We start from the raw sequence: 72,089 nt of genomic DNA, 5'->3' as shown, positions 1-72,089 counted from the left end.
CAAGTGACAATCCGCAACTTGTGACAGGTGACTTGGCAAGTGACAATCCACAACTTTGACAGGTGACGTGGCAAGTGACAATCCACAACTTTGACAGGTGACGTGGCAAGTGACAGTCCGCAACGTGTGGCAGGTGACGTGGAAAGTGACAGTCCGCAATGTGTGGCAGGTGACATGGCAAGTGACAAACCGCAACTTGTGACAGGTGACGTGACAAGTGACAGTCCGCAATGTGTGGCAGGTGGCGTGGCCAGTGACAATCCGCATCTGGTGGCAGGCGACGGTGGCAAGTGACACACTCAGGCTCCCACTGATTCTGCATTATGGTGAGTTGAATGGTTTCATTTTATATAACAATGTAATAATAGAAATAATGCGCTTCAATCATCTTGACACCATAACAACCATGGTGCCGGGGTGATTGAAGTGCCAACACCAGCCATTTCCCAGATAAATTGCCCGCAAAAAAAAGTATTTTCTGGCAGTGCCCCTCCCGAGACTAGACTCTGGATCTGCCCCTGAGTCTACGTGCTGATGTAACTGCCTTCGTAACTGCCTGTTCCGTGTGTACTCAGAGTAAGACTCCACGACACCTTCCAGTTGGCCTCCTACAACCCATACCCAATGGAGAGAGGCCATGGACCCACCTGTCTATGAATTTCATTGTGGAGTTACCCAACTCCCAGGGCAACACAGTTATCCTTATGGTGGTTGACTGGTTCTCAAAAATGTCTCATTGTATTCCACTTAAGAAGTTGCCCACTTCTAAGGAACTGGCTTCTATTTTTGCTGGGGAGATCTTTCGCTTACATGGGCTACCAAAGGTGATTGTCTCGGACAGGGGTAGTCAGTTTATGTCCTGGTTCTGGCGAGCCTTTTGTGCACAGTTGGGAATTCAGCTTGCTTTCTCCTTTGCGTATTACCCGCAGTCTAATGGGGCCGCAGAACGAGCCAATCAGTCCTTGGAGCAATTCCTATGTTGCTATATTTCTGACCATCATAACAACTGGTCAGACCTCCTACCGTGGGCGGAGTTTGCTCACAATAGTGCCTTGAATTCTGCTTCCCGATTGTCCCCGTTTATGGTGAACTATTGTTTCCAACCTTCCATGTTGCCTGATTTACTTGTTCCGGAGAGTATTCCTGCTTTAGAGGAGCATCTCCGTGGTCTTCGTTCCACTTGGGCACATGTCCAGGAGGCTTTGCGGCATACTAATGATAGGTACAGACTCCATGCTGACCGCAGATTCCTGCCTGCACCTTCCTACCAGGTTGGGGACAGGGTCTGGCAGTCATCTCTCAACCTCCGACTTCGTGTTCCCTCTCTGAAGTTCGTACCTCAGTTTATTGGGCCTTTCCGTATTCTTCGCAGGATTAATCCAATGGCTTATGCATTAGACCTTCATTCTTATATGCATATCTCAAATGTATTTCATGTCTCCTTATTAAAACCTTTGGTCTGCAACCGCTTTACCACCTCAGTGCCTCGTCCTCACCCTGTAGAGGTTGAGAACCATGAGGAGTATGAAGTACAGTCAATTGTTGACTCCCGTAGGTTCCGTGGGCACGTACAGTACCTGGTGCATTGGAAAGGGTACGGTCCGGAGGAACGCTCTTGGGTCTCATCCTCAGACGTACATGCTCCTGTCCTCCTCTGTGATTTCCATAGACATTTTCCCCTCAAGCCTGGTGGTCCTCCAAGGGAGAGGGGTCATTGAGGAGGGGGTACTGTCAGGGCTGGGCTCAGCCCTTCCTTCTCTGAGCTGACCGCTCAGCTGTCAGCTAATTGCCAGCTCCTATCTCTCCACAGTGACTCACCAGTTGATGATATCCTGCTCATCAGTCCTGCTTACTTAAGCCGCCCAGCCCAGATGATCTCTGCCTTCGCCTTGGTCACATCTCTAGAGACGCTCTCCTGTGTTCCTGTTAAAGACTTGCTTGGATGAAATTCCTTCTGGCTCCAGATCCTGCTTGCTGTTCTTCTATGCTCATCTCTGGCTCCCTGACATTTTGGCTTGTCTTACTATCCGTTCCGGTTCCTGAACTCTGGCTATGTTTTGACTACGTTTACTCTGTTTACCTTTTTTTATTATTTTTATTATTATTATTAAACAAGTGAGATTTAACTGTACTTCTGTCTCAGTCTTATTCATGGTTTCTGACAGTATGCTGTACTGTCCACTAGGGGCAGCAATTGTCCATGTATCACCGCTATTTGACCCGGGGCATCCTTCCTAGTCCAAACTAGCACAGCCTGTCCAGGTATTCGACCACCACTTTGGATTAGCGTAAGCGATGTGTTTTGGAAAAATCTTACTTAGTTGTGATGCTAACTCATAAGGCCACTGCCCCTCATACAGAGACTGTACAATCAGCTTGATGTTGGTTGATAATTCTGCCTGCCCCTGAGTGCACGCCAGATCCCATGACATATTTTTTCCCTGTACCACCACACTCTCTACCAATCTCTTAAAATGTTGGATAATATCTTGAGCCACTTTAACCTGGGTATTTATGTGACTTTGTTGAATGTTATTATGAAAGGGTTTACAACCACTTTACAGAAAAATAGTCAAAATATGGCAAAAATTCTTCAGTTAAGTTATTATACTATTTCTGAAACTATCTTATTTCTCTGTAGTCAGTCTAAAAGGAATATGTTTGGTAATTGGTTTACATATGAATTACTGATCTATTGCAGTTCTATGGCTGAAAAATACCCTCTAAACTAAAGACCAACTCCTACCAAAACAATTTAATTTGTTTTAATAGAACAGAAAAAGTTTTCGGCTGCTGTTATGTGTTTTTTTGTTTCCCTGTCAGTGTCAGGGCGAGTCAGGGAAGTGATGGGAAATCTCTCCAAAGGGTACACAGCCACAAACATAACTAGATTTTAGGGCAATATGAGTGGTAGAGAAGTGCAGAGCATATGACTGAGGGGAGTATGTAAAGGAGAGGAGGATGGTGGGTATGATGGCAGGCAATATGTTTTGGGGAGGAGTTTGGAGGATATGACTGTGGACAGTATGGGGGTTATTTACTAAAATTGGAGCATGCAAGATCTGGTGCAGCTCTGCATAGTAACCATTCAGCTTCCAGGTTTTACTATCAAAGCTTAACTGAAAAAACTGATTGGCTACCATGCACAGCTGTACCAGATTCTGTTGCACCAGTTTTAGTAAATACCCCTCTATGTGTGGGGGAGGAATGCAGAAGGTAAAATTACAGTCAATATGTGCTCGAAAGGAGTATGAAGGATATGACAGTGGGCAGCATGTACAGTGGAGGAGTATGGAGGGTATGACAGCAGGTTGTATGTATAGCAGAGGAGTACAGAGGGTATAACAGTGATCAGTATGTGCAGGAGAGGAGTGTGGAGAGTATGACAGCAGGCAGTGCGTGCAAGGAAGACGTGCAGAGGGTATGACAAGGGGTAAAAAGTGCAGAGGTGGCGTGCAAAGGACTAATTCTTAGATACACTATCCTGATCCCCATTCCCCCCCCCCCCCCTGCACAGCACCTGAATAACAACCCCCACCCTCATGGCTGTGCCTCACCACCTTCCTCTCCCCTCATGCTCTCATCACCACTCCCACATGCCCCCACTTCACTCACCACCATACCCAAGCATGCGTCAGCACTCAATGTCACTGTACCAATTCATTCTCCTTCACTGCTGTAATTTGCCTTTCCGTATTTAGCCTAGTTAATGAACGAACACACTTTGGCTAGGATTGTAGTGCTATAGGTACTGTAACTGACAGGTAGCAGGTACAAAGCTTCCTGGGATAAGCAGTCTTTCAGGCACAGATACCAAATCCAGTGAGGTAGAGACAAACAGTACAGTGTTTATTGGTGATATATACAAGTCTTTTATATACAGGTGCTGTACAGTGTTTCAGGAAAACAAACAGAACAAAAATAGCCAAACAAAAACCTAGCCGTGTCTCGGCACTGACTATATAATATACGTCACACATCACATTTCACATGTCACAATGGGCACCTGGCCACACTAATGCCCTGTACACACGATCGGAATTTCCGACAACGGATTTTGTTGTCGGAAAATTTGAGAATCAGCTCTCAAATTTTGTTTGTCGGAATTTCCGACAACAAATGTTCGATGTGAGCCTGTTGCTGGAAATTCTGACCGTGTGTAGGCTCCATCGGACATTTTTTGTCAGAATTTCCGACAAACAAAATTTGAGGGCTGGTTCTCAAATTTTCCGACAACCAAATCCGTTGTCGTAAATTCTGATTGTGTGTACACAATTCCGATGCACAAAATTCCACGCATGCTCGGAATCAAACAGAAGAGCCGCTCTGGCTATTGAACTTCATTTTTCTAGTCCCGTCGTATGTGTTTTACGTCAGCGTGTTCTTGCCGATCAGAATTTCCAAAAACATTTGTGTGACCATGTGTATGCAAGACAAGTTTGAGCCAATATCCGTCAGAAAAAAAACATAGATTTTGTTATCAGAATGTGTGATCGTGTGTACACGGCATTATTGTGGTACAGCACATTCTGCAAAAGAACGGAATGAGTCTCTCCCTACACCAGGTGCCCCCAGCGGAGTCCTTCCTTACATCAGGTGTCCCCAGCGGAGTCCCTCCCTACATCAGGTGCCCCCAGCGGAGTCCCTCCTTACATCAGGTGTCCCCAGCGGAGTGCCTCCTTACATCAGGTGCCCCCAGTGGAGTTCCTCCTTACATCAGGTGCCCCCAGTGGAGTCCCTCCTTACATCAGGTGCCCCCAGTGGAGTCCCTCCTTACATCAGGTGCCCCCAGCGGAGTCCCTTGGCTCTGCTTTTGGTTGGATAATCATGCATGGTTTGATCTCCGCCGCCATTGCAGAAGACTAGCTCTCATGTAACAGGTCACTCACCCAGGGGAGGAAACAAGAGGTGGAGCCTGGGTGGCTGCCAATAGAAATGGAGCTGCCGCCAACCCCCTGGTGGTTGGCGGCAGCTCCATTTCTATAGGCAGCCACCCGGGCTCTGCCTCTTGTTTCCTCCCCTGATTGAGTGACCTGTTACACATGAGCTCAGCTGGTCTTCGGTAAAATGGTGGCTGGCGGAGATAATTCACCAGTGCTGGCCACGGACGTTTAGCGGCGGAAGATCGGAAAACCGCTGATTTCCCAGGACATTTCCCGGGATACGGTAAGACCGGGACAAAGGTCCTTAAGGCTTGATTCACACCTATGCAGTTTTAGTGCTTTTTGCATTTTGCAGATCTGCACTAGGGTCTATTTAACATGGTTTCCTATGGAACACGATCTGTAGTGCAAATCTGCAAAATGCAAAAAGCACAAAAAATGCGTAGGTGTGAATCCAGCCTAATACCGGGAATTCCCCGGGAAATTCGGGACAGTTGTTTTTGGGATATGACTACCAAATGTTAAGAAGATAGGATAGAGAAAAAAACTTTTCAGTGCATATTTTGTATTTTATTCTTACCAAAGAATTTTGGTTCAACAATAACAATATAAATTAACAATTCAGAACAGGAAAAAAGATTGCATGGTAACAACACGTAGGATACCTTCGAACAGAAATAATCAAATATTAATAGCTGACTGGAAAAGGAGAGGTGCAGCGCTCAAAGATATTGTCCTTAAGATGATGATTCCTCAAAATCGTTGAGCGCTGCACCTCTCCTTTTCCATTGATTGTATTGCTGTTTATCTGATTTTTGTGCTGACTGCTTGGAGGACTATTAATATTTATATTTATTTTAAATTTGTATGTACATTTAATTTAACCAGTGCAGCAGACATTCCACATTGTTAATTAATAGCTGACTGTTATAAGACTACAAATGTTAAAGGAACAGTTAGGCACCATAACAACTTCATCGAAATTAAGTTTTTATGGTGTCAGGAAGTCCCTGAGTACTGTCTTACTGTTCTCGAACGAGGAAATGTACTGTGTGTCAAGGTCAGGAGTCAGGAGGACCAGGATTCATCTGTCCTCCCTAAGGCTCGGTTCACACTGCAGCGATGCAGTAACCCTGCGAATCCAGTACGGGTTCCCGCATTGCATGTCTCCCGCCGACAGTTCACACTGCACTATGCGAACTGCTGAGAGTGTCAATACAAAGTTAATGACATCCCCAGATCAGTTTGCATATCGCAGTGTGAACTGTCAATTTGGACAGGAATTGGATCGCATGGGTGTGAACACCCAATGTGATCAAATTCTGGTGCGGACCAAAAAAAGGGTCATGCATGAGTTTGTTGTAATATGTTCACCGATTTATGTGGGACATTGTTGTGTGTATGTACACATGCAGTCAATGTTGACCGAATGGTTGATTTGTCCAACTGAATTTTAACAGCTGAAGACTCTTTGATGTGTTAATCTTATGCAAGTCTATTTGAACATTTCAAAGGGTGTTCAGGTGGTATGTTAATCTAATCTAATTACATATATCTAAAGGGGACTTGTTGATGTTGATATGCGGGAGTGCAAATTGGGGTGGTTTATGACTACAGCTGTTCACGGCTGGGGGTTGTTGTCTGTTTGAAAGACTAAAGCTAATCAAAGGCCAATCAAATTGCTCAGCCATTCAATGCCTGGTGAATATAACATGGCATTCAGTCTATAGGTTTTGTAAGTGAGGCTTGTATGTGTATGAGTGGGGCTTGTCTGTGCATGGCTGGGAACGCACAGGCCTAGGAGATGGGTTTCTGAATTATATTTCCTCTGTCGGATTTCTTTGTCATCTGTGGACTTTGGACTTTGTTCTGTGTTGGAAGTCAATAAAGTGCATCTCTCTGGAAGAATTGGGTTGCTGCGGAAGAGTACTTACATCATCATCATTATATAATAATACTTACTTATTAATTATCTATAAACCCAATATACAATATACATTAATATACTATATCACTACACTGGTGCCGTGAAGTGACCAGAAGAGCATTTTCGGACTTAGTAACGGAAGTCGGTGGTGACAACAATCCTGTGAGGTGGACAGAAGTCTGATGAAGAACCAAGAGCTGTGCTGTGACTCTAATGTCTGGAATGTCTGGTTGTGACATAAGAGAGTCTGATCTACAAATTTAAACAAGTTGGGAACCCCAGAATTATTCTCTGGAGACCGGAAACAACAACAAAAAAAAAAAGGACTGTGTCGTGTACCAGAAGACCTGAAGTGGAAGCCAAAGGAGTAACTAATGCGGTGAGTAAAATATTTTCTTTTTTTTAATTATTAGTAATATAGTCAAAATGCTTACTCAGTGTGAAGCTAGTGTCAGTTCTGATAAAGTTAACAGATGGGTATTAAAATGTATTAAGCGCCATGGCGGTCCTTATGAAATTCCAGAAAAATGTAAGCAGACGTGGACGATGATGAAGGAATTTTTAGAGAAAAATGTTTTTGATAGCAAAATTTCAGAAAGTAAAAGAAAAGGTTGTATTATACAGGGCCTATTATCTTGCTGTTTAACAATGAAAAGTTCTTTGAATTATAAGGTTGAGGAAATTACCCAGTTACAGAAGGCAGTTGATAATAGCAACAATGTTTGTGAGAGGTTACAAAACCAATCAGACACCGAGACAGTAAATTTAAAATTGCATGCGGTTACGATTGGAGAAGCTTTACTTGAGAAATCTAAACGTTGTGATGAATTATCAGAGGAAAATGAGAGATTAAAATTAAGAATTATGGAATTAGAGAAGAGATCTCAGGAATGCAGATATGCATCAAATCTTGGATTCAGCAATCTGCAGCAAACAGAACCTCATATTAAATCTGATAATTCATTACCGGCTGCCCCCACTGTGACTACCACAGTTTATAACAATAATAATAATACAGGTGAAGTTCAGCTTATAATGAAGCCTTTGGAATCAAAATTATTAGACGCAATTCTTAAAGAAATAGGAATGGTTCCAAACCATGATTTAAACAGATTTTTAAAATGGTTTTGTGACGTGCAGCAAGTCAGAGATATGTACAATCTCAACCCATCTGACTTAGAAAGAGTTTTGCAACATTCTGTAGGAAGTGGTCTTTGGATGAGAATTAAACAAATCTGTATTCAGCCTCTGAGGACAAGGGACATATTACTGGAATTATTATGTGTTTTGTATGGTGTACGTTCTGATGTTACTATTCATGGAAAGATCCAACAAATGCAAAATGAATCTCCCTATGAATTGTCACACAGGATAGCAACGATTATGGAATTATTGGTCGGTAATAATCTTGCATTTGAGCGTGGTGGCTTGATACATATGAGTATGTTTCTAGACGCTTTGCATGAAGATATCAAACAAAATATTTTACTAGTTAACCCAAATCCTCATGATTTAAAAGACATATTGTTGAGAGCAGACCATTTATGGAGAAAGTCAAATGAGCAGGCTGTCAAAATTGATTTAGCCACATTGTTTAGGACAAATACTGAGCATAAAGATCAGAAGATAATATCCTATGATAACACTCAGAGAGGACACTCCGGGTCAAACATAGGTGATATTAATATGAAAAACAGAGCTGAACAAAATAATAATAAGAAAAGGTCCAAGACTTGGATACCGTTCTCTCAGTTAAAACAGAAATATGACCACCTGAAAATTGAGTATGACAAGATGAGAGGGGAACGTGATAAATTATTACAGCAGTTGAAGGAGGTACAGGGTGTCATGAATGTACAAGATGTACATTCTCCAGATCTGTTTTTGAATGCAGATGACACTTCTCTAGCAGTGGGGGTGAATTAGCTCCAAACTGTAAACGTGTAAATAGTGTTTTGTTTTAACTTCAAACAATGTTTAAGGACCTCGCTAATGAGTTTTGTTGGAGAGTTTTTTTGTCTTTCAGATATTGACATTTAAATGACGGTGAATAGCAGTCTGAAATTGTTGGCTGGTGAGGGAGAATTATGGGAGAAATGCTGAAAAGACAACAAGGAATTATAAAGTATTCATGGACTCTCTCGAAATTCATCAAGCAATGGACCTTTTTTCTTTTTTTCTTCAACGCCCTAATTTTTAATTTTTCTCCCTTTTCCTGATATATTTTGCTTTTCATTTTTTTAATTTTCTTTATGTTTTATTTCCTGAACTTTATCTTAAAACCAAAGAGAAGCATTTTAACCTAAAATAATTTTCATAACATCTGTACATATTACATAATGCTTATTGATCAATATATTTGACATCTAAGGTGAGATGCTGCTCAATGGCTTGGCATAGCATAAATTATAGTATGTTGGGTGGTTTTCCTAAATTTATAAGAGGGGTGAGTGAAATTCATCACTCTAGTCATGATTTGAAACTTTGTTGATTCAGTTGTTTATAATATGCTAAAGACTATGACATATATGGATGAAAAAGAAGTTTCTACCTTTCATGGTGAAGATACTGGCAAGAATTTCCACTGCCGCTTTGTCTGGACAGAAGATCTGATAAACACTTATGTCAAGCTGATTCTATCTGAACCATCGTGTGGGGGTATATGTATATGTTGGTATACCATTCAAGTGTAATTATGGACTGAATGATCCAAGTAACTGCTTTATTGAAGACAATGGGGGGTCGGCCTACAGCAAATTACAAAAGCAAATTGTGGCTGGCAATCAACAAATTCTGGTACTTGACAGGTACACAACCCGGTCATCTTTGTTCAAATTGTGGAAATGGAAAGAAGCAGATGTGAATTGTAAAATGCTTGCAAGATGGACTCATGAATGTCAAGTGCAAGAAAATAGTTTAAAGCACAGTTTTTACTGCCATATCCAAACCTTTTGACCTTGAAAGTGAGTGCTGGTACATTGATAGTTCTTCTTACTATAAAGATGAAAGTAGAGTGTTTGCGTAAAAGCATCTTTAAAAATGAAAAGCTTGAGCCTGGAGATGAGAGAATCCTGGACTTGTGGATTGGAGTTCCCAGAGCAGAGCATACCAAGTTTACTTTCAGTGAGATGGTGAGAGATGTGATGAAGTCAGACCGAAGAATGGACTGTGACATCAGCTCGTCTTTGCGCAATATTCAAGATCTTGATGTGATATAATAAGGCCTAACCTCTGTATGGGCCACTGACGTTTACCAAATCCTTTTCCAGTCATGGTCTAAAAGTTATATTATCTACTAACTGTTTCATGGGGATATTTTAGAGGCTGGCGAAGAGAGATGTAACCAGTTTCAACTTTATATTTTATATGAGCCATTGTAAAGCATCCAGTACCTTAAATCATAATGATATTTTTTGTTGTTTGATTTATGGGTCAGTTCTAGTAGATAGAACCGACCCAAGTGGGGGTATATGTTGTAATATGTTCACCGATTTATGTGGGACATTGCTGTGTGTATGTACACATGCAGTCAATGTTGACCGAATGGTTGATTTGTCCAACTGAATTTTAACAGCTGAAGACTCTTTGATGTGTTAATCTTATGCAAGTCTATTTGAACATTTCAAAGGGTGTTCAGGTGGTATGTTAATCTAATCTAATTACATATATCTAAAGGGGACTTGTTGATGTTGATATGCGGGAGTGCAAATTGGGGTGGTTTATGACTACAGCTGTTCACGGCTGGGGGTTGTTGTCTGTTTGAAAGACTAAAGCTAATCAAAGGCCAATCAAATTGCTCAGCCATTCAATGCCTGGTGAATATAACATGGCATTCAGTCTATAGGTTTTGTAAGTGAGGCTTGTATGTGTATGAGTGGGGCTTGTCTGTGCATGGCTGGGAACGCACAGGCCTAGGAGATGGGTTTCTGAATTATATTTCCTCTGTCGGATTTCTTTGTCATCTGTGGACTTTGGACTTTGTTCTGTGTTGGAAGTCAATAAAGTGCATCTCTCTGGAAGAATTGGGTTGCTGCGGAAGAGTACTTACATCATCATCATTATAATAATATTTACTAATTAATTATCTATACACCCAATATTAATTATATATTAGATCACTACAGAGTTGAGTCCGAATGCGATGCAAATTCAGCCATACAATATGTATGGCTGAATTTGCAAAGCACAGACAACGCATTTGATTTGCACAGCAGTGCGGTGCGAATCACATGCGATGTCTGACATCGCAGCAGTGGGAACCGACCCTTAATGTCAATACCAGCCTGCTCCCTGCCGCAAAACTGAACCCTGCAGTGCAAGCAAGGCTCTGATCCCTGTGACAGTGGGCGCCGCTGCGGTCAGGCTAAAAAGGGAGGTATGGAGGGATGGGATGGCAAAACTCAAATCCAATCCGGGACAAAACTGGGGACAGACTTGGTCTGGGGACAATGTCCTCAGTCCAGGGACTGTCCCCGAAAACCGGGGACGTCTGGTCACCCTACTCTAAATCCTTTATTCTGAAGGACAAGATGTGCAGCGTTATGGGACAGAGTGTTCACAGTGGGAATCTGTAGGTTGTTACACAGCTGCACAAGGTGTATGGCTCACTTCTAAACCAGAGGCCCGCCTTAATGTTGACATGACCGCAGCCCTGCTTGGTCCCAGGCATTAGGGAGTGCGTACACAAGAGGATGTACCTCCCACGTGCAGGGTGAGTGGGCCCCGGGCACATAGTGACAAACAGGGATTCCCATACCTCCCAACTTTTTCAGATGGGAACGAGGGACACCTATAAGCAAAAGTATGTAGGCATAGGACACACACCCCTGCCACTCCCCCTAAAGGAGAATTGAACCAAAAAATTATTAGTTAAACCCAGTGATTTTTTTTTTTTTTTACCACCTGCATTCCTTTATACTGGCATTTGAAATTTACAAATGCAGCAATTTAGAAGTTAGATGGAAGGCTCAGCACTGGGAAACATTTTTTGAAAAATAAATTGTGCATCTTTTATACAACTATATAGATCCAGACATCCCAAGTCTCCCGCATTTCGGGGGCGGCTCCCGGACACATGATCACAGCTGTCCATCCTGCTGCACCGATCATCCCTGACTGTTCCCTGTATCCTCCTCCTCCAGCCCCCCTCCGTGTCCTTCTACCCCACTCTTCTCCCCCCTTTCTTCTACGGCTCCCCCCCCCCTGTGTAATTCTCCCTCCCCTTCTTCTCTGGGTCCCTGTCCTCCTCCTCTGCCCTTCCTCGTCCCCCACAGCCGGGGGACTGTCAGGATGGAGAGCAGAGGAAGGGACCGGTCATTTACCGGCCCCTTCCTTTTCTGAATTGGACACAGTGAGCGAGATCGCACCTGTGTCCTGTAAAAACTGAGCAGAGTAACCTGTGTGTTACTCTGCTCAGTTTATGAATGGACAGGAGCCGCTGTCTCCTGTCCATTTATCATCAAAGGGAATGGGGAATCTCTGTCCTCAGCCTCTTTCTCTATCTCAAAGGGGAGATGTCAGGGTTTTGTTTAGACCCCTGATATCTCACCAAAGCCCCCCCCCCCCACACACACACACAGGGTTGATAAAAAATAAAAATAAAAATAAAAATGAAAAAATGAAATTGTAAACAAAAATTATAAAAAAATGAAGTTATAAAAAAAAAAACCTACTACTGACACCACCCCCTGCCCTACCAACACTGTCCACTGCCCCAAAACCCTCCCTCAAAAAGCATTTAAAAAAAAATGTAATTGTAAAAAATAAAAAAAATATGCAAAAATAAAAACTACTGACACCATCCCCTGCACTACTGACACCATCACCGCCACATACTCCCCACCCCTTCCCCAGAGGCACTGTGAAAAAAACATATTAAAAAAAAATTATTTAACCACTTCAATACCAGGCACTTACCCCCCTTCCTGCCCAAGCCAATTTTAAGCTTTCTGCGCTGTCACTGTTTAAATGACAATTGCGTCATGCTACACTGTACTCAAACAGAATTTTTATAATTTTGTTCCCACAAATAGAGCTTTCTTTTGGTGTTATTTGATCACCTCTGCGGTTTTTATTTTTTGCTAAACAAATAAAAAAAGACAGAAAATTTTGCAGCACTGATGGGCACTGGTAAGCGGCACTGATGGGTGGCACTGATATGCAGCACTGATGGGCATTGATAGGCGGCACTGATGTGCACTCATAGGTGGCACTGGTGGGCACTGAAAGGCTGCAAAGACGGGTACTTTTGGGTGGCACTGATAGGCGGCACTGCTGGGCACTGATAGGCGGCACTGCTGGGCACTGATATGTGGCACTGATATGCGGCACTGATTGGGCATCCCTGGTGGCACTGGCAGTGGTAGGCATTGTGAGTGGGCATTGATTGGCAGCTGCCTTGGCACAGATTTGCATTTCCCTGGTGGTCTAGGGGCATACCTGGTGGTCCAGTGTGGATGGCCATCCTGGTGGTCCTGGGCAGCATGATGGTGGTCCAGGGCGGGATCCAAGGGGGGGGCTGCGCTGATAAACAATCAGCACAGACCCCCCTGTCAGGAGAGCAGCCGATCGGCTCTCCTCTACTCGCGTCTGTCAGACGCGAGTGGGGAAAAGCCGATCAATGGCTCTTCCTGTTTACATCGTGATCAGCTGTGATTGGACACAGCTAATCACGTGGTAAAGAGCCACCGTCGGAGGCTTTTTAACGAGATCGGTGTAGCAGTGTGTCAGGCTGACACACCGCACCACCGATCACAGCGATGCGCATGCGCGCCCCCACGGGCGCGTGGCAGCTGTTATCCTGCTGGACGTCATATGACGCCCAGTCAGGATAACGCAATCACCGCCCGGACGTCATTTTGCTATAGGCCAGGCAGGAAGTGGTTAAAGAAAATAATATTAACATTAATTAACATTAATAAAATTGTAAAAAATAATAGAGAAAATAATAAAAACAAAAAGCTACTGACGACACACTGCTCTACTGACACTGTCCACTACCCCCACCCCCAATCATTGTGAAAAACAAAAAATAAATAAATAAATTGTAAAAAATAATTAAAATAAAATTGTAAAAAAATAATAATAAAAATAAAGAACTACTGACACCATCCTGCATATATTACTCACCGCGGTACACTCCACACTCCTCACATGCACATTATACCCACCTACATACACTCCGCACTCTCCTGCACATACTACCCACGCCATAGACTCCGCACTGTACATTCCCTATTTAACATTACTACATTCTGCGCTATGTAAGTAATCTCAGACTCTAAGACCCCTTTCAGACTGGAGCGTTTTGCAGGCGCTATAGCGTTAAAAATAGCGCCTGCAAACTGCCCTAAAACATCTGCTCCATTCCGAGGGCTTTCACACTGGAGCGGTGCGCTTGCAGGGCGTCAGTAAAAGTCCTGCAAGCAGCTTCTTTGGAGCGGTGAACTCACCACTCCTCCACTGCTGCTCCCCATTGAAATCAATGGGGCAGCGCTGCAATACCCCGGCAAAACGCCGCTCCAGCGGCGTTTTGTGGGCAGATTTAACCCCTTTTTTGGCCGCTAGCAGGGGGTTAAAACCGCCCGCTAGAGGCCGAATAGCGTTGCTAAAACGACGGTAAAGCGGTGCTAAAAATAGCACTGATTTACCGCTGACGCCGGTGGCGGCACAGTGTGAAAGGGGTCTAAAAAAAAAAACCACACCCCGTTTAAACCACGCCCAATATGTAGCATGGTTTAAGCCACGCCCACCTCCCTGAAATGAGTTTTTGCAGGCTGTAGATCAGACCAAAATGAGGGACAAATGAGGAAGAAAGAGGGACAGAGGGAATTTGTTCCAAATCGGGGACAGTCCCTTTGAAATCAGGGACAGTTGGGTTTTGGGAGCTATGGGTTGCTACATTTTGGGGGGACTTCCTCTCACTTCCTGCTTTGGTTATGAGACAGGAAGGGAAAGGAAATCTCCCCAATGGAACACAGATGGCAAAAATAAATCTCTCCCACACACTATCCAAAATAAAATAAAATCATTTGCTTATACTGCTACTTTGAACCCTTGAATTTTTGTTTCCCACAGAGTTTCCATGTAGAATAAGCAATCGTGCAACACTTTTTTTGTCCTAGCCCTACACAGTTATAAGTACCATCCCTATGTGTCACAAACGGGGTACTTTAATAGCTTGATATTTGCAAAAAGAAAAAGAATGGTTTCCATGGCAACATCTCAGCACACCGGAACACATTTGCTCTCCGTACGCTTTCCCCCCTGTGCTTCGAATTCAGCGTCTCGCGGGAACAGGAAGCAGGATTATTGGTTCCGCTTTGCGGTATTGGAGCTGGGCGTGATGCTCAGAGGCTCGGCTCGGGCCTCGGAACCGACAATCGGGGTGTCATTACGCAGAGGAGCCGGAACCAGGTTAGGACTGGCGGCATGTGGGCTTGGGCTGGGACTAGACTCTGCAGAGTGTTGGCTGTGTGGTTTATTATGGGAAGGCTGTGTAGGCCGAGCACTTCCTAGTCACTCCATATGAACCCTGTGATTACACTGTGACCTCTCCACTGCTAGTGTTTGTCATGGGTAGAGTGCCTGACATGGGCACAGGGGAGGCTCGTTTGGGCTGAGGGATATAGGAGACTTTTGTTGTGTCTGAACTAGTCTGGGTCTCCAAATCAAGGTTTAGTTCTGAACAAAAACCAGCCACACTGCATAGCCCAATGATGGTTCTCACCGCCTGGCAAACTCGCCCATTAAAATTGATAGGAGCCGCGCCGCAACCTTGAGCCAAACGCTTAGCTTGTACTCGCGGCACAATGTAAAATTGCAGTTTGGCAATAAAAAAAGTTAAACAACAAAAAGGTCAGGAGGTGGCAATAACACTTCCTAAATGCATGCCAACAGCTGCTATACTGCCCCCTGAAAAATGATCCATTTCAGATTGCTTTTCAGAGGGCGGTAAGCTTACTCCCGGTCAGAGAAGTAAAATTGGTGGCTTTTTCCCCCCTTTATTATCACCCAGTGATCTGGCCAGTAACACGTCCTCTGGAAGAGCAAAAGTGACACCTTTGGACAGTATTCTTGTCAGTCTGGGGAGAGGATACAGTGGCACAGAACCACTTCCCATACAAAAAGAACCCTAGGGTAATGGGAGCCTAATCAATGAAAAGCTATATGGAAATCCCCCAACAAAAAACCCAACCCACACACCTCCCACTAAAAAAAAAGATATAACCCCAACACTAAATCCCCAAGATGAAGCCCAGAGCAGCCCTCCTAGAGAGCTAGGACAGTGCAACCACAACCCACACTACAAGATGGATCCCCTAGAATCCGCTCCTGCATGCTGGATGGACCACGGTCCGTGTCATGGGTATACTGGCAATACAGAGTCTCGAAGGTGGTGACACTGCACCTTAAGGCCACAATGAGCAAACGTAGCAGAACCAAAAATCAGGAATATCTAAGAGCCAGTATGAAAAACACTGCTAGACAGCTGTATCAATATGGATGAGCTTGTGATGAAAAATGACAATCCTTGTATATGGGATGTGATGAATATTAGATAAGGCTCTCTCCAAAGGTGGGAACAATGAAGGAAATTCCATAGGCCTGCTGTTTCGTTACTGCGTAAAAGTAGATGGACTGCACCAAGGGCTGTGTGCACTGCCAACTACTCCACACCTAGAGTTGTCCGAGAGATACAGCAAGGATGAAGTGAAAGCGGACAGATGGGATCTATGTGAGCCAATATAAAAGATGACAAAAGATTTCTCATACTGCATGTGGTCCGGCTAGTGCTGTCACTGGGTCCCAACAATCTGGGTACTCACATGGTGATGCCGATGTGACCAGTGTTCAGGTTGTCATATACTCACTGTCCCGTACCTGCCGTCTAACAATTCCTCTGTGTGCGCTATGAAGGTATGTCCTGCTGAAATCTCAAAATATGCAGGCAGGGAAGTAGCAGTGATTCACACAGCACACTGGTGCAGGCAGGTGTCCCAAATCGGTATCAACTTGCAGATGGTTAAGAGCATGTTATAATCCCATGTACGTTGTCAGTGGAATCAGCTCAAAGATGTGAGTTCCTGCCGGTTCCCAAATGGGGAAGTTGAAGCAGAGTTCAGGTAAACAGCATGCGGTGCATCAGGGGATCTGTCCCTTGTCTACATGTTTCGTTCCTAACCAGAACTTCGTCAGAACATACAGGCTCTCTTCCTGTCTCTAAGTTATAGTGAATCAAGGCACAGCCCATTGATTTTCTAAAGTGACAATCCATATAGGAGCCCTCTCTAAAGTACATAAATTAGGGGATTCCATCATATTATTAGTGCACTGTACACATTAAAATATTAGTTATCAAAAATAATGCATACCGGGAATATTATGCAGTCATAAAAATCATAATCCGTACAAAAATGCTCTAGGCTTCATCTAGGGTATTTAGTGCTGGGGTTATCTTTTTTTAGCGGAAGGGTGTGGGTATGTGGGTGGGAGGTGTGTGGGTTGGGTTTTTTTTGTTGGGGGGGGGTATCTTTGTAGGGTATAGCAACCTCTTTCTGATGCTGTGATCGTTTTCAATAAACACATATTTTGAGGGGATTTTTTAATTATATCTTTATTTTTGCAATTTATATGGTACAGAACCACTTCCAGCTGACTAGGAACATATAGCAGAACTGAACTGAAATCCTGCTTATTAAATTAGAGCAATTCATTAAAAAAGTGAGCACGCCCTCCGCAACTCCCACTGAGAAATCCCACTGCATCAACATGGATCCACCCCACTGGGCATTGGTGGCCAGAAACTAAATTCTACATCTCAGCACCCAGCCTGTTTCTCTTACTATTCTGTATCAGGGAAGCCCAGTGGGAGAATACATCGACAGGTGGGTGCCAGCATACTGCTCCATTCTGCATCTCTTGGACACCCAGGGAGAGAATACATCGACAGGTGGGTGCCAGCATACTGCTCCATTCTGCATCTCTTGGACACCCAGGGAGAGAATACATTGACAGGTGGGTGGCAGCATACTGCTCTATTCTGCATCTCTTGAGCACCCAGAGAGAGAATACATTGACAGGTGGGTGCCAGCATACTGCTCCATTCTACACCCCTTGCACAGACTGCTGTCTCCACTTTGTTTTCCCCATCACCTCCAGTAGCAGTGGAGTCAAGGGCTGTGCAGGGTAAAACTCTGCAGGTGCCCAGGAAAAGGATTTGATCCTTCAAGATGTCCAAAGCAAAGGATTGATAAATATAATTGTTATATTTACCAATCCTTTGCCTGTCCTGAGAGAACATCAGGGTGATCAGTTTTGGTCACCTGGTGTTTATTTCTAAATACTGAAATAGTACAAAATAAAAAAAATGTTAAAATAATTAAAAATCTCTTCACATCTGTGTAATGTGGGACTATGCACAGTATTATCCTCTATAAGAACACACATTAACGTGCGTGCAGCCTTTTAAAGCAGTAGTAAAGTCTTGTTCATTATTATAAAGAATGGTCCCCCGTGCAGGTTTAGGTCATAATGCACTGCATACTAGTACATTGTGACCGACTTACCTGCAGACAGAATCCTCCAGCGCTGCACTGTCACGTCTCTCGCTGGTTTCCCATGGCTTCTATCTTCACCTAGTCTTCCTTCCGGGTTCCCTATCTTCAGCCACTTGAATGGGCTTGCCACAGGTGACGTCACTCCCGCATATGTGCACAGAAGTCACATCGCCGCAGCACAGAGAGCAGGCCATAAATGCCCATGTGTGGCTCAGATCACATTACCCACTGACAGGCAGGGGGACATTTATGAAAGAAAAGACCTCTAGGGTCTCTTCTGTTATAAAAACCCTGCCTGGCAGCTGATTTTAGATTTCAGGACTTCCACTTTAAAGTTGACCTTTAACATACCTTTAGCAACCATAACAATTTGATAAATATAATGTTCTTTATTAAGGAGCATACATTCCACATTAATAATTATGCTACCAAAATGAGTGTGTGCTGTAAATTACCTCTGGCATTGCTTCTCTTTCTTCTTCCTGGAGGGTGCCATTTTGCTTAAAGGGTAACTCCACTTTCATGGGAAAAAAACAGCAAAAAATATAAATATAGCATATACAATTGCGATACAAGTTATATTGTAATTAAATGTTAATAAAAATTACCTTTCCTTTTCAAACTGCAGCTCTGTAATTTTCAGTAAATTGCAATGCAATATGGCTACCTGGAGGTGTTCAGTACACAGAATGTTTACAGAACGCCCCCCAGAAACATAATTTCCTGCTTGTGTGATTGGCTCACTGATTTACCCAGAAGTCTACACTAAGATTAATTTCAGATTTTTGGCATCCCCTGCAACAAAAATGTAATTCTTTGGCGCAATACTCTCAATAGGAAATAAGGTCTAAAGGGATGCAGACCCTGCAACTTTCCTCATTAGAGGCTTGATTCTGCAGCAGCTGGTTGATAATTATGAAACCACTCCCATTAGGCCTCGTTGACTCCATGGTGCAGAGACGTCAGCTTTGCTGCATGCGGTCTGCAAAGGCACAAAAAAAACAATTGTTCTCTATGTGTCCTGTTCACACCACAACACTGGTATTATGTATGGATTTTTTCTGCACGGGAAAAAAACTGACATGACATCAACATTGGTGTGAATAGGCACATAAATGATGCGCATGGTAACTGATGTTGGTTTTTCATCAGTTTCCATGCACGTATGATGTGAATGAGCCCTTAGACTCAGTCAGCACATGGGTGCAGAGGAACAAACAGTGATTTCTTCAGAATAACAAAAGGTAGCAATCTGCAACAAAGTTTGTTAAAATCCTTGCAATGCACATAGATCACCCAGAGGGGAATGTTTTTTTTCTCAACAAAAGTAGAGTTACTCTTTAAGCCCAGAGCCTCTGAGCAGAAATAAATCATAAAGTAGAACTAAACCCATGGATATAACAGTTTAAAAATAGTTCTATTCCTAGAATGGCGGGATTGCCAACTGTCACATTTTGTTTGTTTCCTTAACCAAACTGTCAAACCATCAAATGGCTGGTGTCATGATCACATGTGCAGCACCATGGCAGTTGCAGATTAAAGAGAAGCAGCTTCCTTGACTGTAAAAGATAGGAGGGTTTAATTCCGCCTTAAGCCAATCAGCTGATCGGCTTCTACAAATTCGGTAGTGCCTAAAAATGGAGAGCAACTGAGCATGTCCAGAGCAGGGTGAGACAGTGTATTGCTGGATTTTAAATAGTATAGGCACTTATTTTTAATGTTTTACATAGCTATACTTGTAAAAGGGGCCAGCCTGAAGTCATCTACCCGGACTTCCTTTTCTGACTAAAGTTCCATTTTAGGAGATTCTAAATGTTAGGAGGCGGGCTCCCTGATCGTGTGATTGGCTGTCACAATGGTCATTTGATCGGAAGCTCCTGACGATAAACAATGATTGAGAGTTGTCTGTGACAGCTTAGTCACTGTGCTGGGAGCATGCAGTGAGCACGCTTTCAGCAGAGAAGAGCAGTTCCCCAAAAACACAATTGTGCAACAGCTTGGCATAATTGGCACCTACTTCCTACCTACTACCCACATACAGTTAGGTCCATATATATTTGGACACGGGCACAATTTTTCATACTTTTGGCTCTGTATGCCTCTAGAATAAAATTTAAATGAAACAATCCAAATTAACTTGAAGTGCAGACTTTCAGCTTTAATTCAACATTATTTTGAACATAATATTTGAACACAAATATCAAGGAAAAATTTTAGGAGCTGCAGCCATTTTTATACACAGTCCCCCCATTTCCAGGGGCTCAAATGTAATTGGACAAATTAATATAATCATAAATAAAATTTTCATTTTTTAATATTTTGTTGAGAATCCTTTACTGGCAATGACTGCCTGAAGTCTGGAACCCATGAACATTCCCAAAGACCGTGTTTCCTCCTTTCTGATGCTTTCCCAGGCTCTAACTGCAGCTGTCTTCAGTTGTTATTTTTTTGTGGGTCTTTCTGTCTTTAGTTTTGCCTTCAGCAAGTGAAATGCATGCTCAATTGGGTTGCGATCAGCTGAATGACTCAACCATTGCAGAATATTCCACTTATTTTCCTTCAAAAGCTCCTGGGTTGATTTTGCAGTGTGTTTTGGATCATTGTCCATCTGTACTGTGAAGCGCCGTCCAATCAACTTTGCTGCATTTGGCTGAATCTGGCCTGCAGTATATCCCTAAGGCCCCTTTCACACTGGGGCGGTAGGGGGCGTCGGCGGTAAAACAGCGCTATTTTTAGCGCTGTTTTACCGCGGTATTCGGCCGCTAGCGGTGCGGTTTTAACCCTCCGCTGGCGGCCGAAAAAGGGTTAAAACCCCTCGTATTACCGCGGTATAGCCGCGCTGTCCCATTGATTTCAATGGGCAGGAGCGGTGAATACACCGCTCCTTCACCGCTCCAAAGATGTGGCTGGCAGGAGATTTTTTCTTCTCCTGCCAGCGCACCGCTTCAGTGTGAAAGCCCTCGGGCTTTCACACTGAACAAACAGCGGAGGCTGTTTAGGGGCGGTTTGCAGGCGCTATTTTTAGCGCAATAACGCCTGCAAACCGCCCCAGTGTGAAAGGAGCCTAAAGAACTAGGGTTTGAAAAGAATGTACTTTATAGGCATACTTAAAAAAGGTATCACAAAGTTTATTTGAATTTATAACAAAAACATAGAAAGACACTTGATAAAATACATATAAATCAGTGAGAGTGATTAAAACCTTCTCCCAGGTCTGCCATCTATCCAGAGTCCGAACGGGTTCAATGGATACACTAGGGGGACCTAGAAAGAAATCCTCTCATCATAGATCCTGGGGTTGGCCCAGGTCTGCAGTGTGACCCCTTACTCTCCCTTGCATGGCCCTGCCATCTCATCAGAGTCTGTCGAAACTAGTCGAGCACGCTACTTGTACCTTGAGAAGCAGATATGACACCTCCTGAGTCGGCTACTGTTACCCATCATTAACTATTTTTTGGAATTTACCTATTCAGGTTACCACATATGCTGTTGTTTTGGGTTGATTGCCGCACTCAGAATCTTTCTAGGTCCCGGGCCCAGTGTATCCATTAAACCCATTTGGACTCTGGATAGACGGCAGACCTGGGAGAAGGTTTTAATTACTCTTACCGATTTATATGTATTTTATCAAGTGTCTGTCTACATTTTTGTCATAAATTCAAATGAACTTTGTGATACCCTTTTAAAAACGAAGTATGGGTTTGGGGGTTTTCCCTCCATACTTACCTAGGTGGATGCAGCATCGATCCTCCGGCACCTCTACACTGAGAACCAAGCGATCGAACATCCCCGATGGCTTGGTTCTCATAGCTCCCTGAGCAGAGAGCTGCTGACTGTCAATTAGCAGCTCTTGGCTCTGCTCCTCCACACTCACTGGAGCGCTGAGCTGTAGATGGGTGGGGAGCTGCCGTCTGAAGCTCTCAGCGACTCACTCAGAGGCTAAGATGGGTATCAGTCCAGGCACCTGGCTGATCCAGACCCCCATGGTCGGGATGACGCGGTGCCTGGACTGATTTCTGTGACGTCAGCCGCTCTCTGCTGAAAACGGGTCACAGGCGTGCAAAACAAATTGCACTTTTGTGATCCATAGGAGAAGCCCAGCCAAACAAGCTTAGGCTGGACTTCTCCTTTAAGTATGCTTATAAAGTCCATTATTTTCAAACCCTATTTTTTTTACTCAAATTATGGGACATGGCATATTCTACTACGCTGTCCACAGTACCATCCTGTGGTGACAGCTTATACACATATAGTATCTCTCTAAACACTGCAGAAATCATTCAACTGCTTCTGTCTTCTGTCACATCATCAATTAACACAATTGACCCAGTACCACTGCAAGCCATGCATGCCCATGCCATCACACTGCCTCCACCATGTTTTACAGATGACATTGTGTGCTTTTGATCATGAGCTGTTCCAAGCCTTCTCCACACTTTTTATCTTCCCATCATTCTGGTACAGAATGCTTTTCCAGAACTGGTCTGGCTTTTTTAGATGTTTTTTTTGGCAAAGTCTAATTTGGCTTTTCTATTCTTCAGGCTTATGAATGGTTTGCACCTTGTGGTGAACCCTCTGTATTTGCTCTTGTGACGTTGTCTCTTGATTGTAGACTTTGACAATGATACGCCCACCTCCTGGAGAGTGTCCTTCACTTGTCTGGATGTTGTGAATGGGTTTTTCTTTACCATAGTGAGGATCCTGCGATCATCCACCACAGTTGTGGTTGTTTCGTGGACGTCCAGGCCTTTTTATGTTGCTGAGCTCACCAGTGCGTTGTTCTTTCCTCAGAATGTACAAAACTGTTGATTTGGCCACTCCTAATGTTGCTGCTATCTCTCTGATGGATTTGTTTCATTTTTGAAGCCTAATGCCCCGTACACACAGTCGGCTTTTCCGACGGAAAATGTTCGATGGGAGCTTGTTGTCAGAAATTCCGACCGTGTGTAGGCTCCATCGGACATTTTCCATCGGAATTTCTGACACACAAAATTTGAGATCTGGATCTCAAATGTTCCGACAACAAAATCCGTTGTCGGAAATTCCGATCGTGTGTACACAATCCGACACACAAAGTTCCACGCATGCTCGGAATCAAGCAGAAGAGCCGCACTGGCTATTGAACTTTTTTTGGCTCGTCGTACATGTTGTACATCACCACGTTCTTGATGTTCGGAATTTCCGACAAGATTTGTGTGACCGCGTGTATGCAAGACAAGTTTGAGCCAACATCCGTCGGAAAAAAACATGGATTTTTTTGTCGAAAAATCCTATCGTGTATACAGGGCATTATAATGGCCTGTTTCACTTGCATGGACAACTCTTTGGAACGCATGATGTATGTTCACCACAATAGATTCCAAATGCAAATACCACACTTAGAATCAACTCCAGACCTTTTACCTGCTTAATTGATGAAGAAATAACGAAGGGGTAGCCCACACCTGGCCTTGAAACAGTTTTTGATTCAATTGTCCAATTACTTTTGGTCCCTTAAAAAAGGGGGATGGCAATTCTTAAGAGCTGTAAGCCCTAAACCAGGAATCTTCAAACTACGGCTCTCCAGCTGTTGCGGAACTACACATCCCATGAGGCATTGCAAAACTCTGACATTCACAGACATGACTAGGCATGGTGGGAATTGTAGTTCCTGAACAACTGGAGGGCCGTAGTTTGAAATCCCTGCCCTAAACCCTTCCTCTGATTTGTATGTACATACCCACAAATTAAATCTGAGAGTGTGCACGTTCAGCCCATATCCATTATATAACTATAGCTTAAATATCTTTTGTTAAATACCTGAAAAGTCCAAAATTGTGCCTGTGTCCAAAAATATTATGCACCCTGTGTATGCCTACAGCCAAAACAAACACACACACGTGCATTACACACATTGTGGCAATGCATATTTTGTGTATTGGTGCACCAATACAGTAAGGGGCCTGTTCACACCAGCAGACACACGTTATGGTGCACATAATGCACACGCTAGTGTGCGTTGTGAGAATGTGCTGCATTGCGTCCTGCATTGTTACAAATCTTTGCACTGCTTATTTATGTTTTTTTTTTTAAATGACATTAAAGGAACACTAAAGGTAAAAATGTATTTTTTTTTAAATAACAAACATGTTATACCTACCTCCCACTGTGCAGCTCGTTTTGCAGAGAGTGGCCCCCGAACCTGGTCTTCTGGGGTCCCTCGCATGGTGGTGAGAGTTCTTGCGGGCGCGCTCCCGTGATACAACCGGCGGCCGTAGCCGCTGACTGTATCACTCGGCCCCGCCCCCCAGTGTGCCGCGTCATTGGATGTGATTGACAGCAGTGCGAGCCAATGGCTGCGCTGCTTTCAATCCAGCCACTCAGCGGTCAGGCTGATCAACGAAGAGGATGTCGGGGGTGAGCGCTGGACTTTCGGGGGCTCAGGTAAGTAAAACGGGGGGGGGGGCTGGGGGCGGCGGTATTGTCGGAAGTTTTTTCACCTTAATGCATAGAATGCATTAAGGTGAAACATTTTTTACCTTTACAACCCCTTTAATTCAACATCTGCAGCAGCAACATTGGGACATGTTGACACATATTGCCGCATGTTGTAACACACTGCATTGGGTTAAAACGTATGCCTGGGTCATTTTATCACAATGCATACCAACACATAGCACACATGGCACTGTGGTTTGACATTACCACAAGGCATGAAGCCACATCCAGATTTATAGTGTTAGTTACATATTTACAGTACATTTAATTTTCACTATTTCACAAAAAGACACAATTAAAAAAAAGAATTACAATTATTTCTTATTTTTTAACAGAATACAAGTTTATGTTCTAGATTTAGTAGGAGCTTAGTAAGTTATTTTATGTTTGTTTGCATTAGAAATTGTTTTAGAGTATTTTCATTGAAAATATCAATTTGGTAAACATTTACGCAACTATCATATGACTTTCAAAATCAGTAGTACCATCTTCTTTTTTTTTTCTACCAGTCCCGTGTGCTCAAAAAATGGTTTAGTGGGAGGTTTTTTACCAATTCTAAAAACTGTAGGTGGAGAAAAAAAAAAAAAAAAGAAATTGAAATATTGCAAAAATGGTTCGGCCACCTAAGATTTAAAGTGGAGCACAAGTGAAGGGGTTTAAAGGCTAAGTTATCCTTTTGAAAAAGTTAACTATACAGACAAGGGGCCCAGGAGGTTAAAAAACACTGCAGCTTAGAAAAAATGTGCTTAGCTTAAATGCCATACTGGTAGGCCATGAGTGGTGCCACTCAAGTCTGGTCAGAAGGCTCCCATTGTGAGTGATTAGCCTTATCCTGCCAAGAAGCTAGTTTGCAGCATACATTTGTGTCTTTTATATTTGTGTAGAGTTCAGCTTTAATGGTTTCCATTATTCATTTTCTTTTCTCTGCCAGGTGTAAAATGATGAAGAACTGGGGTATGATTGGTGGCTTTGCTGCAGCCCTTGCAGCTGGAATATATGTCTTGTGGGGTCCAATCACAGACAGAAAGAAACACAAAAAAGGTAGAAATTAAATTCTAGCTAATTTAGCTCATGTTGCCCATAGAAACAGATATTGATAAATGTAATATTAGGCCCCTTTCACACGGGCGGATAGAATTGTGCTTTTAGCTGCGGACAGATGAAGTTATCTACCGCAGCTAAATGCACACAATACTTTCCTATGGCCCCATTCACACACTTTAGTGACGGTTTTGTTACATGCGGTTTTGTGCAGATAGAAAAAATAAAGTTGACTGCATCCAGGAACGATTTAGCGCAGCTATCTGCACATAACTGAAGGTAATCGCAGTGTACTATTTCTCCTGCAGATAGCAGCGGCAACAAGGAAAGAAAAACAACAGGAAGCACATCAGAAATGGCAAAAATGTTCCAAACACAGCTAAACGCAGCCGCATGTAAACGCAGCTAATCGCAATGTACAACTGCAAGTGAACCCTGTGCCAGGATTCTGAATTTCAAAATAACAAAACATGCTTTTAACAGCGGCAGAACAGCCGCCCGTGTAAAAGGGGCCATACACTACATTTTATAAAATCTCTTAAACCCAAAATTTTATATATTGCAGCTTATCAGTCAATAGATGCGGTGGCTGCATTTGTTTTTGCCGTCTTTTTATCTGGTGATCTGGCCAGTAGAACGCCTCCAGTATTAGAGTGCCCCTACTTTGGATGAAGGAGCACGGGGACACCTATGAGCATTAACATCAGTTCGGAGGGGAGTGTTAGATGTATTAGCAGCTAACACTATATAAGCAGTTAGAGCAATTCCATTTTTCCTTTTGGGATAAAGGTTTAACACAAATAAAAACTGATCATTTTAAGCACCCATGCTAGCATAAAATGGTTTGTCTCAACTCTTTAACTGATACATTCTGCTGGAGAGCTTGTTCTTTTAAACAACAACAGATTTACTGCCTGGGTCACCAGGTGAAAATAGAAGAAATTCGGAAAAGGGAATGTAGTCCTCACACCTAAGAAATTGTATGCTTCAATATAATAAATGTTTGCTTTTAAATTTAATACTGCTTTAAGAGTTGTTGAATTTGGTTAGTTGACCACTTTAGGACTGAAGTGGTTAAAGGTATCTTCCTCCTCTTCTTCTTCCTTTTTTTTTTTTTTTTTTTTTTTTTTTTTTTTTTTTTTTTACCTGGTGGTAGACCTTTCATGTACAGATGATCTTAAATTTATGTGTACAGTTTAGTATGCTTTAAAATAGTTGCCTCCCTCCTCCTACCTATGTTGTATACTGTTGGCAAAAAAGATACACGTAAATACCTTTTTTCACTCTGCTCCCTGGGAGCATAAACAGATGAGCAATGAAAGTGGACAGTTTGATGTCACGGCTCCCAGAATTCAGCCTCGTTGTTAAGCTCTCCATGCTCTCTAAGGACTTATGGGAAAAATAGCCAATTAAACAATCTTGAAATTTTAAATTTTTGTAGCACACCTTGTGTTGCCATATTTACTGTTTGAATTATTTTTACAGAGTTAAAAGTCATAGATGGCTACAAATTAAAGTAGAGGTGTTGTAGTATTAAACATAGAATGAAAAAGGCTGTCGATCAAAGTCATTTAGCCAATCGAGAGAGAGGGGGTGGGGCCAAACGGAAGTCCGTGACTGAATGGGCACACGGAGCTGCAACTCTGCTCGGATGCCCCCATAGCCAGCTGTTTGCTGTGGGGGAACTCGACAGGAGGGAGGGGCCAGGAGCAACAAAGAGGCACCCGAGCAGAGGAGGATCCAGGCTGTTCTGTGCAAAACCAACTGCATAGAGCAGGTAAGTATAACATGTTTTGTTATTTAAAAAAAAAGAGACTTTACAATCCCTTTAAGGCATGTTTCTACCAGGTCATTTTCATAAGGCACGTTATGTGTGTTGGTTACACTGGCAGTGGCAGTCATTCTGAATGGTGCTCTAATGCACCTAAACAAACCACTGCAGCACATCACAACTCACTGTGTTCTGTGTATTGCACTGTGTTGCATAAAGTGTAAACAGCAACTTTTTTTTTTTTTTGCAAGCGTTAAGGTGTGATTAGCGCATTCATTTTTAATAGGTTGCCTAGCACAGCACACCACAATGGCTGTGGCCTTGCAAACCTCCCTGTGTGCACCCTCCCCTTATCCCTAAAACTAAATGTGCTTTGTTATTGGGGTCTGGTCTCAGGGTTAAACCTTCATTGAAAAGAACAGTCCTGCAGTGCGTACCTTCAAATACAAGTTAGTAATGTAATTTTCTATATTTCTATTCTGCCAGCTTCTCTTTAACCACTTCCCGCCCGGCCTATAGCAAAATGACGGTCGGGTGGTGGTTCAGTTATCCTGACTGGGTGTCATATGACGTCCATCAGGATAACAGCCGCCGCTCGCCCGTGGGGGCGCGCATCGTGGCGATCGGTGGTGCGGTGTGTCAGTATGACACACCGCTACACCGATCTTGGTAAAGAGCCTCCGGCGAAGGCTCTTTACCACGTGATCAGCCGTGTCCAATCACTGCTGATCACGATGTCAACAGGAAAAGCCGTTGATCATCTTTTCCTCACTCGCGTCTGACAGACGGGGAGTAGAGGAGAGCTGATCGGCGGCTCTCCTGACCGGGGGGGGTCTGCGCTGATTGTTTATCAGCGCAGCCCCCCCTCGGATGCCCAAATTAGATCACCAAGGAAGCCGCCAGGACCACCAGGGAAGGGGGCAACATTTGGATGGCCAAGTATGTACCCCATGGCCATCCACATGTGCAAATTATGCCCAGTCTGTGTCAATCTGTGCCCACAAATGGGCACTGACTGGCACTATTACATAAGACATAACATCAGTGATGCCCGGCAATGCCACCCATCAGTGTCATCAGTGTCACCCATCAGTGTCCATCAGTGTTCATCCGTGCCACCCATAAGTGCCCATCAGTGCCACCCATAAGTGCCCATCAGTGCCACCTATCATTGCCCATAAGTGCCCATCGTCAGTGCCACCTCATCGGTGCCCGTCAGTGCTGCCTTATCAGTGCCCGTCAGTGCAGCCATATCAGTGCCTGTCATTGAAGAAGAAAACTTACTTATTTACAAAAAATTTTAACAGAAACAAAGAAAAACTTGTTTTTTTTTCAAAATTTTTGGTCTTTTTTTATTTGTTGCGCAAAAAATAAAAAACGCAGAGGTGATCAAATACCACCAAAAGAAAGCTCTATTTGTGGGAACTCAAATTGCGACAGCTCTGAAAGCTGAAAATTGGCTTAGGCAGGAAGGTGTCTAAGTGCCTGGTATTGAAGTGGTTAAAGCGATTGATTTATCAAATATATTTATATTCTTAGTACCATATGAAACAAGTACATGTATCTTTCTTTTTGTATTCTAATTTATAGGACTGGTGCCAGGGTTACTAAATTTGGGGAACACTTGTTTCATGAATTCCTTGCTGCAAGGTTTGTCTGCTTGTCCTTCATTTATTCGTTGGCTTGAGGAGTTTACTTCTCAGTACCAGCTTGAACAGAAACACACCGCTCCTCGAAATCTGTCTGGTACATTGCTACAGCTTCTAAAAGGTATTAAAAACAACTCAAATGCATCTATACTGTAATCAGACACCCTTCTGTTCTGACTTTCCTGCCTATGTAAATTTCTAAACGTTCAAAGGTTGTGGGACAAATGCCAGACAATTGGTTATGAAATGTTTTTTTTGAAGCGGTGGATTAGAGTTCAGGTAGAGCTTGTTATTGTCCAGGTCTGCTTAGTATGGTACTAAAGGTAGAAAGGTAGAAGGATTGTTTTTTTTTACCCTAATTTATTACCTGCATTAAGGTAAAAAAAATCACTAGTTGTTCCAGCCGCCCCCCCCCCCCAAATACGTACCTGAGTCCTGTATCAATCCAGCGCTGTGCCCATCTGCAGTATCGCTGGTTCTCATTCTCCTCTCTCACAGGCCCCGGAGACAGCAGCGGAAGCTATTGGCTCTTCCAGCTGTCGATCAAATCCTGTGAGAAGGAAGCAGGAGCGGGGCTGAGCCCCACTGCTTGTGTCAATGGATGCACATAGCCTGGCTTGGAAGCGAGCCTGCAGTTGCGCCACCATGAGAAGCGGCTTCCTATGGGGGGAGCATCGAGACCTCCAGCAGGGGACCGCACAGAGCAGGTAAGTATAACATGTTTGTTATATATGTATGTGTGTGTACATACATATATGTGTATGTGTGTGTGTGTGTGTGTGTGTATATGTGTGTATATGTGTGTGTGTGTGTATATATATATATATATATATATATATATATATACACCATCCAGCATGGTACCAAGAAAGGGAAATTTCCCAGACTTGCTCTAAGAATTTTATTATATGCCTATTTAATGCATGTCATTCTCACTAAACATAATTGATCTTAAAGAATAAAAAAAAAGTAAATAAATGCATGTCTTTTTGCAGGTAAAAAAAATTGTATTTATTTTATTTTTTTATTAGGAGCCTGGAAAGCATTGGACTTGTGATCAGCAAATCATGGGGGCAATGTAGGGTTTCCGGCAGACTGTCAGTGTAAGCTGTCTACTTGTACCTCGTATGGGCAGTCAGTTACACACAGGAACCATCAGTGAACTACCTGGAGCACTCATCAGTGCTCTGGTAGTTCAATGAAAACTACAAGACGTCAGCTGCAAAGGGTGACGGTAGTTGTAGTTTTTCCTTTCACAGAACGCTATGAAAGAATGACGAAGCTGGATAGGCAGAGCCCTGCACGGGCACGTTTTTTAAAAATTGTGCCCGTGAGTTCAAGGAGAAGATCCCTGGTTTGCTGTCACTAGAGGTGCCGGATCGGGGGAGGCTGCAGCAGTTCCACTGTAAAATCTAGGGCAACGTGTTCCCAAAGGTGAACTTATCCTTTCAAAGAGAAGTATGGCCAAAGCTCTTTTGGCCATACTTCTCTTCTCAGTCACAGGAGTGCACTTATTTTTACATTCCTGTTACCCAGATTTGGCCAACAGCAGGCTAAAGCCTGCTGTTTGCTGATGTCACAGAGCCAGTCCAGGCTGTAAAGGGATCCTGACAATAATGTCAGAATCCACCCAAATGCCTGACCGTCAGCTGGCTCAGCGTCTCAGCACGCTGTTTAGAGATTGAAGCAGCCACTCCCGTCCCCTTCACAGCCTGCCACTCCAGTGAAGGGCAAAGCAGAGAGTCGCTGACTTATAGTCAACACTCTCTGCTCACTGAAGACTGAGAACTAAGGGATCATGTGCTCACTCAGTTCTCGGTCTTAAAGCTGGCATGGGACAGATGCAGCATCCGACCAATGGTGCAGCCACATACAGTAGGTGAGAATGTTTTTTTTTTTTTTTTTTTTTATTCCGCACTTTTCCTTTAAAGCCACGTGTTTACAGTAAAACAGAAAAGTGAAAAATAAGGTTGTGTGTGTGTTTTATTAGATCCTATTCATTATATGGTGTTTTTTTATTGGACTCTATTCATTATTTGACTTGAAACTAAGCGTGAAAGCCGGTGGAGAACAGATACTACATGCTTGACGTGGAACTTAAAGTGAAAATTCTGTCAAAATCAAACTAAGGCTAAACCTGCTCCTGTCCGCATTTTAAGACTATTCTATCTACCCTATGAAAGAAAAGATGCCTATACTTACCTATTCTGAAGGGGCTCTGGTCTGGTCACGTGGCCTCTCCAGCGACGGCTTCAGTGTACATAGCTGACAATGGCTGAAAATGCCTGTGCAGTGATGTCATTCATATAACAACAAAACCCGGGGAATGCCCAGGAAAAAATTCCAAGCCTACTTACCACCAGCTCGCAGACAACCAATTGACCTGTCTAACAGTACGCGTTAAAAACAAGGGTTCACTCCGCACGCATTTGCAAACGCATGCGTAAGCCACAGAGCCACGTCACGGCACCCTGTAATCTGTGGTCCTAACACTAAAATTTAGGTGTCCCCACAGTGGAGGCACATGCATTCTAATGGATAAGTGAGGGCAGGTGAACTGAAGGGAGCCCACCCCTCCTTTAAAGGTACAGGACACACCAAACACCCAGCAGGTAGCACAATGGCTGCAAAGGTGCTGGTGCGTTGCTGGACCAATACACACACCCACGTGATTGCAAAAATCTTGCCACCACCCTCACTTATAGCTGGCTATCGCAGTAAGAGGCATTGGAAGGCATTGATGTCATTCATAGGCTTACTATGGGGCAGCCGACAACAAATGCCCCTCCTCTACATTGAAGCCAGCGTTTGGAACTGGTCATTTGACTGGACCAGAGCGGCATCAGAAAAGGTAAGTATAAGCATCTTTCACAGGGTAGATAGAATAGGCTTAGAATGGGGTGGGAGTAAATTTAGCTTTAGCTAGATTTTGACTGAACTTCCACTTTAACTGTATCTGTATGTGAGCACCACAAACTGAAAATGCTATTTAATTAATTTTTTTTAACAGAAAAGTTTTTATTAATCTCCATCGGGGGATGATTTTCAGTACATTATACAATTTAATAAACATAAAAAAAGGACCATAAAATCAAACAGATGACAAATCGACAGATATTACAACAAAGTGTAAGACATAGTAGCCAGCATGTTATTTACATGTGTTTCTTAGTATATAGCATCAGTATTGCGTTCTTGTGCAAAAGGGGCTAAGGTTGTCTTTAATTCAAGGGATAAAATGTCATAGGTATGAATAGTCCTATCCTGTACCAACCATATTTAGCAATAATGGAATTTTAAGGGATTCCCTAGGGGGGTGAGAGGAGTGGGGGGGGGGGGGGACACCGAGGGTCCCGAGCATGATCCACCCAGCTGTACAGACTGGGACAGAGTGGGGTCCTCTCGCATTATAAACAGAATTTTAGCTATCAGCCCAGTCACCCCAGATCTTCTCGAACTTTTGCGGGCATTTACGACTCGTATATGTAAGCTTATAAAGTGGAAGGGTAGAGTCAATAAGCTTTTTCCACTGCCCAAGCGTTGGGGGCTGCGGCTGCTTCCATTTCGTTAGGATGGCCTTTCTGGCATAGAATATCAGTAACCTTTTGTGAGTATTTGTGGTAAAATATTGTCACAGACACCGAGTAAGAGGACAATTTAATTTATTTTTATTATTCGGAGCAAACTCGCTCATCCATTTATGTCTCCATTTATTTTCTTGAGATATCAATTTGAAAAATACCCTCTAGAATTTCTGGGCATGGCCATCTTGTAGGGGTGCAACGGATCAAAAATCTTACGGATCGGATCGATCCTCGGATCAGAGTCACGGATCGGATCATTTTCGGATTAGCAAAAAAAAACAAACCACACAAATCTTGTTACACCCACCGGAGTTTTAGATTTAAAAGCTATTTTCAACACAAAACCGAGCTTATATGCATAAATACAGTATTTGTGCATATAAGCTCAGTTTTGTGTTGAAAATGGCTTTTAAATCTAAAACTCCGGTGGGTGTAACAAGATGTCCGCTTGCCCCCTTCTCACTCTATCAGTATTGTACTGTGCAGGAGTATGGGGTGTAGCAAGATGGTGGCGACGAAACGTCACTTCCTGTCGAGACAGTGGCCGCTTCCGGGTGTACTAAGATGGCCGCCGGCTCCGGAGCTAGGCCGAAGCCGCGGCCTTTCCTATGGCTGAGGCCGAAAAGTGCTCCGCGGATCGCGGGTGTGCCGATCCGCGGAGGGTGATCCGTACGGATCACGGATCGGCAACGATCCGTTGCACCCCTACCATCTTGAGTAAGGGTAAATGATTTGTGCAGTATTTACTTTCTGGAATCCATCTGTCCTTAGCTCAGGCATGCAGGAAGGAGGGCCTGCTTAGCTGAGAAAACCCCTCCTCCAGATGAAATAAAACAAAAATAAAGATTTCTGGGATGTATGCTATTATTTTGGCCTAGGCCAGTAGCCAGGAAGAAACTGACGAATTGTAAAAAAAAAAAAAGTTAGACAAGTAAAGAAATGATACCTTCCTATCTATTTACTAAGGCTAGTAGATAAGGATTAGAAATAGTTAATGTTGATTGAGAGAGTTTAGTTTTGCTGCTTTCATTTTTAAATGCATACAATCACATAGTAAAGCCAAGCTGTTATATGGGCTGCCTACCAGGTTTTTTCACTAAATCCCTTAATGACTGTGGTTTCATATTCAGTTATCAGCTGTGGGCAAAAATCATGTGTTTTAACAGGCATGGTAAATTTCTTGAGACGTTCACTTGCTAGGCCAGTCCCGTACCCACTGACATTGAATTCACCATGCTACCCCTACTGAACCTTTCCTTTGCAGGAGCCTTCAGAAATGCTAGTGACCAGGCATCCCTCTCCTCTTACTCCCAGGAGGCAGTGCTCACACTGAGAAAATAATCCACATTTTTTTAACGTTAACACACTTTTGTTTCCTAAGCTTTATCTAACCAGGAGGCTGCAGAAGAAGAGGTGATAGATGCCAGTCCTCTCCTTGATGTTCTTCGGACATTCAGGTGGCAAATTTCTTCTTTCGAAGAGCAGGTTAGTGAAGTGCTACTTCACTTTTGATATATTTTGCTCCGGCAGCTACTTGAAATGTGCACATTTCCTTTAGCAGACTGGCTTCTAATCATCTTACTTAATTTTAAATTATATATGTATATACGGTAAATATATATATTATATTAAATTATATATGTGTAAATATTATATGTGTCTTTGAAGCATACACAAACCTAATCAATCTACAGGAAAAACTAACTAAGTGGGACTTTAAATGAGGACATTTCTAAAATGTACCTCCATCCCCAAAATGCATATAAAAAAAGAACACAGAAAGGTAGGGGGGTTTTTGTGGGACTTTAAATGAGACAGGCCTGGGAAGGTAACACAACATGGTAATAATGAGAATATCTGTTGATTGCGCCATAAATGCGACCACATCGTGTTGCATAGTAATAATTACATAAACGGTAAGTTATAATAAATCCAGGAGCCTTTATTCCATAATGAGATATATATTGTTGAAACATCATAAAACAACATAATAGCATAGCAGCCTATTATGGTCAATATGGTACCATAGTAAGAGTTCATCAGACTGATATTTGCATGTGACTGCATCGTAGTATCAATAATGTCTGGTGAATGGACCACACTCATGACCACATAGCTTGCATAGATACAGAGTAAAAGAATATGACATATGAAATAATTGTTCCCTGAGTATGAACCAACATAATAAGGTGACCCATTAACATAGCAGCATGATGTGGAACGCAGCGGTGAGGTAGCAATAATTCAATTATGAAGTTGTGTGTCTTCACAGTAATAAAGTAACATAACAGTTGGTGGGATCCAAACGGCGTCATCTGGTAAAAGTGTAGAGGGGCTGTTAATGTAAATAGCATCTAAGAGCTCTACGCGTTTCATGGATCTTTCCAATCTTCAGGAGCAGATGCAATATGTAATGTCTATAAAAGATGTAAGAGAAATTTTCAGGGGCTAATCACAGGGCAGGTCGAAAAAACTGTTGTAGCATGATCCCAAAGTAGTAATAATAGCCAAAAAACCATAAAGGGTTACTTACAAGGAGCCTGTGTAGGTGGGTGGAGGGCCCCAAGGGTGTGAGCCTGTCAGGGATGAAGGTCAGGCAATCCCGGGAGCTGAGGTGGTACCTAGAGGGCGACTTTGTAGGGAATTGTTGAAAGTGAGAATCGCGTCTTAATGTTATAAAAAGATAAGAAAATTTAAAAGTGACTATAGAAGGAAAACAATAGGGAGTAGGAGTATTGGAGGCTGAGAAAGTGTGTGTGAATACGGGACCAAACCATGAGGTGTAGCGGTTACAGTAGTGAAGGAATAAACAGAGAGAACAGAGAAAATTATACCAATAAGTGATAATGTGATAACCGAACAGGGAGAGTATAGACAGAAGGGTGAGAATTACATGTATGTGCCTGTGCCATAGGAAAGAGTGTAACAACAATAATAGAGACCAAAAGGGGTCATAGTATTACCTGAGCTTCCCAGAACACCAAATTGCCAACAAAGTGGCCACCGGTAAGGGGTGTGTTAGCAGGGAATGTGTATCCATTTAAGGGGAAGAAATACAAATTGGAAACGCCGCAGGTAGGTAACCACCAACGCCACGTGGGCGGCTAGAGTAAAGAAGAGTGACAGCTATCGGAGCCGAGCCATGCCAGCCCGCAGCCGGCGCTTCTTATAGACGCTTAGGTGGACGACGCACAGTGTCGACGTGATGGCGTCATAACGACGTCACACGCACGACGCTGGGAGCGTGGCGTCGATGCGTGGTGGGAAGTCCGCCCCAACCCCCACGTGATAGGGGAGGGGGAGGGCTCCCAGCACGCATCGCAGCTCCCGGGATTGCGATCCCCGGCAAGGAAACCCACCCAGAGGCCGACCATACTCCCCACACACAGGGTAATGTCCACAGGGAAATAGAAACAGTTCAAGGTATAGGATGGTAATCTAGGTATTAAATAAGTACCTGTCTCTGGGGAGAAGCCTCAAAAAGGGGGAAAGGGAATTGTAGCGAAAGATATTAAGTTGTACAAGTACTAATGATGGAAAATACCAAAATAATAGACGTTAGAATAACACTTACGATCCTATCTACAGAAAAAATGGAAGCCTCACTGAAAAAGTAAAAGCCTAAATAGCACTTACATTGAATGCCACCAAAAAAAAAAAAAAAAAAAAAAAAAAAAAAAAAAACAGGCCTGTCTCATTTAAAGTCCCACAAAAACCCCCCTACCTTTCTGTGTTCTTTTTTTATAATCAATCTACAGCTCTAATTAAAATAAAACCTGAGATCCAAACATGATGGTCCTTGTTGAAGCATTTTCTATTATATGGTGACGACACTGTCAATATTTTTCCAATAGCTGTCACCATTAGGAAAGAAAAGATAAAGAATGGCATACAGCTGTTTCTGGAGCGCATGCATGTAGACAAATGGCAATTGTTTGATATTGTTAGCAAACAAAATAATAGTGTAATAGTAAAATAAGAGATTTAGTATTAAACCCAAAGCAAACATTTTATTATATTGCATCTTACCAATTCTTGTTGGGATGGCTGCTAGAAATCATTGGGCCCCCTAACCCCGCCTCCACACCCCCTCCTGGGCCCCTCTGTTGATGTGATGGGGCTCAGGGAAATGTAGTTTAAGTCCTCCTGGCAAGCAAGTAGGAGTGGTGGTGTGGTCTAGTAAAATTAATGTATTAGTTTAGGCAGAAGTTAACAATAAAGCTGCCCGGGTCCCCCTGTTTAGCTGATGAGGCCTGGGCCCAGTACAACTGGACCAGTTGTATACTGCCTTATCTAGCGGCATTAGTTTCCTTTTTTAGGCTTTTTTTCTTCTGTTTTCATCTGTTAATCCAGCCAACAAGTTTCTTGTTTTTCACAGCACAAACTCTCCAGCAGAATGCATCAGTTTACATGGATGAGACAAACCACTTAACACTGACAGGGGTGATTAATGATCAGCTTTTATTCATGTAAACCTTTATCCCAAAAGGAAAAACTGCTTCTGAAGCGTGAGCTGAGCTGAAATTTGGCTTCAGTTTGTTAGTGGTTCAAAATCTTCTAGTACATCTAACACCGCAGCCCCCCCCCCCCCCCACCAGACTGACAATGCTGCTGTCTGCTGTGCTTCCTATGCTCATTCCTCCAGAAATATGTCTCACTAATACTAGAGGTGTGTTTCTGACCAGATCACCAGGTGAAAAAAGCCAAAGAAAAGAAACTGATGCAGCCACCACATGTAAGGATTGGTAAGCTGCAATATATTACATTTTTGTTTTTGGGTATAATACCAGTTTAAAGCAGTATTACACCCAAAAGCAAACATTTATTATACTGCAACTTAACAACTTTTAGATGTGATGGTTGCATTTGTTTTCTTGTTTTTAGGCTTTCTTTCTTTTATTTTCACTTGAGGATCCAGCCAGTAAATCTGTTGTTTTTCAGAACAGGTTGTTCTGCAGATGTAGCAGTTACAGGGTTGAGACAAACCATTTATCGCTGACAGAGGTGATTACAAGGGTCAGCTTTTATTTATTTATGTAAAACCTTTATCCCAAAGAGAAAAAATGATTCTGTAACCGCTTATAAACTGTTAGCAGGAGTTCAACTTCAGTTTGTTAGTGTATCTAAATCTGGTAGTGCATCTAAGAATCCCCTCCCCCCAGATTAACAGTGCTGCTCTGCAAAGGTTGGAGGGGAAAAAAGCCTAAAAAATGAAAACTAATACAGCCACTACATCTAATGAATGGTAAGCTGCAACATGTTACATTTTTGGTTTGGAGTTTAATACTTCTTTAACGGCACCCTTCCAAAATAACCTAAAGCCCCCAAAATGAAAAAGAGCATCCGTTACTGCAGCTGCTTTTGTTTTTGACACAGGGCTAAAAGCTGTCTTTCTATAATGTGGCATGCTCTTTGTTTACACAGGATGCACATGAATTATTTCATGTGTTGACATCATCATTAGAAGAAGAGAGAGATCGTCATCCCCATGTGCCACACCTCTTTGACATTCATGCCTTGGAGGTTAGAATTTTTTTATATTCAGATTTAAATGATTTGCTTTACTATTTATAGAATAATCTGTTATGTGTGGCACATCATGTTCTGCCTGTCTCGTTTAGCTATGATCAACAGATTTCACCAAAGCACAAAAACATTATTTTATGTTCCTAATTTAACTTGTATAGAGCCATTCAAGAATACTTTCATTGCAGGTCACCCAGGTTTGTGAACAGCAGATTCACTGCAGAACACAAGGTGGGTAATGTTCAATCTGTGAAGTCTTTTGCTTATTACAAATCAACTGAAATGACATGGCAACTGAACTAGGGTAGCCTATCAATGTTTGGTTATTTATGTATAGGTATTTCAGTGAGAATAAGGCCGCTTACACACGGTCGGACTTTTCGACCGGACTGGTCCGACAGACTTTCCAGCGGACTTTCGACGAACTTTTGACGGACTTCCGACGGACATTTTAACGAACGGACTTGCCTACATACCATCACACCAAAGTCCGACGGATTCGTACGTGATGACGTACATCGGACTAAAATAAGGAAGTTGATAGCCAGTAGCCAATAGCTGCCCTAGCGTCGGTTGTCTGTCGGACTAGCATACAGACAAGCGGATTTCTGGGTCCGGCGGAGTTACAGCGTAAAGATTTAAAGCATGTTCCAAATCTAAAGTCCTTCAGATTTGCGACGGGAAAAGTATGCTGAAGCCCACACACGATCGGATTGTCTGCCGGATTTGGTCCGTCGGACAAGTGTGGTCGAAGAGTCCGACCGTGTGTACGCTGCATAATGGGAAGTAAAGTCAGGTGGGACAGTTGCAGTCTGCTGCCCAACCTGGCTGAAGTGTATTGTGTGGAAGGTTAAAGATATTCTATGACATACAAAGTGCATAATAACACACAATTTTAAAATCATATTTACATATTTTTAACAATAGATTAGTACAAAAAAAACAAAACTTAAAAAGCAATTTTATAACAGTTCAAATATAGTGTTCATAAATACAGACATCCATAAAATGGCTGCAGCTCCTCCAGTCAGAGTATAATAAAACTGGAAAGAGATAAAAAAAAGAAAACGGGGTGCCACCATCTAAGTGAAGATTTTATTATAACCAATTATAAAATTAAAATTGAACGCCTTACCGCCTGTTGTTTCTGTAGGATTTGACTATATCTAAGTCCCCTTCTCGTTTTTCTTTAAGGTTTTTCTTACTCTTCCATTTATTGTCAATACTCTTAAGTTTTTCATTGCCTGAGGCTTTTTCCACAAAACTAACATGTTGGACAAATCTATTTTACTTATATTATGCGTGTCGTGGACTCTGGCAACAGTCTCGTGTAATGTAACACCTACATGGACAATGCTAACCTCCACGAATGACATATATTGTCCTTGACCTGTTACTTACAGTGGAATTCTAGACAATTTTGCCATGCTGACTAGCCTTTCTATACCTATTGAATCCACCTTTTATCTTTGGATCCTGTTATGTTCACTTGTCTGTTCAAAATACTTAATAAACATTTTATTGAGAAAAATAAATAAATGCACTGGCATTAAAAGATGGGTAAAGGCACATCAGATAGTCCATGAACATCTGTAGAGTACAGCTGGAGAGAAGCCAAATACCTCAGAGTAACCCCTGGAAGCGGCTGTAATATCATTCAGAGTACCCCATGGAAGGATGGCAGGAAGCACCCGGGCGTGAACTCGCCAGCGGGAACGCACCAGTGGCCCCAGGACCAGAAACTGAGTTCCCTCTGCTGAGTTTCCGGTTCTGGGGCCACTGGTGTGTTCCACGCTTGTGAGTTCACTCCCGCCCTATTCCAGGCTCAGCTCTGCATCATCCGGCCACTCTTCCATGGTGTATTCTACATGATATTACAGCTGCTTTCGGGCGTTATTCTGCAGTACCTGGCTATTATACTGCTGTACAGATGTTCACAGACTATCTAATGTACCTTTACCTACAGTGGGTATAGAAAAGAATCACCCCCTTTAAAATTACCACATTTTGTTGCTTTGCATCCTAAAATGAAGACAAACAGTTTTTGTTTAATCCAGCTGGATTTACTCAGTGCAACTTATAACATCCTAGTAAAAGATATAAAACCAACATGTCAGAAAAGAATTTAAGAAATTCAAAAACGGAATAATTTGGAAAAAGGATCACCCCCCCCCCTGTGTCAGTATTTTGTTGAACCACCTTTTGCTTTAATTACAGCCTTTTGACTGTTGGGACATGTTTCTACTAACTGCACATCTAGACTTTGCAATATTTGCCTACTCTTCTTTGCAGAACTGCTCAAGTTCAGTTAAATTTGATGGTGACCGTTTGTGGACTGCAGCCTTCAAGTCCTTCCACAGGTTTTCAGTGGGGTTTAAGTCTGGACTCTGACTAGGCCATTCAAGGACATTCACCTTTCTCTCCTTCAACCACTGTTTTTTGCCGTGTGCTTTGGGCCATTGTCATTTTGGTAAAGTGAACCAAGGTAAAGGTAAACTTTTTCTCGTTGACAATTTTCTGGCAGAGGGCAGCAGATTTTCCTTTAAGAATTTAAAAGTATTTTGCCCCATCCATTTTTCCTTCTATCCTGACATGTGCTCCAGTCCCTGCTACAGAGAAACACCCCCATAACAGAATATTACCACCACCATACTTTGCTGTAGGAATGGTGTTATTTGGATGATGAGCTGTATTGGATTTTCACAGACATATCGGTTGGTGTTGAGGCCAAGAAATTCAATTTTAGTCTCATCTGACTATAAAACCTTTTTCCATGTGGCCTCAGAATCTTGAAGGTGTGTTTAGGTAAAGCTCAGTGGTGACTGCATGTGGCCTTTCTTTAGGAGTGGCTTTTATTTTCCAACCCTCCCATACAAGCCACATTTGTGGAGAATTTGTGATATTGTCACATGCACACAATGACCACTCTTTGTCATAAATGCCTCTTGGTAGCCTCTCTGACCATTTTGCTCCTCGCTCTTTCATCCAATTTGGAGCGACATCCTGATCCAGGAAGGGGCTGTGTTGTACCAAATACCTTCCACTTCCTAATAATAGACTTCACTGTGCTTCTATGCATTGATAAAGAATTTGAAATTTTGTATCCATCTCCTGACTTTTGCCTGTCCACAACTTTTATCCTGGAGACAGTGCCTTACCATCAATAGTTGATTGTTTGCTTCAGTGAACTGAAATGCTCCAGGAAAGCTCCTTTCTTACTGAGCTATTTAAAAAGACCACAGCTGAATGTCAGTAAGTTTACAGGGCATTTTTAGGAGGGGGGGTGTGATCTTTTTTCCAACTCAGTGATTCTGTTTCCGATTCTTTTTTTTCTTTTTCTGACATGTTGGTGTTATATTTTTCACTTGGATGTTATAAGTTGCACTGAGTAAATACAACTGTATAAAATAAAGACTGTGTTTGTCTTAATTTCAGGTTGCAAAGCAACAAAATGTGGTTATTTTAAAGGGGGGGGGGGATTCTTTTCTATACCCACTGTATCTTTTAAAGTGAGTGCAATTTTATTTTTACGTTGGTTATGATAAAATCTACACTTAGATGGTGGCGCTCCCCTGTTTTTTTTTTTTTTTTTTTTTAATCTCTTTGCACTGTAATAGATAATTTTGTTTCTGAAGTCCCATTTTCAGAATCATTCCATTCCTCCGCAAGGCTCGTTACTTGCAGCCAGCTTTCGGGCTGTAGGTCACTGAGAGTCAATCACATCAGATATGGATCCATTCTTCAACCCTACTTATAACAACACAGACTTCTCTTTTACAGTGTTAAAGGCGAATAGCCGCCAGTCTGTGACCACAAAGTTCATTTCTAAATTTGGAAATATTTCAAAAGCTAAATAGTTTGCTGTTACTGTCTTACTGTCTGCTGCTTACTATTGCTGAATGTGTCTCTGTGTCTAGCTAAAACAGTTGCTCTGTGAATTCTATTGCTGTTTTGTTGCCTTCATAAATTAGGTAACAGTGCCCACACACTAAGTATAGTTTTCTTTTTAACAAGCTCAAAGTATGTTTCTGTGTAATAATTGTTCTTGGTTTCAAGTACTCAATATTGCCCTTAGTCCTTTGGGGCCTTAAAATTGCACTCTATTCTTGATTTTGGATCATCGCCTACATGGACTTGGTCATGCTAACTTTGCTCACTATAGATTGTCTATCATTTTATGGCTTGGCTGGCAGTCATGGAAAAGTGGTAAGATTTTATTCTCTTCTAGGAGTAATAAACCCTATCCCTAGACATTGGAAAACTCACCACCCTTTTCATGGAAGATTGACTAGTAACATGATTTGCAAGAACTGTCAGCATCAGGTAAGAATGTATCATTTTAAATTTGCTACTATCATTGTTTTAGAATTACCTTTGTCAGTGGCATTATAGCTTTTTTTCAATGCGTCTAATAACTTTTTATGTAAATGCAAATTTTTTCGTGTAGAGTCCTATGCGATATGACACCTTTGACAGCCTGTCGTTGAGTATACCTTCCGGTGCACGGGTAGGTATGCTGCTATACTTCTTTTAATCAAAATGTAATGGTTTTGGGTCTGCCTCATTATACTGTAAGTGCGGGAATCTGCTGTAGATCAATGACACCCGTCACTAACTAGATGTCCTCAGTCTTGAGAGCTGAATGATTCAGGGTGTCATTCAACCCAAAGGACTGAGCACAATCTAAGGGTCGGCAGAAATTACCTTGGGGCGGGGGGCCGCAATTGCTTAAATGAGAAGTTGCTAAATGAGAAGCTATAATGGTTTAGGGTTAACTTAATTTCTCTAGTCATCTTCCAGGACGGCATAACCTGAGAGATGACTGGTCCACCTGACAGGAAACACAATCAACATACAAGGTTAAAAGGCCCCTCCCTTCCCCCTGCACCTCAGTTCTTGATTGTGTTTCCCGGCAGCGAAACGTTTGTTGTTTTTTCTCAGACCTGAAGCTAGGAGCGGATGGTCCCCCCCCTGAGGGCTGGACGCCAAAGCCGGGGTGGGTGGCGGGTCCAGCCATGGCCCTGTCCTTCTCAGGGGGTCTCCCCAATGGCCGGGGGAGAGAGTCTTCCCCGGCAAGGAGCCCCCCCGGGTACAGAGGGGTAGCCCGGAACTCCTGTGAGCACATACCTCATGCTTTTTCCTTCCACCCAGTCAGGTACGGAGGTGATGAAGGAACTGGAGCTCAGGCTGGTGTCTAGGCCACAGAGGGGGTAGAGGACGCCAGCCAGGTCGGTACCTTGGTGCCTTGTAGGGCTGGTGGAGGTCCTGGACTTCATAGGGAATGCTGAAGCTCCTGTGTATGGAGCAGGCTTCCCAGGGTGGAGTAAGATGGCGGCATTTCCGGTTCCGGGCGCTGTAACTTCCGACTTCCAGTCTATGCCAAAATGGCGGATTCGGACACTAGAGGCCAAAATCCTCCCTCAGACAGCGGCTCTCCAACAAAATGGCGCCGATCATCGGTGTATAGGAGAAGACACTCAGCGCTCCAGGGAAAAGCAGGAGGCCTCACGATACTCCTCTCTTGAGGTCGGAAAACCTCACAAAGCAGCAGATATGGATGGAGAGGAGGTAACAGCTGCAACCTTAGCCCAGGAAGAGGCCAGTGGTGGTGAGTCCTCTTCCGTTTTTTGTGGTGAAGTAAGAGGGGTCTTACCTACACCATAGGGGGGGAGTGAGAGAGAGACACACAGAAAAGTCTTAGGAAACTGGTTAAAGTTTGGACTTTGTCTTTTTTGTCTCCCTAGATCCTGGCAGCTCTGCTCAAGGGGCTCACAAGATGAAGGGCAAAAATCCCCCTCCTCCCAGGTCAAAAAGATGTGGGAATTGTAATGATAAGCTCCCACAGGACCATGGGAAACCTTTTTGCTATAGGTGCATACAAAAACTGTCTAGTAAGGAAACCTCACAGGTTATGAGGGACTTCCTTGCGGTACAGTCAAAGATGCTTTCTACCCTCCAGTCTATTAAGACTGCTATAGCACCTAAAGCGGAAGATAGAGAAATCCTGTCCTCTAGAGAAGGCACTTCCTCTCAGGAAGGTTTTTCAGACAGGGGTCAGAAAACCTTGCAAGGACCCCCTTCCTCTGTCACTTCGGGAGTTGAGGAGTTTGAGGACCCAGAGGAGTCCGAGGAGGACTCATTAGAGGAAGGTGTAGACACAGACGCTGACAGCCAGGATAGTGACAGTCCTAGAGCTAGTAGCCACCTCTTTCCCGTGGAAGACATGGGGCAGTTACTTAGGGCGATCTATGCCTCTGAGGATATCCCAGAACCTCCGGTTCAGGTGTCGGCCCGGGACAAGATGTACAGGGGTTTGGGAAAGCCTCAGTCCAGGGTGTTCCCAGTTCATCAGGCTCTAAAGGAGGTGATTTTGAGAGAGTGGAAAGACCCGGAAAGAAAGGTTCTTAGACTCAAAACTTGGAAGAGAAGGTTTCCTTTTGGGGAGGAAGAAGAGCAGAAATTCTTTAAAACCCCTAAGTTAGACGCAGGCCTGTCGCAGGTTTCTAAAAAATCTGACTTGTCTTTTGAGGATTCAGGGAACCTAAAAGACCAAATGGACAGAAGGGCGGAGGCGCTTTTGCGCAGAGCATGGGATTCCAATGCGGCTGCCATGGCTCCTGCTTTGGCATCAGCATGCGTGGCAAGAAACGTGGATGCATGGTTAGGCATACTTTCTAACCATGTTTCTAAAGGCAGTGATTCCAAAGAAATCACAGACTCGTTAGAAATAATAGGTAAGGCTGTGGCATATTTGGCAGATGCGGCTGTGGAGTCTGTCAGGAACACAGCCAAATCTGCGGCCCTCCTTAACTCCGCAAGAAGGGCAGTCTGGGTCAAATCATGGGAAGGGGACCATATGTCTAGATCAAGGCTATGTGGTTTGCCCTTTTGAAGGTTCACAACTCTTTGGACCTGGCCTGGATCAGGTGCTGTCAAGGTCAGCAGAAAAGGGAAAAAAGTTCCCGGTCAAAGCTAAAGGAGCAAGGGGCAGGAAGTTTTTTCGTCCCTCCGTTAACCAGGGTCAATTTAAAGGAAAAAAGGATGCGAATAGGAGGTGGGGAAAGGGAAAGAGCGCACAAAAAGGTAGTCTGCTCTTTTCTGGACCTAAAGACGCCACCAAGCAGTCTAAGTGACGCCAGCATCAGGGTAGGGGGGAGAGTATCCCACTTTGTCCCTCAGTGGAAGAGAATCTCCGAAAGCCCCTATATCTTGCAGATTGTAACAGAGGGATATCGGTTGGAGCTTCTCTCCCCTCCCCCTCAAAACTTTTTTCTGACCCGTCTCCCCAAGGAAACTTCAAAAGCTGCAGGGCTGTTGGACAGCTTGCAGGGATTGGTGTTCCAGGAGGTGATCATCCCCGTTCCACCGGAAGAGCTTTACCAAGGGTTTTACTCCCATGTATTTGTCGTTCAAAAACCGTCAGGGAAATTTCGCCTGATATTAAATCTCAGGAAGTTGAACAGGTTTTTGCGACAAAAGAGCTTCCGGATGGAGAGTATATACACGGTGCGCAGGCATCTATTAAGGGGTGCGTTCTTAGCCACGATAGATCTAAGGGATGCTTACCTTCATATCCCGATCACCATCGAACACCAGTCCCTGCTGAGATTCGCAGTCTTACGTGCGAAGGGATTCAGCATTGGCAATTCTGAGCTCTTCCCTTTGGATTAGCTGCAAGCCCAAGGATCTTCACAAAGGTCCTGGCGGAGGTTGTAGCTTACCTACACCTACAGGGGGTGTCCCTTATACCCTACCTAGATGACCTTTTGGTATACGGGCAATCCCTAGAGCAGGTGGAGATAGACGTAGGCAGAGTGATTTTCACTCTGGAGTCCTTGGGCTGGATAGTAAACAGAGAAAATTCTTCTCTGGCACCGTCCCAAATAAAAGTGTTCCTGGGATATCTGGTAGATACAGAGGTTCAGAAACTGTTTCTTCCAGAGGAAAAACGATTAAAGGTGGTTACAGCAGTATCCTCTTTAAAAGAAACCAGGGAGTGCTCTCGCAGGCATATCATGAGGGTCCTAGGTCTGATGACCTCGTGTATTCCAGCGGTTCCTTGGGCTCAGCTCCACTCCAGGGAGCTGCAGTTCTTCCTTTTGTCCTCCTGGGACAAAAGGAGAGAGTCATTGGATGCAAGGGTGTCTATTCCAACAAGAGTAAGGACCTCCCTAGATTGGTGGCTGGATCAGGACAAGCTCAGGGTGGGCTTACCCTGGGACCAGTGGAATCCCACAAGAATCACTACCGATGCAAGCGCTTGGGGTTGGGGCGCTCACCTGGGGGACATCCAGGCACAGGGGGCCTGGACGCCTTCTCAGGCAGGGGCATCCTCCAACCACAGAGAACTCTTGGCGGTGGGCCAGGCGTTAGTATCCTTTGGAGACAGGATTCAGGTCTTAGAGATCCAAGTCCTGTCAGACAATGTGACAACGGTCTCTTACCTGAATCGTCAGGGGGGCACCAGATCCAGGAAACTACTGAGTCTAGTCCTGAACATCTTAAACTGGGCCGAAGAGAATCTTCAGTCCATATCGGCGGTTCACATAAGAGGAACCGCCAATGTGGTGGCAGACTTCTTAAGCCGGCAACCCATCCTTCAAGGGGAATGGGAGTTAAATCAGGAGGTCTTTCTCCAGATAAGTCAGATGTTCGGGACTCCGGATATAGATCTTTTTGCCCACAGAGGGAACAAAAAAGTGGATCGTTTTTTTTCTCTCAACAGAGAAGGGGGATCCCAGGGAGTGGACGCTCTGTCTCAGGACTGGGACTTCCACCTAGCATACGCTTTTCCCCCACTAGTCTTAATACCACGGGTCTTACAAAAATTGGCCCGCTCAGATTGCGGACTGATCCTTATAGCCCCATGGTGGCCAAAAAGGACCTGGTTTGCCACTCTGAAAAAGTGGTCAATTTCTCCTCCGCTCAGTCTTCCAATCAGACGAGATCTTCTCCTACAGGGGCCAGTCCTCCACCCCGACCCGGGATTCCTCAAACTGACGGCATGGTTCTTGAGGAGGAGATCCTTAGGGGTAAGGGGTGCTCTGATAGGGTAATTGAGACCCTCTTGGGCAGCAGGAAGCTGGTCACCAGGAGAATCTACTCCAAGGTGTGGAATTGCTTCTCACAGTGGTGCCGTGATAAGGCGGTGTCTTACCCTTCAGTACCAGTGGTACTGGAATTTTTGCAAGCAGGGGTGGATCAGGGGATCACCTTGAGAGTACAGATAGCAGCGTTATCTGTATTTTTGGATCAGAGGCTCGCAGTAGAACCTCTGATTAAGAGATTTCTTCTGGCAAGGGAGAGGGTAACCCCTGTCAGAATGAATGTATTTCCTCCATGGAATTTATCTCTGGTTTTGGAGGCGCTGACGAAAGCGCCCTTCGAACCAGCGCAAGAGATTTTCAGTTAAGTTTTTGACTCTTAAGTTAGCGTTTCTGTTGGCCATAACCACGGCCAGAAGGGTGAGCGACCTACAGGCCCTGTCAGTGAAGGAGCCTTTTCTGTTGATTCTGGAGGATAGAGTGGTTCTTAGACAGGACCCACTATATCTTCCCAAGGTCACATCTAAGTTTAATAGATCTCAGGAGATCACTTTACCCTCCTTCTGTGATAATCCTAAAAATGAGAAGGAGAGGAAATTTAATTTATTAGATGTCAGGAAATGTTTATTGACATATCTAGATAGAGTAAAGGACTACAGAAAGTCGAATCATCTTTTAGTTTTATTTAGCGGCCCTAGAAAGGGAGGGCAGGCGTCTAAATCTACTGTGGCTAGGTGGATTAGGCAGACAATAACATTGGCCTATGGGCAGACCGGTTCCCCAGTACCAGGGAACCTTAAGGCCCACTCAACAAGATCCTTGGCGGCCTCCTGGGCAGAGAGAGCTGAGGCCTCGATAGAACAGGTCTGTTGCACAGCCACTTGGGCGAAGCAGGATACCTTTTTGAAACATTATAGAGTGGAAGTGCTGTCGCCCCAGGATCTGACATTTGGAAGGAAGGTGCTACAAACGGTGGTCCCGCCCTGAGGTAGGCCTTGAACTCCTTGTCCATCCTCTCAGGTTATGCCGTCCTGGAAGATGACTAGAGAAAATTGACAGTTACTTACCGATAACTGTTTTTCTAGGATATCTTCCAGGACGGCAGGCCTACTTCCCACCCATGTTTTAATATAAGTACTACGGGAAGAGTTTCTCTCTGTCACCCGGATAACCTATTACTTTGGGAGAACTGAGGTGCAGGGGGAAGGGAGGGGCTTTTTAACCTTGTATGTTGATTGTGTTTCCTGTCAGGTGGACCAGTCATCTCTCAGGTTATGCCGTCCTGGAAGATATCCTAGAAAAACAGTTATCGGTAAGTAACTGTCAATTTTTATTTAAATTTTAAAATCCATTCAATCGCGTACAAATGAACATTCAGTGCAGTGTTCACCATTGACATAAAATTATGGGGACATTGTGGGTTTTCTAATGAAGAGCACCACAGTAATTGTTTTCTTTCAGACTTTCTGTCTTTGATTAAAAATTCATAAGGGCCAACTCAAGTAGGAAGATGTTGATGAACAAGTATATTTGTTTCACATTTTTAAAAAATCTCTTTAATTTTTTTTTTTACCAGGGTCGTAATTTAACACTTGACCATTGTCTACAACACTTCATCTCCACAGAGAGTGTTAAGGATGTTGTCTGTGAAAACTGTACCAAAGTAAGTTGAACACAGTATCAAAATGTGTATTGTATTGGCACTCACCTTCACAAGGGTTACAGTACATCGATCCATCCGATGCTGCATCTGTCCCCTGCAGGCTCTAAGACGGAGCAATCAAAGATCGCTGATTGCTCAGTTCTCAGCATTCAGTAAGCAGAAAGACGGGGGCTGTAAGTCGCCTGCTCTCTGCTTTGTCCCCTTCCCTGACAAAGTCCAAGTTCTCTGTACCTGTGTGGTGCTTTGCAGACTTGAATAAAAGCTTTTAAATGGACAAAGTAGGAAAATAAAATGTTGTTTACTTTGAACTACTGGTGTTTTTTCATATTCCAGTTGGATATAGCTAAATTTTGTTGCAAATCTTATGTTGTTTTTTTTTTTTTTTTTTTTTCTTTTATTACAGCTACAAGCTCAGGAGAGGCCGAATGGGCAGCTAGTAGAAGATCAGAAAACTACTTTTGTTAAACAGTTGAAATTAGGAAAGGTGAGCAACCAAAATCAATTGTATTGGGATATCTCTCGTGGACTGAAAAGGTGCATTAGACTGGAAATCAGAGAGTTGTGTAGAAATGTACACTGATCAGCCATAACATTATGACCACCTACCATAACTCGCCGAGACATGGACTCCACGAGACCTCTGAAGTTATGCTATGGTATCTGGTGCCAAGCCATCAGTAGCAGATAGTTTAAGTCCTGAATGTTGTGAGGTGGGGCCTCCATCGTTGCTGTGTTCCTCAAACCATTCTTGAGTTCATCAGACCAGGCCACCTTCTTCCATTGATTCTTGCCCATTTTAGGTGCTTTTTGCTGTGGACACGGGTCAGCATGGGCACCCTGACTAGTCCTCGGCTATGCAGCCTTACACACAACATACTGTGATTCACTGTATGTTCTGACACTTTTCTATCAGAACCAGCACTTACGGTTTGAGCTACAGTAGCTCTTCTATTGGAACAGGTGAGCCTTGGCTGCCCATGAACCTGTTGCTGGTTTTCTTTCCTTGGACCACTTTTGGTAGGTTCTGAGCACTGCTGACCAGGAATATCCCAAAGAGCTGCAGTTTTGGAGATGCTCAGACCCAGTCGTCTAGCCATTACAATTTGCCCCTTGTCAAAGTCAATTAACCACTTGCCGACCGCCGCACGACTATATACGTCGACAGAGCGGCACGGGCAGGCAAAAGGACGTGTATGTACGTCCTTGCCCGCCCGCGGGTGGGGGGTCCGATCGGACCCACCCCCGGTGCCTGCGGCGGTCGGCAAATCTCCCCCGGCGATCGGAGGTGAGGGGGAGGCCATCCATTCGTGGGCCCCCCCTCGCGATCGCTCCCAGCCAATGGGATCATTTCCCTGCCTCTGTATTGTACACAGAGGCAGAGGAAATGATGTCATCTCTCCTCGGCTTGGTATTTTCCGTTCCGGGCCGAGGAGAGAAGAATGGAATGTAAGTGCACCAACACACTACACACAGTAGAACATGCCAGGCACACAAAACACCCCGATCCCCCCCCCGATCGCCCCCCGATCCCCCCCCCAATCACCCCCCCCCCCCGTCACAAACTGACACCAAGCAGGTTTTTTTTTTTTTTTTTTCTGATTACTGTATTGGTGTCAGTTTGTGACAGTTACAGTGTCAGGGCAGTGAGTGTTAGGCCCCCTGTAGGTCTAGGGTACCCCCCTAACCCCCCCTAATAAAGTTTTAACCCCTTGATCACCCCCTGTCACCAGTGTCGCTAAGCGATCATTTTTCTGATCGCTGTATTAGTGTCGCTGGTGATGCTAGTTAGGGACGTAAATATTTAGGTTCGCCGTCAGCGTTTTATAGCGTCAGGGACCCCCATATACTATCTAATAAATGTTTTAACCCCTTGATTGCCCCCTAGTTAACCCTTTCACCACTGATCACTGTATAACCGTTACGGGTGACGCTGGTTAGTTTGTTTATTTTTTATAGTGTCAGGGCACCCGCCGTTTATTACCGAATAAAGATTTAGCCCCCTGATCACCCGGCGGTGATATGCGTCGCCCCAGGCAGCGTCAGATAAGCGCCAGTACCGCTAACACCCACACACGCAGCATACGCCTCCCTTAGTGGTATAGTATCTGTACAGATCAATATCTGATCCGATCAGATCTATACTAGCGTCCCCAGCAGTTTAGGGTTCCCAAAAACACAGTGTTAGCGGGATCAGCCCAGATACCTGCTAGCACCTACGTTGTGCCCTTCCGCCCAGCTCGGCCCAGCCCACCCAAGTGCAGTATCGATCGATCACTGTCACTTACAAAACACTAAACGCATAACTGCAGCGTTCGCAGAGTCAGGCCTGATCCCTGCGATCGCTAACAGTTTTTTTGGTAGCATTTTGGTGAAATGGCAAGCACCAGCCCCAGGCAGCGTCAGGTTAGTGCCAGTACCGCTAACACCCACGCACCGTACACCTCCCTTAGTGGTATAGTATCTGAACGCATCAATATCTGATCCGATCAGATCTATAATAGCGTCCCCAGCAGTTTAGGGTTCCCAAAAACGCAGTGTTAGCGGGATCAACCCAGATACCTGCTAGCAACTGCGTTTTACCCCTCCGCCCGGCCCAGCCCACCCAAGTGCAGTATCGATCGATCACTGTCACTTACAAAACACTAAACGCATAACTGCAGCGTTCGCAGAGTCAGGCCTGATCCCTGCGATCGCTAACAGTTTTTTTTGTAGCGTTTTGGTGAACTGGCAAGCACCAGCCCCAGGCAGCGTCAGGTTAGTGCCAGTAGCGCTAACACCCACGCACGCACTGTACACCTCCCTTAGTGGTATAGTATCTGAACTGATCAATATCTGATCCGATCAGATCTATACTGGCGTCCCCAGCAGTTTAGGGTTCCCAAAAACGCAGTGTTAGCGGGATCAGCCCAGATACCTGCTAGCACCTGCGTTTTGCCCCTCCGCCCGGCCCAGCCCAGCCCACCCAAGTGCAGTATCGATCGATCACTGTCACTTACAAAACACTAAATGCATAACTGCAGCGTTCGCAGAGTCAGGCCTGATCCCTGCGATCGTTAACAGTTTTTTTGGTAGCGTTTTGGTGAACTGGCAAGCGCCAGCGGCCTAGTACACCCCGGTCGTAGTCAAACCAGCACTGCAGTAACACTTGGTGACGTGGCGAGTCCCATAAGTGCAGTTCAAGCTGGTGAGGTGGCAAGCACAAATAGTGTCCCGCTGCCACCAAGAAGACAAACACAGGCCCGTCATGCCCATAGTGCCCTTCCTGCTGCATTCGCCAATCCTAATTGGGAACCCACCACTTCTGCAGCGCCCGTACTTCCCCCATTCACATCCCCAACCAAATGCAGTCGGCTGCATGAGAGGCATTTTTATGTCCTCCCGAGTACCCCTACCCAACGAACCCCCCCAAAAAAGATGTTGTGTCTGCAGCAAGCGCGGATATAGGCGTGACACCCACTATTATTGTCCCTCCTGTCCTGACAATCCTGGTCTTTGCATTGGTGAATGTTTTGAACGCTACCATTCACTAGCTGAGTATTAGCGTAGGGTACAGCATTCCACAGACTAGGCACACTTTCACAGGGTCTCCCAAGATGCCATCGCATTTTGAGAGACCCGAACCTGGAACCGGTTACAGTTATAAAAGTTACAGTTACAAAAAAAGTGTAAAAAAAAAAAAAAAAAAAAAAAAAAAAAAAAAAAAAAAAACACAAACAAAAATATAAAATAAAAAATAATAGTTGTCGTTTTATTGTTCTCTCTCTATTCTCTCTTTCTCTATTCTCTCTATTGTTCTGCTCTTTTTTACTGTATTCTATTCTGCAATGTTTTATTGTTATTATGTTTTATCATGTTTGCTTTTCAGGTCTGCAATTTTTTATACTTTACCGTTTACTGTGCTTTATTGTTAACCATATTTTTGTCTTCAGGTACAGCATTCACGACTTTGAGTGGTTATACCAGAATGATGCTTGCAGGTTTAGGTATCATCTTGGTATCATTCTTTTCAGTCAGCGGTCGGCTTTCATGTAGAAGCAATCCTAGCGGCTAATTAGCCTCTAGACTGCTTTTACAAGCAGTGGGAGAGAATGCCCCCCCCCCCCCCCACCGTCTTCCGTGTTTTTCTCTGGCTCTCCTGTCTCAACAGGGAACCTGAGAATGCAGCCGGTGATTCAGCCAGCTGACCATAGAGCTGATCAGAGACCAGAGTGGCTCCAAACATCTCTATGGCCTAAGAAACCGGAAGCTACGAGCATTTTATGACTTAGATTTCGCCGGATGTAAATAGCGCCATTGGGAAATTGGGAAAGCATTTTATCATACCTATCTTGGTGTGGTCAGATGCTTTGAGGGCAGAGGAGAAATCTAGGGTCTAATAGACCCCAATTTTTTCAAAAAAGAGTACCTGTCACTACCTATTGCTATCATAGGGGATATTTACATTCCCTGAGATAACAATAAAAATGATTAAAAAAAAAAAAAATGAAAGGAACAGTTTTAAAATAAGATAAAAAAGCAAAAAAATAATAAAGAAAAAAAAAAAAAAAAAAAAAAAAAGCACCCCTGTCCCCCCTGCTCTCGCGCTAAGGCGAACGCAAGCGTCGGTCTGGCGTCAAATGTAAACAGCAATTGCACCATGCATGTGAGGTATCACCGCGACGGTCAGATCGAGGGCAGTAATTTTAGCAGTAGACCTCCTCTGTAAATCTAAAGTGGTAACCTGTAAAGGCTTTTAAAGGCTTTTAAAAATGTATTTATTTTGTTGTCACTGCACGTTTGTGCGCAATTGTAAAGCATGTCATGTTTGGTATCCATGTACTCGGCCTAAGATCATCTTTTTTATTTCATCAAACATTTGGGCAATATAGTGTGTTTTAGTGCATTAAAATGTAAAAAAGTGTGTTTTTTCCTCAAAAAATGCGTTTGAAAAATCGCTGCGCAAATACTGTGTGAAAAAAAAAAAATTAAACACCCACCATTTTAATCTGTAGGGCATTTGCTTTAAAAAAATATATAATGTGTGGGGGTTCAAAGTAATTTTCTTGCAAAAAAAAATAATTTTTTCATGTAATCAAAAAGTGTCAGAAAGGGCTTTGTCTTCAAGTGGTTAGAAGAGTGGGTGATGTGTGACATAAGCTTCTAAATGTTGTGCATAAAATGCCAGGACAGTTCAAACCCCCCCCCAAATGACCCCATTTTGGAAAGTAGACACCCCAAGCTATTTGCTGAGAGACATGTCGAGTCCATGGAATATTTTATATTGTGACACAAGTTGCGGGAAAGAGACAAATTATTATTTTTTTTTTTTTTTTTTGCACAAAGTTGTCACTAAATGATATATTGCTCAAACATGCCATGGGAATATGTGAAATTACACCCCAAAATACATTCTGTTGCTTCTCCTGAGTACGGGGATACCACATGTGTGAGACTTTTTGGGAGCCTAGCCACGTATGGGACCCCGAAAACCAAGCACCGCCTTCAGGCTTTCTAAGGGCGTAAATTTTTGATTTCACTCTTCACTGCCTATCACAGTCTCGGAGGCCATGGAATGCCCAGGTGGCACAAACCCCCCCCAAATGACCCCATTTTGGAAAGTAGACACCCCAAGCTATTTGCTGAGAGGTATAGTGAGTATTTTGCAGACCTCACTTTTTGTCACAAAGTTTTGAAAATTAAAAAAAGAAAAAAAAAAAATTTTTTTTTTTGTCTTTCTTCATTTTCAAAAACAAATGAGAGCTGCAAAATACTCACCATGCCTCTCAGCAAATAGCTTGGGGTGTCTACTTTCCAAAATGGGGTCATTTGGGGGGGGTTTGTGCCACCTGGGCATTCCATGGCCTCCGAAACTGTGATAGGCAGTGAAGAGTGAAATCAAAAATGTACACCCTTAGAAATCCTGAAGGCGGTGATTGGTTTTCGGGGTCCCGTACGCGGCTAGGCTCCTAAAAAGTCCCACACATGTGGTATCCCCGTACTCAAGAGAAGCAGCAGAATGTATTTTGGGGTGCAATTCCACATATGCCCATGACCTGTGTGAGCAATATATCATTTAGTGACAACTTTGTGCAAAAAAAAAAAAAAAAAAAAAAAATAAATTGTCACTTTCCCGCAACTTGTGTCAAAATATAAAATATTCCATGGACTCAACATGCCTCTCAGCAAATAGCTTGGGGTGTCTAATTTCCAAAATGGGGTCATTTGGGGGGGGGGTTTGTGCCATCTGGGCATTTTATGGCCTTCAAAACTGTGATAGGTAGTGAGGAGTAAAATCAAAAATGTACGCCCTTAGAAATCCTGAAGGCAGTGATTGGTTTTCGGGGCCCCGTATGCGGCTAGGCTCCCAAAAAGTCCCACACATGTGGTATCCCCATACTCAGGAGAAGCAGCTAAATGTATTTTGGGGTGCAATTCCACATATGCCCATGGCCTGTGTGAGCAATATATCATTTAGTGACAACTTTTTGTAATTTTTTTTTTTTTTTTTTTTTTTTTTTTCATTATTCAATCACTTGGGACAAAAAAAAATGAATATTCAATGGGCTCAACATGCCTCTCAGCAATTTCCTTGGGGTGTCTACTTTCCAAAATGGGGTCATTTGTGGGGGTTTTGTACTGCTCTGTCATTTTAGCACCTCAAGAAATGACATAGGCAGTCATAAATTAAAGACTGTGTAAATTCCAGAAAATGTACCCTAGTTTGTAGGCGCTATAACTTTTGCGCAAACCAATAAATATACACTTATTGACATTTTTTTTACCAAAGACATGTGGCCAAATACATTTTGGCCTAAATGTATGACTAAAATTGAGTTTATTGGATTTTTTTTAGAACAAAAAGTAGAAAATATCATTTTTTTTCAAAATTTTCGGTCTTTTTCCGTGTATAGCGCAAAAAATAAAAACGGCAGAGGTGATCAAATACCATCAAAAGAAAGCTCTATTTGTGGGAAGAAAAGGACGCAAATTTCGTTTGGTTACAGCATTGCATGACCGCGCAATTAGCAGTTAAAGCGACGCAGTGCCAAATTGTAAAAAGTGCTCTGGTCAGGAAGGGGGTAAATCCTTCCGGGGCTGAAGTGGTTAAAACCTTACGCTTGCCAATTTGTTTCTGCTTTCAGCACATCATCTTTAAGGACATGCTCACTTATTGCCTACTGTATCCCACCCACTTTCATATGCCATTTTAATGAGATAATTAATGTTATTTACTTTGCCTGTTAATGGTTATAATGTTATGGCTGATCGGTGCTTATTCTTTGAGTGAAACTCTTTTCAGGCTTTACTGAGGGAAATGTACACAGGGAAATATGGGAATTTAAACTGGCCAATTAACTGGCAGATGATAGATTGGTCTGCTATGTTTATTCTAGTCTTTCTTCATTTTTTGATGTTATTGTAATTTATGAATTTTATGTTGAATTAGTGTTTCTGTCTTTCCAATAGCTTCCTCAGTGTTTGTGCATCCACCTGCAGCGTCTGAGCTGGTCTAATCAGGGTAGCCCTCTAAAACGAAATGAACACGTCCAGTTTAGTGAGTTTCTGGCTTTGGACAGATATAAGTATCGGCTTGCTGGAAACTCCCTCTCTCAGCATCAAGGCAGTACTTGCAGCAGAACAGTTCCACCAACAACAGATGGATCAGCAGGTACTCATGATCTCAGAAGATTAAGAAATCTACTTCAGAATTCCTTACATGCTTCCTTAATGTAGGGATACCTCTGCTAAGTCAATGCCTTACCACTTAGCAAGTCATTCTTTTGAAATGTTTGCATAGGTGATTGGGTAAAGTATAAATGCTAAAATTTGGGAATAATGGACTTTGTAGGCACATATTGGACACAGTGGTTTGTCCTGGAGGATATACTTGAGTCATATACTTCCTGTGGAGCAATACTGAGAAAATGCCCACACTGAGGTGTATGTATTCCTCTTGGTTATTCCCACAATCCTCATAGATTAAAAATAATTGCTCGCTCTACATGTTTCGCGACCTGAACTGTCGCTTCTTCAGGAGCTTCAGTATTTCTAGTTAGAAAGACATACTTTAATTAGAATACAATACAAGTTATTAGTGTTAAGGTACAAGTGTGCATGTGTATACAAAACTATACATGAACTCACCAATAATATAGTGCTTGAACAAAGAGTTTCAGTGCTTACCTACGCCAGGGATATCGTGACCACAAAAAAGGGCCCCCACAAAATAGGCACAGGTGTCAGGATGTGGGGATGTACAAGGTAACTGAATATGAAGCATATTTAAATAAGTATTAATAAATACTTCAATTAGAGTTTGAATAAGCTGTAATACTAGGTCCCATACTCGCATATCGGTTGATATGTAGCCACTACTGTTCACATCGCCTTAAACCAAGTACTTACAAAACTATAAAAGAAAACATAGAGTTGATCTCCCAGGGTCTTTAACCATGTGATGACACACTTTAACAAGTAACTGACTGAGACAGGAAGAGGGTAACTAACAAAGCCCAGAATACCTTAGTTCACTGATCTGGGATAGAGGGATTTAGTCATAAGTAGTGCACACATGTTACACCATGCACATAGAGTGTGCACACATCCTACACCGGCAAACTTTTACATCCACTTTCCTAGAGGGCAGAGGAGACAGGGATGCCGTGAGGACAGGGAGAATATATGCACACACTGGAGCCAAAGTGGCTGCTTGGCTAATACCAGTGCGTGGTGCATAGTAAAGTACCTGGAATTGCAGTGGTTCCGGGTCCCGAGTGTGGGGCTGCCTATTTGCTGTTCCATGGGGTATAATGGACATCCACTTCCCTCAGAGCACCTGAGGAATGATGTCCTATCCTCACTATTTGTACACCCCGACTGAGCTCAGTGAGACTGGCGTCTGACGTCACTCAGGCCGGCCGCTGGTACACCGCGCATGTGCACTAGAGTATCGGACGCGCCGGTCCCAGTGCCCGCCGTCTGCGGCGGCTGCGGTGACCCTAGGAGACACAGGTTGGAGAGTGTCTCCATGGTTGCCGCGGGTGGATGTGTGCCCTAGCTATCCCAGATCAGTATAACCTGGTAGAGTAGGCCGCAACCCCAGCGGTTTGGGCGGCCACACATCCCGACTATGCCAACCATGCCATCGCACACCTAATGCCCCCAAAAGAGGAACTGCGGTCAGAACTCCTGATCACAAATGAGAGGAAACGTGTGTGTGTGTGTATAATATAATATATATATATCACATAATGTAACACAGTGCCAGAAAATGAGATTCTTGGCAGGTAAATTGGTTCAAATCTAGCAGTCCAATACAAGTTGGATAAATGCTATACTGACACATGCTTATTAATTGAACATTGACTTTAAAAGACATTTCATGTTTGGATCTATTTAGCGATTTACAGGCAAGAAAAAACTCATGTTTTCAGAGCCAGCAGCAGTTTGGGTAAAGTAGACATATGCAGAAAATCTTTTTTTGTTTGTTGTTTATTGGCAAATGATCTGGCAATTGGGCAAACCAGTTTGATAAACACATACAGTATATCCAATGAGTGGGCCAGAATAGGTCAGAAGTTTTCAACCTAGACAGTTTAATTTTCATCTCTACTGTTCATCTTCAACAGATGTTGCTATTAGGCAATACACTTACTATGTTAAATGTTCATGTAAAAGACTGGAAATTCCTACACATTGTCAGCTTGGTGGCTTAGATAGCTCTGAGAGGAAATCTTGGCAACTCTGAAATCAAGTGGAGTCAAATGGGTTGTCCAAGTTGGTATAACCGTGTGAACTGCCACACTACTAACCTCAATAAAAAACTAACTAAAAATAGAGACTCAATAAATAAAAAAATGAAAATAAAATAAAAAATAAAATTAAAGATTAAAATGAATAGAAATAAAATAAAAGTAAATAAAAATAGCTGCCAACACTACCCACACTTCCCAAATGTGACAATACAAACTGATATACCAAATGTGCGGCGCTAAACAAAAATAAAATAAATTAAGAAAATGAATATCAAACTAATAACTCATGCATATATCTTATAATGTGAAAAAAACATAAAATTGAATTAACCTGCTTCATGTGATGCACACAAATCCTCAATAATATAAAAAGTCCATTATACAAACATAAACATAAAACAAAAAATAAAATCTTAATGCAGTGTCCAAAAACTATATATAGGAAAAGTGCGTGTTCTCTGTGTACTGCACAAAAAAAATCCTTAGTATTGCAACAGTCCAAACATAATAAACCATGATGGTGATGTCTTCATGCAGGTGTGCACCCCCCCCCCCCCCCACCACCAGCACCAGGTGTACCCTCACCTTAAGGACTTTTTAAAAAAAAGCCTGTGATAAATAATATTATCAGCTTGGGAAGATCCTCCTATGGTTCCTCTTTCGTGTAGTGGTTAGTTATGGTTCAAACGCTGCTACAAAGATCACTCCTTCCTCCGGATCACAAGCCAATTTCCTCCTGGCTGCCAGCAATCTCCTCATATATCACACATGTGAAAGACAATGGAAACTTGCAATGGTGTGATAACATTTTAAAACAGGTTTATTAAACTTAAAATCCCACATAGATGTACACTCACATTTAGTACAATAAAAACAAGCCTTGATATACTTATGGACAGCAAAAGGGGGTGATAATGTCACTTGGAGACTGAATCTGCAGCTACGGTTCCCAGCATTCTCCCCGTCCTTAGCCTATAGTACAAAGCCTCACTTCCTTCCTCGTCAGCCGATCAAGCTCCTCCTACTGGTTTCGTCACAATCTCGTGACTTGCTCTGGGAATTGTGATAGGCTGACATTTTTCCCATTCATTTTATAGCAGCGATCGCTGCCATTTTCTTGTAGCCCGCGATCGCTGCCATTTTCTTGTAGCCCATTGTTATAATTGGACTGCGGTGATTCATTTAGTAGATATCATATGCTGACATATTATACTATATAAAAAAAAACATACTTACATTTATATTGTGGCGATAATCTACTGAGTTGCTACTGCTGTTTAGATATGTATATTATCGTATCCTTTACAAGCCTATTTGCTCATACTATCAAGCGACCCCTAGTGGTGAAAAAATATTCGGTGCACTATAGGTCACCTATTTCTATGCCCATATGAAAACTAGTCTCTGACTATTATCTAATGAGGGTGTGTTTACTCATAATTGCTATATGATTATAATATGTATCTACTGTATGTCATGATAGAATCTAACACCCACCATTAACACAATATTAACCCAATAGTGTGTAAAATACTCAACCTTACATGAATAACCAATACCATTATGCATCCTCAATGCCCAATGGGTTGCTCCCCACAGTACTAGTAATCTGCTTGGGTATTGGTTATATGGTGTAATATTTGCAGATTTTAGAATGCAGTGTGGGGTCTTGTAGCACATTTATATATTTAATTTTGTACACTGACATACATCAACATATTTTCCACCAATCTTGATTTGAAATGAATTCAATTTATGTATTTTGTCTAGTTTCTGATGGTCTTCATAATTCCAAGATTAATTTGTTGAATGGAACATATTCTTCACTATTGTCATCTGCATATTCAACCTCAAAGTCTTCTCCAGCAGACTGCACGTGAGTATTGTGACATAAGTTTTATAATGAACATTTTTATAAAGATTTTAGAAAAGAGGATACATACATGGTGTACATAGCTCACATTTCGCAGTCCAAGCACACAAAAGTATAGAGGACAAAGCAGTAAAAAAAAAAAAAGTAAGGCCGGCCATACACGGAGCAAATTTCTTTCTTGCAACCACGGGTTACAGGAAAGAAATTTGCTTGATTTTCCCCATCAACACAGACAGTGTTGATGTGAGAATTTCTACTGCCGGGTCTTTTTAGCAGCTGCTAGCGATAATCGCAGGTAAAACCCAGGACGCTGGTTGTACCCAAGTTGACTGATCGACTTGGTACATTCAACCTGCCTTTATATGGTTCGAATCTTGGCCGATTCCTGTTGAACCAGCTGAGATTCGAACCGTGTATGGCCTGCCTGTCACATTAACATCGAAAAGGATACACAAACAGAGGTTAATTTACATAGCTGACTACGTAACCTCTGTCGTTGCAATTTCAAAATAAATGGTCACATCTCGACATTTGAAGTGTGCTGACACGTGCCATAAGTTTTAGGAAACCTTTGCTGAGAGAAATATGGGGGCTGCCATTTTCAACCTATCCCTCTTAAATATTTAGCTCTCTGGAGGTAATACTGACCTGCTGGCCACATTACCTGACCCAAAATAAGTATGCTAGTAAAAAGAGATCTCGCTTTACTTTTCATAGGTCAGTGACTGTGAAAGTGTTCAAATCCGAAGGGTAATATAACATTTAAGGCAGTTTGCATTTTTCAGAAAAGAAAAGCAATGAATGCTTCCATAAGCTTTGGGCAATTGGTTAGTTCTTTTTTTATGCTAAAAGAGATTTTTTTTTTATCATACATCATAGGACACAGAGCAGTTTTAGTAATCCTTACCTACAGGGTTATGCTCCACCTGCAGGTAACCATTTATTACCAGAATTTACCAGATTCTCAACGGTTCCAAAAGGGATCAGGAAACTGTTTCTATCTGGATCCATTCCTACAGCTATAATCTCCCAGAAGAATGGTACCCGGGTCTGACACAGGATGAAGAATGCACATGAAACGGGGACAGCCTGCAATTTTGCCAGTCTGCACTGAACTCTGCGTTTATAGAACCCTGCGTAATGATATATTGCCAGGGTGTTTTCAAGTAGGGTGCCATACAGGTCCAGAGAATTGAACCTCAGCTGGGAGATTGAGGAGGACCTCTGGGCGAAGCCCACCGTGGTGAGTGAAGATTGGACCCCCCTTCCATGGAGGGGTGTCCTGTGGCTGGATTAGTAAGTGCCCTAACTAACTAACAGTGTTTTTTCCGCTTATGTTTATTTACTGGAATTTTATTTTCCTGCTCCTCCTGTATTAGAAGAGTTGAAGCTGTTATAGCTGCAAAGGGTTGGCCAACTCAATATTGAACCCTATGGATTTAGACTGGGATGCCATTAAAGTTCATGTGTGTGTAAAGGCTGGCCTCCCAATACTTTTGGCAATATGGTTTCCTTGAAAGGGGCGAATAAGGTTCAGGAGGGCAGTTTTTTCAATATCAAACCAAACTCAAGAACTCGGGGACATGACCGCAAACTGGAGGAAAATTCAAATCTAATTTTAGAAAGTATTATTTTACTGAAAGGGTAATTGATGCTTGGAATAAACTTCCAGCAGAGGTAGTGAGACAGTTAACTGTAAATGGCTTCAAACAACGCTAGGACAAACAGATCTATACTCCAACCAAAAAAGTTAATGGGGAAAAAAAAAACAAAAACATAGGCATACTTAATGAACTACTTGGTCTTTTTCTGACGTCACTTTTTTATGTTTCTTTGTTTCTATCTTCCCCTTGTGGTGATCCTAGGAGCAAACAAGTGGGCAGTAGCAGCGGTAACAGTGTTTGGCATAGGGCAGGAACTTGTAGAGGAAAAGAACACCAGGAGGCTGATGTTCATCTACAGCTGGGAGCTCTTCTTCACAAATCATGGGCAATGTAAGCACACCTTGGGGCAGTGGGAGCCTTCTCTCAGGGTACCCAGTAGGGTGCAGTAGCACAGTGCCCTTTCGGCTGACTAGGAATAGCTATACTTAGCGCAGATCACATTGTCCAGAGTCACTAGACCTCATGTCTCACAGACAGCAGAGAGGAGGGGACAAGGAGGAGGGAAGGTCCCAGATACCTTCGTTGGGTAGGGAAAAACCTAGACCTAGCTCTGACTCCCTTCCCCTATTGGGGACTTGCGCTATCCCCGGAGCACCTTCCTCCAGTTCTTATGTACCAAAGGAGAATATGTTGTCTGCATTGGCGATGTTGCAACAGCTTTCCAGGAGTTTTGGTGGTTTGGGCCAAAGGGGTGCCCTTCTCCTCCCCTCCTTATTAACAGAGAAGCAACTTGTGGAGGATGATGCAGAAGCAGACAACTTTGTACCTGAAGATGGGGAGGCAGAAGACTCCTTTTTTTTTAGTACTCTGCGTCTGAAGATCCCTCAGAAGGTCTTTGTGCAGTTTCTCACAGAAGTGATGTGCACTGATCTGAAGGTACTGCTTCCAGAGTCCTCTTCTCATAAAGTTCTGCCCCTGGGATCATTGCAGCCGCCACAGGATCCTCAGTTGTTCCCTATACATTCCACCTCAAGGATGCCTTGTATGTGGACTGGACTCGCCATGACAAGGTGTTTGGATACAAAATGGAATTTCAGAGCTTTCCTCCTTCATGCCTTCAAATGTTTCATCTTCTTTCTCAGGGAGTGATTGTTCCGGTTCCAGAGGACAAAAAGTCTTGCGGACTCTATTCATATTTCATTTGAGTCCCAAAAATATGGACATGAAGGATGCTTACCTACATGTCACAAACTTTCCTCCTCATCAGAGATTTCTATGAGTGTTTCCCAAGGTCTTGGCTATGATTCTGGGCTTGCTACAGACCCTTCTAAGGGAGCAATCTGCTCCTCATTTGTAGCATAATGTGTCTTTCGCAGTATGAGCTCTGGAGAGGTTTGGCTGGGTTTTCAACCCTCAGAAATTTGCATTGCTCCTGGCTCAAAAGTTGGATTATCTGGGCCTAATCTTGTATACTGCCCAGGGGAGAGTGATTCTCCCTCCAGACAAAATCAGGGGGATTCTCTAAGGATGCTTAGAAGTCCCTAGATTTGCCTTTGTTTTGGGAAAATGGTTGAGATGTTCTGATGGCATGGGAACAGGAGGATACAGTTGTTAGATTCTCCAATGTCCTTAAACTCTAGCACTCTTTGGTCTCTGGACTGGTGGATGTCTTTCCAGCTTCTGAAGATGGGAAAGTCCTTTCTCCCCCTCTCTCTTGGAAAGTGCTGACAATGGACACCAGCTTAATTGGTTTAGGGGGAGTTCTAGATCATCTTGTCCTGAGTGGAGCTTCTTGTTCCCACTCTGTATGTGGTGCACATTACAGGAGTATAAAATGGGTAGGTGGTTTTCCTTAGTCATCAGCAATTGTCTCCAGGGGAATGGACTCTTCACCTGGAGGTTTTCAGGGAGTTCTGTCAATGGTGGGGCAAACCCAGATGTGGACCTTCTGTCATCCAAGTTCAATGCAAACCTGGACAGATTTGTCTTTAGGACCAAGGATCCTCAGGCGTTTGCAGACTTTCCTGAATCTAAACATATTGGTGCCCGTTACTGACCAAAATCTGGTTATTTTGGTACATTTCCACCAGACATGGTGCATAGTGCCTATTGACTGCATTGTCTGAAACAGATTGAGGATGTCGTCAGATGCATTTGGGAGATCTTATTCGGCACAAATACCAACGCAAGAGAGTTTTATAGTTTGATTCAATCAGGGTTGTGTTGACAGGCATTTTAAGAAAATTTTTTGGCAATATCCTGCCACTCAGATAGGTCGAAAGTCATTTTGAGCTCTTGTTCCCACAATTTCATGTAAGGAAGTTTACAATTAAGGTCCGTTAATAGATTATATACTATAGAAACCTGTCCTTTCATCAAGAACCTAGATTGGCAGGATACTTCAAACAGTGTCAGTGTTGGGGAGCCGTCTTGAGACCGGAGTTTAGTTCTGACTTAGGACGCAAGATGAGTAAATCAAAATGTTTCAGCAAAGGGCACAGAAATGAGGTAAGGTGTACAGCTTGTCACCATTTAAAAAGTCTCCTATACGTAATAAACAAATCTTTAAATGATTTGTTATTATTGTTATTAACAATAATCCAGAAAACAGATCTTTAATATTACTTATTCTCATTGCAGTTCTTCCTCATATCTCTTTCGTCTGATGGCAGTCATTGTTCATCATGGTGACATGCATTCAGGACATTTTGTTACCTATCGACGATCCCCTCCTGCAGCCAAGAGCCAAAAGCATTCCAGCCAGCAGTGGTTGTGGATTTCAGATGACACAGTGCGCAGAGCAAACATACAGGAAGTTCTCTCGTCTTGTGCTTATTTGCTGTTCTATGAACGTGTGTTTTCAAAATCCTGTAATCTAGGACATGAACTCAGAGCAGAGGAATGAAGAGAGCAAAGGGGACACAGCTCTGTTTTACATTTCAATCTATATAGTTTCACTAAGGTTAGACTATTAAGCCAAACCTTACAATGGAGTGGAACAGACTTCACACCTATACTGCTGGAAATAAAAAGTATGAGGTACCACATTTTTTTGGTAAAAGAGCAAAATAATGAAATAGTTGTCCATTTTTCCTCATTAATTAAATATATTTCAATTATTTATGTTGTACTATTCTTAATTTACATAACTTTCATAGCTTTATTTTTAACCTGAAAGATTTTCTCTGTTTAAGAAGCAAAGAACCCAAGATGATTATGTTGTATAAAGTATATGTAGCAACATAAGTGCCCAAAAATGTATGTAACTGGTCAACATTTCTACATAGAACTTGAATATCTTAACCTAAGAACAAAGATGTAATATATTGTAGCTTTCTAATCCTTAGATGTGGGGCTACATTAAATTTCTTTTTTCAGGATGAGTACATTTTCTGCAAGTACATAAAATATTAATTGGTCCTGCAAGAAATCTTGTGTCCTTCATGTACACTGAACTGATATCTGAAAAAATGTCGACAATATGACAATGCCGCCGCTCCACAAACACAGGACGCTGAGTGGGTGTTGTCACTCTATGATAGGAAGTGTGTCACTGGCAGGATCACCATATAAAAATAAAAACCCAACAAAGAATACTAATGGAGCCATTACTGGTAAACTGCAAAATATTCCATTTTGTTGTGTTTAGATATGGTTTAAATCTTGTAAAACCAATGTTTACATGTGGATCATACCTAATATCCAGCTAAAATGCTTAGTTATACTTCTCTTGAAATGTAAAATGCAAGAAAATATCGTTTTATTGCTGTATTTATTTGCTTCTTGTGTATATGTGTAAATAAGAGATTATTTATTCTTACCTTGACAGATTGTATTAAATAACCTGTAATATACAATTTAATTTTAATATGTTGTAATATTATGTGGTAATAAAGAAGTTTTCCTGAATAATTTTGTTACAAGCTATACAATATATGCCATTTTATTTTATTACCAACAGACCAATATTTAATCCTGCTTTATACTCAGTAAAAATACTTGTATTTTAAATCTGAACTCTCTGCACAGACAATATTAATCATAAAAGCAACAGCATGCTCACCTTACTAATTTTCCATCTAGTCTTCATTAAAATATCTCAGGCACTGTGAAAGTGCTTGTTTAGATCATATCCATTGAGCTGCATTTTTCTATGTGCCTTGTTGACATGCAGTAGCGCGTAGCATAAGAAGTCGCAGGAGTCGCATTTGCGATCTCGCCCTTAGCTCCAGGGGGCCCGTGCGGCTTTCTCCTGTCATTATCAAGCTACATTTCCCTGCAAAAAAATCCTGGAGACAGAATCCAGATCGGCAGCTCCTATCTGCCTTGTGTCCCACAGCTGAGCTTTATAATCCAGTTCTCAGCTTCCACTCTGCCTTCTCCCGAATCCACACCCAACCTAATTGGCCAGGGAGAACAGACACACAGCTCCCCACAACACCCGCCAACACTTATAGAAATGTTGGTAAACAATCCCCTAAGTGTCGGTTCACACATTGGCAACCTGTCAGGCGACCTAGCCGCCTGACAAGTCGCGCTCCATGCATTACAATGGAACCTTTCTAATAGGAGCGACTTAAAAAAGGGTTCCTGTAATACTTTGGGGTGACTTCGGAGCGGCTTGCATTGACTTCTATACAGAAGTTGTTTTGCAAGCCATGCTGAAATCGCGATGTATGGGGCGACTTCAGAGTTGGACGACTTTGAAGTCGCCCCTGTGTGAACTGGCACTTACACCTCCTGAGATGCTCCAGGGGCCAAGTTGTTTTTGTGCCAGTTTGAGTAGTACAAGAAGAGGGGGGGCTGGCAGGGGAATCTAGCATTAACATCAGGGGGCATGTGTCATTACCAGGAGAGGGCATCTATCATTACCTGGAGTTGGGGAACATTTGTCATTCCTAAGGGGATGTATGTGTCTTATCAGGAGGGGGGCAAACCTCTTTTATTACCTTGACGGAGGGAGGAATTAAATATGTTGCAATGGGGGGGGGGGGGGGGGGAGACGTGTTTCATTACCAGGAGGGGGGCACAGGATTGCCAACCACCTGTAAATTTATGGCCACTTTGTAAAAATCAGCCAATTTTATGGTGTCTGTAAGCCCTGGTTCACACAGAAGATGTGCTGCGTTTCCCCGCATTGCACTGCATAGCAATCGCATGGCATCCATGTGATCTTCTGTGGGTGTCAATGTTAGATTAACAACACTCCAAAACTGATTGCAAAGAGCAGTGCAATTGTGTGAACACCCATGCAATGTGATTCAGGTGCGGAAAAGAGTTCTGCACCATTTTGCTGCAGATGCAATTTGATTTGAGCCATACAAAATGTATGGTTTAAGTCGCACTGCACAGACATTACATCTAATGTGCACAAGAATGAGGTGTGATTCCTGTGCGAATCACATGCAGTGTTCTGCACGCACCAGTGTAAAACCAGGCTGAATGTCTGGGAATGGCAGCCACTGCCCATAAACAAAATATGGCCACAGGTCAGCTTGCAACTGCGCATGCACAGTTCCAAAAGCAGCAAAGTGATGTTTGGGTTCGAGGTGGGCTCAAGCCGGGCTGGGTTAGGCATAGTGACATCATGGTGTTTGGCACCTTTTCTGAAATACAAGTCTAAATGCAGGAGTGGAACAGGAGCGCTGCCCTGGGACTCAGAGTTGGAAGAAGATCAAAGGCAAAGCTTACCCTCAGTGCCCTGTACCCGGCGAGCAATTACAGAGGTCCGTGTCAATGACACAACAGCTCCAACCAGTGGGAGGGGCATCAGATCACTTATGTAAGGGGGGTAGTGAATACACGAAGGTAGGGGGGGCACTGATATCAATATCAATACTTTAGTATATTCAGTCTGTGGAAGGTGGTCTGTGGTCACCGGAGTCGTGTCCCCCCCACACCAGCTTTCCCTCTTAAAGTGGTAGTATACTTTTTTTCTTTTAACGAATATCTCCTAAACTTGCACTGTTTGAGCAGCCTTCGGTGACGTCGCTGTGTGCCACTGTGGAGACTCCTGTGCATGTCATCGTGGCTCATCCCAACAGACAACCGGAGCCCTCGAACCTGGAAGGAAGACCAAGTGGATATGGAAGCCTCTGCAGTGGTGACAGCGTGCCGTTGGAAGGCTTCGTTCTAAGGTAAGTCTTTCATAATGTGTTAGTATGTGGTGCATACTAGCACATTATGCCTTTACCTTGCAGGGCTTGTTTTTGTTGTTTGAAATTCCTTTACTAGTGCTTTAAATCAGAGTTCCCCATTACAACATCAGAGTTTGCAGAATTGCCCTTTACAGTACAAGGGGGAAATCTTGTGGATCCTGATATAAAGGGGAACACTGCAGAATGTGATGTAGGGGAATGATGCAGACCTTAATGTAAGGGGGAAATGGGGATTGTTGTGTAAGAGGGGGAGGCTCTGGTGTTCAGAGACCCCCCTACATCATAGTTTCCTTTTACTCCAGATCCCCCCCTAACATCAGGGTCCACAGTGTTCTCCTTTACATCAGGGTCCACAGTGTTCTCCTTTACATCGGGGTCCACAGTGTTCTCCTTTACATCAGGGTCCACAGAGTTCCCTTTTACATCAGGGTCCACAGAGATTCCCCTTTACACTGTAAAGGGTAACCCTGCAGACTCAATGCTCTTATTCCAGAATCTTCTTTTCTTAAGATCCATGAATTCCATCTTGTCCACACCTAGATTGTATGTAAAAAATATTATACGGATTCTCATATAATTTCATGAAGAATGCCCTAAGTTCCATTTCACTCCCCCTCCACACAACCAGCACATTGTCAATGAATCTTCTCCTAGGGGTCACATGTGCCCCAAACTCACTCATGCCTTCTACCATAGCCCACTCTCAAAACCCCCATAGCTACTCTCTTAATCTATCAGCAAAATTTACCAGCAAATTTAAAATACTTTCCAAAATAAATATCAAAAGATCCAAAACATACCTATTCTGTAATTTCATTTCTGGTCAATATTATTGCAAGAATTACTCAACTGCTTCTAAACCCATTTTATGGGGTTATTGTGGTATACAGTGACTCCCCATCTAATGAAACTAAAGTATCATTGCGCACAACCCATGTGGAATTTCAAGAACATCTTTACTATTCTGAATGCATGACAGAAAACGAGTGACCCAGAGCCATAAGCATTCTGTCCACATAATTGCCTATTTTATGGTTAGGACTACCTACATTTGACCTGATAGGATGTCCAGGTGGCGCCTTTCTATTTTTATATGCCTTAGGCAATATATCAAATATAGGTATATTGTACTCCTCAACCTTTTATATACTCATTTTTATTCATATTTTCTATTGTTCTTTTATTTTCTGTTTTATTCTATTTTTCCTATTTTCTACTCTATTCTATTTTATTCCATTCTTTTATTTTCTATCCTTCACATCTCTGTGTGACCCATCCAAAAGTCAGGGTGTTAGCAAGCATAAGAGTACAGTCCAAGAGCTGGGTTTAATTTGGTGACTTGTTAAGCTCTAGGATACCTTACCAGCTTTACGAGTCACAAGAAGAGTTGCTTTCTTTTATTTGAAGAATAGCACATACATTGTAAAATATGATATATCCCCATAAAGAAAAAAAAAAAAAAAAAAAGCCACCCCTTGCACCTGACAACTCCCCTGCCATCTTTACCCAGAGGACTCTTCCCTAATTGACCATCCTTACGCACAGCATCATCCCCCATTGGTCATCCTTACCGCTAGCACCATCGCTTGTTATACCCATACTCATACCCACAGCACCCTCCCCATCTGCCATGGCTCTGTGACCATGGAAGGGCGAGGTGCAGTTGTCTCCTTTTAAACTCTCATGGTCAGTAAACACCAATGATTTCTCAAATAGGATTCTAACTGGCCCACTCGGGCAACCTAATCTGGTAAGGTCTTCTGTACCCTAACCTACATGTATCTATTACAGCCCTGACACGACCCTCATGTTCTGCAATTGGATATGAAGGTTCTCCCCTTGTACTCTATTATTCCTAATCTTATTATCTTATGATAATAGTCCCTAGCTCTCTGAACAATTCTGTCATAGTCAGAAGAACTGGCTGACGAGGTTTCCCTGTATTGTAGAGAGAGGATGATTGTTGATCATGTGGAGGAGGGTGTTGCTGACTGTGGACTTTCAAAAAGTCAATGTTCTCATTCCAGATCCCTCTTGTCTGCTACTCCAAAATACTCAAAGTAAGCATATCATATTGTTCATCACACTTATTTGTAGGGAGAGAATTCTTTCTTTCTATAAAACCAACTCTAAATAAGAGAATAAGATTCTTAAAAATGTTTAATTCATCAACTCCAAATATCTGTTCAAAACCTACACCTCTCCGTAGGAGGGAGTGTAGGAGTAGAGTCTCTTATTAACCTCTATTTCCTTTCGCCCTCCTTCTGTATGTTTCCCTTTAGGGCACTCCTCATTTCATTTTCTGTTTTCCCTAATTCTTTGCTCTGTCCTTTTTTGATCTCCTTTTTCTTCTCAAAAAATGTAACCTACATTTCAGATTTTCAGATTTTTCAGCTCTGGTCCAAGCACCACTGAATGTGGTGACAGAGGTACAAGGCTCAAAGAAGCACGTGTGCCAGTAGCTTGGTAGCAGGTGATTACCATGGATAGCAACGTAGTCAAGGTGATCCAGGGTTATACACAGCGAGACAGCAGCATGGATAGGAAGCAGGCAGAGCAAGGTCCAGTAACAGGCCAAGGTCAGTATCAGGGAAGCAGACAGCGAGGTCCAGTAGACGGCCAAGGTCAGTACCAGGGAAGCAGGCAGAGGCAAGCCAAGGTGGATACCTAGAATACACAGAGCAAGGTCAGGAACGAGCCAGTTTAGCAACGGAGGATCAGTCTGCAAAAACGGGAACAGAGGCCACGAGGAAGCTGAAGAACATGCAGCAATTGGCACACACCAGGATTTCCTTTAACTAGACAGCTTGGCACTGATGTTTTTCAGTGCATGCTGGTTATTAGCCAAAGATTGTCTGTGTGCTGGTACATGTACATGTGCTTGAGCCTTAGCTGCACGGGAATAAGCAATAGCTGTGCAAAAATGAGCATGAGCTGTTGTTGTATTCGTTTCCTGACACACTTGTATATTGCCCATATTCCTTTCTCTTTCAACATCTACTACTATTCCCTGTCAAAACAAAAATTGTTGTTCCTTTCTCACTTTTTCTTTGTTTTGCAATGTTTCTACCTTCTTCCTCAAGATTTTATTCCATTTATTAAATTCTACACTTTCTTTGAAGCCTCTTAGAATATTAATGGATTGGTACATATAATATGGAAGAAAGCATACTTAAAGGTTAAGGTAACCTTTGGGAACATGTTACATGTTCCACCCTAAAAATAGGTAGAAAATGTAACATGTTCGCAATGCTGCTGCTGCCGCTGCCCGAGAAGTCCCTCATACTAGCTGTCACTTTTTGAAATCAGCGTGGCCATGCGGGGCACCGTGTGTGAATGAACTACAAGCCTGACATCCTTTGCGGCTGTTGGCTTGTATTTCTCAATGAGCTGTGGAGCGCCATGGTAGTTATTATTATTATTATTATTATTATACAGGATTTATATAGCGCCAACAGTTTACGCAGCGCTTTAGAATATAAAAAGGAGACAATACAGTTATAATGCAATAAAATGCAAGAGGATTAAGAGGGCCCTGCTCAGAAGAGCTTACAATCTTATAGGGTGAGGCAGGTGGTACAAAAGGTTGCAACTGTG

At 43.0% G+C, this 72,089-nt stretch overlaps 1 protein-coding gene across 3 annotated transcripts; it reads left to right on the top strand.

The window, feature by feature from the left end:
• Positions 1–15,071: 15,071 nt before the first annotated feature.
• USP30 (ubiquitin specific peptidase 30) lies at positions 15,072–66,295 on the top strand. Of its 3 annotated transcripts, XM_073629953.1 has the most exons (14): positions 15,107–15,225; positions 17,452–17,761; positions 25,777–25,886; positions 29,248–29,427; positions 34,272–34,375; positions 38,315–38,413; positions 38,605–38,647; positions 42,645–42,739; positions 42,864–42,923; positions 49,037–49,123; positions 49,527–49,607; positions 56,570–56,771; positions 60,628–60,733; positions 64,975–66,295. In XM_073629953.1, the coding sequence occupies exons 3-14, from the start codon at positions 25,784–25,786 to the stop codon at positions 65,237–65,239; spliced, it is 1,425 nt and encodes a 474-aa protein (XP_073486054.1). In that variant the 5' UTR covers positions 15,107–15,225; positions 17,452–17,761; positions 25,777–25,783; the 3' UTR covers positions 65,240–66,295. The 3 variants fall into 3 exon arrangements, with proteins under 3 accessions (XP_073486044.1, XP_073486054.1, XP_073486062.1); XM_073629943.1 differs by lacking the exon at positions 17,452–17,761 and having other exon boundaries at positions 15,072–15,225; positions 64,975–66,293; XM_073629961.1 differs by lacking the exon at positions 15,107–15,225 and having other exon boundaries at positions 17,698–17,826.
• Positions 66,296–72,089: the final 5,794 nt, after the last annotated feature.

This window comes from Aquarana catesbeiana, linkage group LG01, assembly GCF_042186555.1.
Source record: "Aquarana catesbeiana isolate 2022-GZ linkage group LG01, ASM4218655v1, whole genome shotgun sequence".
Lineage (NCBI taxonomy): Eukaryota > Metazoa > Chordata > Amphibia > Anura > Ranidae > Aquarana > Aquarana catesbeiana.
This window is presented reverse-complemented; position numbering and strand designations above follow the sequence as displayed.

What these genes read in the sequence shown, in the direction of transcription:
- USP30 (XM_073629943.1), top strand. Translation starts at nt 15,155, where the DNA reads ATGCTCAGAGGCTCGGCTCGGGCCTCGGAACCGACAATCGGGGTGTCA. An exon ending in TTTCTTCTTTCGAAGAGCAG is followed by an intron (nt 34,376 to 38,314) that starts GTTAGTGAAGTG and finishes TTGTTTACACAG; the next exon opens with GATGCACATGAATTATTTCA. An exon ending in TTGACATTCATGCCTTGGAG is followed by an intron (nt 38,414 to 38,604) that starts GTTAGAATTTTT and finishes CTTTCATTGCAG; the next exon opens with GTCACCCAGGTTTGTGAACA.